This window comes from Myotis yumanensis, unplaced genomic scaffold (genome assembly GCF_028538775.1).
Source record: "Myotis yumanensis isolate MYYU_CA2020_CCGP unplaced genomic scaffold, mMyoYum1.0.hap1 SCAF_23, whole genome shotgun sequence".
Classification (NCBI taxonomy): domain Eukaryota; kingdom Metazoa; phylum Chordata; class Mammalia; order Chiroptera; family Vespertilionidae; genus Myotis; species Myotis yumanensis.
The window spans coordinates 2803363-2871080 of record NW_027223774.1 but is presented as its reverse complement, the minus strand read 5'-3'; the positions used below and the strand labels follow the sequence as shown (position 1 = coordinate 2871080).

Below are 67718 nucleotides of genomic sequence, written 5' to 3'. Positions count from 1 at the left end.
GTTCATAGGTCGACGCTCAACCACTGAGCCACACGGGCCGGGCAGGAAATTTGAGTCGCTGACACACAAGTCCCGGTCCAGGAGGAAGGAGACAGGACCCTGCCTCGTTTCCACTGTCCCCCTGACCGAGTGTCCCTTTGCAGCCTGGCTAGCACCAGGAGTTGTCCCCTCAGCGGTTCTCAACCTGTGGGTCGAGACCCCTTTGGCGGTCGAACGACCCTTTCACGGGGTCGCCTGAGACCATCCTGCATATCAGATATTTACATGACGATTCATAACAGTAGCAACATCACAGTGATGAAGGAGCAACGAAAATAATTCTATGGTTGGGTCACAACATGAGCAACTGTATTTAAAGGGCCAGAAGGTTGAGAACCACTGGTTTAGGTGGTTTTGTGCTTTTCTTTTTCTTTTAAAGATTTTTTATTGACTTTTAGAGAGAGAGGGAGAGAGAGAAAAACATCAGTGATGAGAGAGAATCATGGATCAGCTGCCTCCTGCACGCCCCACACTGGGGATCGAGCCCACAACCTGGGCATGTGCCCTGACTGGGAATCAAACTGTGACCTCCTGGTTCCTAGGTCAGCGCTCAGCCACTGAGCCAGACCGGCCGGGCCAAAGGCCTCCTTCTCACAGATGCTTGTCCCTCACCTTCTCTGGAGCCTCCCAGGATGGAGTCCGTGCTCCCCTGGCCTGGCCTGGCCTGGCGCCCATGCTGAGCTGGCTCCTGCCTCCCCGCCCGTCTCCCCGCCACCCCGGCCACCCGGAGGGCCTCCCAGCGGGCACACGGCACCCGCACCGTCCTCGGGAAAGGTGTGTGCAACAGTGAGATGGGCGGCCTAGCGAGTGCGAGCCTAATGGCCTCTAAATCCCGCGCGATTAAGGGTAATGACGGTGCGTGTTCCCTGACTCCATGTTCCCAGCCCGCGCTAATCCCGCAGCAGCCCTATTCTTAGCTCCGCTTTATCGCCGAGGAAAGGGACACCCGTGGAGATTCAATCTCTCGGTTGTGTCCCCATGTGGGTCGCCGGCAGGGTTGGGACCCAAACCCCAAGGGGTGTACTCCCCGCTTCACACCCCCAGATGTGTGCAGGTGCATGCAGATGTGTGCAGGCGTGTTCAGGTGTGTGTGGGTGTGTGCACATGTGCAGTTGCATGCAGGTGTGTGCAGATGTGTGTAGGCGTGTGCACGTATGTGCAGGTGTGTGCAGGCCAGGAGCTGGGACTGACACACGCCCAGGTTGCTGGCAGCTCTAGTTTCCATTCCAACTCAACACACCGTTCCTGGGACCTGAGCTGCGGGGAGAGCCGGCCGCTGCCCGGGGAGGGATGGGGGGGTGCGGGAAGGGGCCGGGACACTGAGCAGGCGATCCTCAGGCAGGGCGCTCCCTGCTCTAACAAGGGTGACAAGGGGGGGCCCAGAGGCGGCCCTGGGAAGTCCTGAAGGGACAGAGGCCGAGGTGAAGAGGCCAGTCATGAGTGGCGGTCACATGACAGGGAACGTTAGTGCACTAACCAGTGTGGCTCAATGGGTAGAGCATTTCCCTCGGGCTCCACTCCATTCAGGTCAAGGGCATGTATCTCGGTTGTGGGCTCAACCCCCCAGTGAGGAGGGGGGAGCGGGCAGGAGGATCAACATTTCCAACTCTCCATCCCTCTCCCTTCCTCTTTGTAAAATCAATAAAAAAATATATTTTTAAAAAAGGAATGTAGCCGGCGTGGCTCCGTGGTTGAGCATCGACCTACAAACCAGGAGGTCTTGGGTTCGATTCCCGGTCAGGGCACAGGCCCAGGTTGCAGGCTCCAATCCCAGTGTGGGGCGTGCAAGAGGCAGCTGATCCATGATTCTCTCATCATTGATGTTTCTCTCTCTCTCCCTCTCCCTTCCTTGCTGAAATCAACAAACAAACAAAAAAACAGGGACTTTTGCTAAAAACTGTAAGCGCCATCTGCCCCCTAGGGTAGCTTTGCACGTTCTATGGCAGAGAGAACCGAGCCAGCTGCCCCCACCCGCCCAGGCGACCCTCAGACACAGGAGGCCAGGGGGGCAGTGCCGGGGGGTGCGGGGTGTGTGTGTGTTGGGGGGTGGGGTGGCGTTTCTTTCCGAGGCGATGGGAATAGTCGAGGTGACAGTCACACAGCTCTGTGGCCACACCAGAAGCCACTGAGTGGTTACGGGGCGATTAGATCCCCACCACATTATCAAAATCCCCGTCGCTGGACAGAGGCCACAGGGAGGGGCACATTTTAACACCCGCCCCCGCTTGGAACACAGCTATTTTCAGTAACAGTCCTGGAATAATCTTCACCCTGGTTGTTGTTGTTAATCCTCACCCCAGGCTATTTTCCCGTTGATTTTTAGGGGGAGTGGGAGAGAGCGGGAGAGACAGAGAGAAGCACATGGATTGGTTGACTTCTGCACGCACTGGGCCAGGGCTGGGGCCGGGGGGAGGAGCCTGCAACCGAGGTCCGTGCCCTTGGCGGGAATCGCACCCGGGACCCTTTGGGCTGCAGGCCAACACTCTATCCACGGAGCCAAACCCACTAGGGCTCATTTTTTTCTTTTGTAGTGTTTTTGCAGTGGGGCCTTGACTTACGAGTGTCCTGACTAACGAGTTTTTTGAGATACCAGCTGTCTCTCGCCGATTTTTTGCATTGAGTTGATAGAGTAATTTGAGTTAACGAATTCCTTAACGAGCTCTCAGTCTCAGAACGAATTAAGCTCGTAAGTCAAGGCCCCCCTGTATTGATTTTTAGAGAGAGGGGAAGGGAAAGGGAGAGAGAAAAACATTGATGGGCTGCCTCCTGCATGCCCCCTGCTGGGGATCGAGCCCACAACCTGGGAAGGTGCCCGTGACTGGAATCAAACCGTGACCTCCTGGTGCAGGGGAGGATGCTCAACCACTGAGCCACACTGGCCGGGCGGCAGCCCTTTCTTTATGTACATTTTTTAAAAGTAATAAATGTTATTCTTTAGAGCAGTTTTAGGTTCACAGCAAAATTAAGAGGAGGGTACGAAGATTTCCTGTGCACCCTAGACCAGTGGTCCCCAACTTTTTCTGGCCACGCCCCACCTAAGCATCTCTAACATCCTGATGCCCTCCCCCCAAAAGTGACATATGGTTCTTATTCAAAAAGTGAACTCCTGCCCTGGCCGGTTTGGCTCAGTGGATAGAGCGTCAGCCTGCGGACTGAAGAGTCCTGGGTTCAATTCCAGCCAAGGGCACATGTCCAGGTGGCAGGCTCAATCCTCAGTAGGGGGTGTGCAGGAGGCAGCCAATCAGTGATTCTCGCTCATCATTGATGTTTCTATCTCTCCCTCTTTCTTCCTCCCTGAAATCAATAATAATAATAATAATATAAAGTGATAGGAATAAATAGCAAATAAAGTTTCAAAGCATAGACTAGAGGACTGAAAGGCACAAATACGTCACCTTATAGACTGTCTATGAGGGCCCCCGAACCAAAAGAAATGCCAAAATTCCCTGTTGATACCTCATTCTCAAATCGCTTTCCTTACAAATCACATTTGTCCCCCCCCCCCCGCGCCCCCCGGGGTGTGTGCCCCACGCTGGAACCACTGCCCTGCACAGTCCCTGGTTGGCCCTGGGGCTCCCTCTGGGTGTCGTCCCGCCCGTGGGTGTGGACTGGGCCTTAAGCCAGCGGTCGCCAAGCCTTCGGGCCTCATGGACCACAGCGGTCCGCAGCCCACCGCGTGGCGACCGCTGGCCTAGTGTACAGGGACATGTATCCACCATCACAGCGCCACCCGGAGCGGTTCCAGGGCCCTGGAGCTCCCTGTGCCCCACCTGTTCACCCCCGCACCCCCATCCCTGGCACCTCCGCCGCAGCAGCTGGAGACCGCACCCCCTCATGAGCTCACCGTTCCTGTGAGTCAGGAGCCCTGCAGGCCGGACCGGGGTTCCCCTCGGGGATAAACTGCGAGGCTCCGATTCCCCCCTCGCGGCTGTCGGCCCAGATCCGGTGCCGCTCCGTTGTCAGAGGCCGCCTGCCTTTCTCGCCGTGTGGTGTCCCCTGAGCCCCCTACCCCAGCCCCGCTTCAAACCCAGCCGGGGGGGCTCTCCCTCCCCGTAAGCCCCCACACACACTTCCAGTCTCTCTCTCCAGGTTTAAGGAGTCGCCTGCTTAGGCCAGGCCCACCCAAGGTCAGCTTGGTGGCCCAGAGTCACCTGGCTCATGACCATCAGACCGAAGGACTGGGAGAAGGCGTGCGTGCACCCGGGAACAGGGGCCTGGGGGTGTCTTTGAATTCTGCCTGTGGCCGGGGGTCGATGGAGATGAAATGTGGGAGAAGGGGGCAGGGAGGCCTCCTGAGGGGCATTCATTAGTTTTATTGATTTCAGAGAGGACTGGACAGGGAGAGAGAGAGAAGCATCAACGATGAGAGACTCATGGATCGGCCGCCTCCTGCACGCCCCACCCTGGGGATGGAGCCCGAAACCCGGGCCTGTGCCCTGACCGGGAATCGAACTGCAACCTCCAGGTTCCTAGGTGGACGCTCAACCCCTGAGTCACGCGGTCCGGGCCTGCGGGGCATGTGAGGGGAGGCCTGAAGGCGAGAGCCGGAGGGTCATTCCAGGCAAAGTGAATTGCCGTCCAAGGCCATGCACGAGAGGGGCGTGTGGGCTGTGCTGGCCGACAGTTGCTGTGCAGGTGGACCGGCTAATGCCTGCGACGTGCCTGGCACGGGCAATGGGCGCGATGATGAAGAGCAGCTACGACAGCCTCCCGTTAGAGACGTCTGGAGGCAGCCAGCTCGCTCCCCCTCTCGGGGCCCTCCCACCTGGGTGGGTCACTTTCCTCTTTCTGGCTCCATATCTGGTCCCCCCCTCCCCACCCCCGATCCCTGCTGAGTCAGAAGAGCTGGTTAGGAGGGGGCACAGCTCGGGCCCAGGCCTGGAGGTGGGAAGGGAGGGCGGCTGGGCCCGGGCAGCTGGCTGAGTGGCAGCAAGTATTTATGGAGCTCAAGCCGGTGCCAGGCACGGTGCTGGGTGTGGCGAGATAAGGAGGCCCAGGACTTGGTCTCGGAGGCTGAATTCCCAACCACCCTCTCGGGGAGGCCGGGAGGAGGGGGGCTGGCGCCGCAGGCCTGGAGCCCGCAGGCAGAGCGCGGCTCTGAAAGGGGTGTCCGTGGGCAGGCGGCCGCCCCTGGGAGCCTCCGAGCCCCTGTCACATGGAGGCTGGGTGCCCGGCCGGCGTGGCTCAGTGGTTGAGTGTCGACCTATGAACCAGGAGGTCACAGTTCGATTCCCGGTCAGGGCACATGTCAGGGTTGCGGGCTCGATCCCCAGGGTGGAGCGTGCAGGAGGCAGCCGATCCATGATTCTCTCTCATCATTGATGTTTCTCTCTCTCTCCCTCTCCCTTCCCTCTCTGAAATCAATAAAAATACATTTTAATAAAATAACAGGCCCTGGCCAGGTAGCTCAGTTAGGTAGAGCATCGCCTCATTACGCCGAGGTTGTGGGTTCAATCCCGGTCAGGGCATAGACAAGAAAGAATCAACCAATGACTGCATAGATAAGTAGGACAACAAACTGGTGTTTCTGTCTCTCTCTCTCTCTCTCTCTCCCCCCTTCTTCTCTCTCTCTCAAATCAATCAATAAAAAAATTAAAATAAATAGCATTGTATCGAACCATATATGTATATGAAATATATATTTATATATATGAAATAAGTAATGTCTTATTGGACTATAATATATTTATATAAAATTAATAACATCATACTGGATTATAATAAACTTATATGAAATTAATAGCATTACATTGGACTATTATATATTTATATAAAATAAATAGCATCGTATGGGCTATAATATATACTTCTATGATGTAAACAGTCATGTTGGACTAATATATTTCTATAAAATTAATAACACTGTACTGGACTCTAAAATATGTTTATTTATTTTAAATATATTTTATTGATTTTTTACAGAGAGGAAGGGAGAGGGATAGAGAGCTAGAAACATCGATGAGCCGAGGCCAGTTTGGCTCAGTGGATGGGGCGTCGGTCTGTGGACTGAGGGGTCCCGGGTTCGGTTCTGGTCGGGGGCGTGTGCCTGGGTTGCGGGCACGTCCCCAGTGGGGGGTGTGCGGGAGGCAGCTGGTCAATGTTTCTCTCTCGTCGATGTTTCTAGCTCTCTCTATCTCTCTCCCTTCCTCTCTGTAAAAAATCAATAAAAATGTATTTAAAAAAAAAAATAGAAACATCGATGAGAGAGAAACATCGATCAGCTGCCTCCTGCACGCCCCCCAGTGGGGACATGCCCGCAACCAAGGTACATGCCCCTGACCAGAATCGAACCTGGGACCCTCCAGTCCGCAGGCCGACGCTCCATCCACCGAGCCAAACCAGTCAGGGCAGTTGTTTCTTTTTAAAGCAGTGGTTCTCAACCTTGGCTGCACATTAGAATCACCTGGGAATCTTTTTTTAAAAAATATATTTTATTGATTTTTTTACAGAGAGGAGGGGAGAGGGATAGAGAGTTAGAAACATTGATGAGAGAGAAACATCGACCAGCTGCCTCCTGCACACTCCCCACTGGGGATATGCCCGTAACCAAGGTACATGCCCTTGACCCAGAATAATACAAACCCAAGGACACACAGCAGGACCAAGGCCAAGAGAAAGGGGTTCAGGAGCCAAGAATGGGGAGCACAGGGAGAGAGGAGGATGGCGAGAGAGAGAGATGGGTGGAGTGGAAGGGGGGCGTGTTGTGAAGGTTGTTTCCCCAGGTAGGAATTTTTCCCTGAAGTTAGGGAGGGGATAAAACCCCTTAACTAAGGGCCAGGCGGGTAGTTAATCACTTTAACTACGAACAATCACGCTTAAGCTACATAATCTTTACTCCCTGGAATGGAGATAAGAAACGCCCTAACCTTTGGAATAGAAATTGTTAGGATTAAAATCAACCGGTATAAATACAGATGTAACAAGACAATAAAAAACAGAACCTGGCTGGAATCCTGGCTAGAGAATCTGGCTAGGCTGCTGATCAACTGAACGCTGTCTCTGTATCATTCCTTCTTCGCCGACTCCGTCCACACTTTGGGAACCCCTGGACTTGCTGGGGTTGCACCGCAACAAAAACTAAGAGCCATGGGCTGGGAAAAAAAAAACAAAGAAACAAAGAAAACTACTCCAAGAGAACTGAGGAGAAGAAGCATTCAGGGAACAAAGTCAAGGCATGCCGGAAGCCGGTCCATCCTTGCTGCTTGACACAGTCACTGCAGGGAAGAAGCATCTGCACAGCTTATGTTTCAAGGGACCTGGAGTATATGGCATACTGTTCTTAATATTTGCTCCTCTTCTTAGCGCTATGTGTTTTAACCAAGGTCGCCTCTCCAAGAAAGGTTGTTTCCCCAGGTAAGGATTTTTCCCTGGAGTTAGGGTTAACAGGACTAAAGAAGAGAATAAATCAGTGAAACCCGCTAGTGTTACAGAAATACCATGTACTACTTATGAAGAACTTGGACGAAGACTGTTGGCAATAAATTTGGGACTTGTTGGGCCCACATCTCCAGGGGTCTGCCCACCAGGGAAAGCACCAAAGCCTATACCCCTGGAGACCCACTGACACGGGGCAGTCCCAGGGAAGGCAAGAGGTGAGGCTGGGAGGACATAACCTTTACTGGGTAGGATAATCTTCTTCAGCCACTTTCTTGTAGCCGATCAGTAGAGCAGTGACCTTGGAATAGCCTTTATAATGGAACACAGAGATTAACCTAGACAGGATTAAACTCAACAGAACTAGATTAACAAACACCCTAACCTTTGGAATAGAATGGATAGGATTAAACTCAACAGAACTAGATTAACAAACACCCTAACCTTTGGAATAGAATGGATAGGATTAAAATCAACTGGTATAAATACAGATGTAACAGGAGAATAAAGACAGAACCTGTCTGGAGAACCTGGCTAGGCTGCTGATCGACTGAACGCCATCTCTGTGTCATTCCTTCTTCGCCAACTCCGTCCACACCTTTGGGAACCCCTCGACCTGCTGGGATTGGACCCCAACAAAGTCAGAGGAGGAGAAGCTAGCCATTCCCAAGATGAAGAGAAAGAAAAGTCATCCTGAGCTGCCGCAAGAGGCCCTCAAAAAGCCTCGCAGCAGCCTGCATATGCACTTGCTGGAGTCTACGCAGGTTTTCCACGCACTGGGCAAGAGGAGTGATGAGAAAACTGACCCGTCTTCCTCCAGGGCCCTGGGAAACTCAAGCAACCCCAAAGGCCCCCAGCCACGCCCAGTTTTCAAACCATGGCTGGGTACGCGCTCCCGTGAGGGCAAAGGTCCTGTGAAAACTCAAGTCAAACCCGAAAAACCATATGGAAGTGCTGACGAAGGGTCTCCACCTCCATCCCAGGACAAGCTGCCTTCTCCCCGGAAGGTCAAGTTGGTGCCATCCGTTTGTCCACCCACGGACAAGCCCCCAGCTCGACCTGTTCCTCGCAGGCCACCGTCTCTGGCATCACGTCGGCCTGCTGCGACCAACCCCGCCAAGCCTGCTGCAGTCAGTGCCACTCTGCCAGCTCCTGTATCTGTGACAGGTCCTGGCAGCTCAGCTCAGCCAATGTCGACCAACTCAGCCGGACCAGGTTTCGACAACCCTGCCCGGCCTCGGGTCCCTCGGCCTCCTGCTTCCAGGCCTGGGCCCTACAGAACATCAGCTTGTGCTTCCCGGAAGCGGGAGCCTGTTCACTCTGCTGTGAGCCTGCAGCCCCGGGCCCCGCCCAGGCCTCACAACCCCTCTCCACTCCAGCATTACACCCGCCAACCAATTCCATGGAGGACACCTGAGGTTCCGGGGCCGGTGATGTCAACACCCATTACAAATGAGCAGAGGCCAGAACGAGAGGCCATGAAGAGGAAGGCTCAACTAGAGGCTGAGAAGGCTGCCAAATTGGGGAGAAGTCGTCAGCATTTCACTGAGAGGGAAACAGCACTGGAGCTTGCTCGGTATTATGGCTGTGCGATGTAGGAGATGCTGGGAGTGCTGGTGCCACTTTGGGTACCTGATGTTTTTCCATAGATAGGTGGATCCATAGATAGATAGGTAGATAATAGATAGATAGATATGAATTTCAGAATATTGATATATTTTATTTTTTATTTTTATTTTTTATTTTTTGCAGGGCCCACATTTCACATTTTATTGCACTTTTTCCCCACAATCACTGGGTCCTGCTGGGCTGTGCCCAGGGCTCCGGAGGCAGGACCTGTAAGATGAAGCTACACAGCAAGCCACTCCCGCGGAGGGGCTGCCCCAGGGACCCCGAGAGGATGACCCCCTGGCCACGGTTGGGAGACCCATCGAGGACTGAACCCCTCACCCCGCGCCCCCTTAGGTGGCCCTCAGGTCTCCGCACTGCCTCCCGGATGCTGTCCCCAAACAGGGTATTGATATATTTTATAACTTAATAAAACTGGTGTGGCTCAGTGGATAGAGCGTTGGCCTGCGGGCTGAAAGGTCCCGGGTTCGATTCCAGTCAAGGGCATGTGCCTTGGTTGCGGGAGCTCCATCCCCAGGCAGGTGCATGTGGGAGGCAGCCAATGGATGTTTCTCTCTCTCAAATCAATAAAAAGATATTTTAAAATTATTATTTTTCAAAAATATATTTTATTTTTTACAGAGAGGAAGGGAGAGAGAGAGTTAGAAACATCGATGAGAGAGAAACATCGATCAGCGGCCTCCTGCACATCTCCTACTGGGGATGTGCCTGCAACCCAGATACATGCCCTTGACCGGAATCGAACCTGGGACCCTTCAGTCCGCAGGCCGACACTCTATCCACTGAGCCAAACCGGTTTCGGCTTAAAATTATTTTTTATAAACACATTCCAGCTCCTCTGAGAGGGTCGTGGCTTCGTCTGGGCATCCTCAGAGCTCAGCACTGGGCCTGCGTTTGCTGAATGAGAGCACCTGCCGGATTCCAGGGGGGCCGTTGGGCTCCCCGCAGCTGCCTGCGGACGATGGTAACTCTTCTCCCACTCCTCCTGCGTCTTTTTTCGCCAAACTGCATCCTTCCCGCGGAAACCCGCGTTCACAGACTGTGGGCCGGACCCTGGCTCACCCAGACCCTCCCCACTCCCCCCTCCACAGACAGCCTCACTCTCCTTCACGAACTCACATTTATTCACAGACAGATAGAGGGACAGGGGCGGACCTTTGCTCACTGGGGACTCCCCAAGGCCTGGCAGTTCCAAAGAGGTGACTGTGTCCAGTGTGTACAAACAGGGCAGCGGGCGGGGGTCCCCCAGTCTCCATCCTTCCGGCCAGTGTCCTGTCCCCCCCCCCCCCCCTTTCCAAGGGGCCCTGCCTCCGACGCACGAGCTGGGTGAGCAGTTCCCAACCGGCAAAGGGGACCTGGGGGAGGGGGGGGGCGGGTGAGGGCGAGGGAGGGACGCGCGAGGCCCCCCCTTAGTGTCAGGGCTGCGAGGGGCGCTGGGCAGGTGGAGGAGGGACCCCCCTCCTTCAACTTCTCCATATTGCAAACCGGGGGCTGGCTGGAGGGGCCGGGGCGTGGACGCGGCGAGGGTCAGGAGGCCAGGCCGCCCAAGCCCCGCAGGTGCGCTTTGCTGTCAGTCTCGTCCTCCTCCATTTCGAAGGCGGAGTGGTCTTGGCTGTCGAAGCAGGAGGCGCTGAGGAAGACAGGGGGGGCCGGCGGCGACCGGGGCGGGCTCCCCGGGGAGGGCGGCTCCTCCTTGATGTGTGCGATGGGCAGGGGCAGCCCTTCCTCGCCGGCGGGCCCCGGGGGCGCGGGCGGCTGGGGCGACGGCGCGGCCGGGGCCTGCAGCGCCTGCAGCGCGGCCGCCCTCTCCAGCTCGGCGCGGTGGCAGCGCTGGTGGCGCAGGAGGCTGTAGGCGCGCGAGAAGCGGCGCGGGCAGTGCGGGCAGGGGTGCGGGGCTGGGCCCCCCGCGTGCACCTGCGCGTGGCGCGCCAGGTCGGCCAGGCGCTTGAACTCGCGCTGGCAGCGCACGCACTGGAAGGGGCGCGCCCCCGAGTGGGTGACCCCGTGCTGCCGCAGGTGCGCGCGGCGCCGGAAGCCCTTGCCGCACTCGGGGCACCAGAAGCGGGGTTCCCCCGCCGGCGGCCGGGCGGGGGCCGCGTCCCCCCCGTTCTGCCCGCCTTCTCCCCCCTCCGGCCCGGCTCCCTCGCCGCCCTCGGGCCCCTTCCCCGAGTTCCGGCCGCCCGAGGCCCTGTCGTCCTTCCTGCCCGCCGAGGGCAGCGGGGCCAGCAGGCTGAGCGCGCCGTGCACGCGGCGGTGCTGGCGGAGGTAGGAGGCGAGGCGGAAGGCCAGGCCGCAGTCCGGGCACACGAAGGGGCGGTCGGTGGAGTGGACCAGCCGGTGGCGGGACAGCGACCAGGGCCGGGCGAAGGCCTTGAGGCAGATGGGGCACTGGTGGCGCTTGGGGCGCGGCGGCGGCCCGCCCTCGCCCTCCTGCTCGCCCTCGGGGCGCAGGCACGGGTGCGCCTTCAGCTCCCCCTTGGTGGCGAAGGCCTCGCGGCAGCGCAGGCACAGCAGCGTCCAGTCGGCCTGGAGCAGCACCTGCTTCTCCTCCTGCCGCCCGGCCGCCAGCGCCAGCTCGGCCCGCAGCTCGGCCGCCCCGGCCTCCGTCTCCTCTGCCTCCGACTCCGGGGGACCGGCGCTGGCGGGGGCCACGGGCGCGGCCGGCTCCCCTGCGGCCCACGGGTCCGGCCACGCGGCCTCCTCCTCCTCCTCCTCCTCCGGGGCGCCAGCGGCGGCGGGGCCGGGCTGCTCGGCGGTGGCATCATCGGCGCCGGTGGTGGTGGCGGCGGCGTCCTGCGGGGTCCGGCCGGCCCCGGCCGCCTCCTTGGCTGCCCGCTCGATGGCCAGCTCCACCTCGCCGCCCGCGTGCTCCTGGGCCAGGTGGCGCCGCAGCTGCGCGGGCTCCGGGAAGGTGCGGGGGCAGGCGGCGCAGCGCAGGGGCGGCTGCGGGCCGTGGCCGCGCAGGTGGCGGGCCAGGTGGGCGGGCCGGCGGAAGGCCTTGGGGCACAGGGGGCAGGCGTGGGGTCGGAGGCCCGAGTGGCTCAGCCAGTGGCGCGAGAGGTAGTAGGGGAAGCGGAAGAGGCGGCCGCAGGTGGGGCAGGGCAGGGGCGCCCGGGGGGCTCCGGTGCCCCCCCGGGCGCCCCGGCCTCGGCCTCGGCCTCGGCCCCGGCCACGGCCCCGGCCCCGACCCCGGCCACGGTGAGGTGGGCTGCCCTGGGCGGGTGGAGGGGGCTGCGGATCCATGCCTGTGGGAGAAAGGAGAGAGGTGGAGAGATTTGGGGGATGGGGGGGGGGGGGGGGGGGAAAGACCTGGGAGAGAAGTAGAGACAGTAATGGAAGTGAAGGGGTCAGGTATTTAGCCGAAGGAAGGAGGAGAGAGCAATACAGGTGTGAGCCAGAGACAGAGAAGTCGAGATGGAGAGACAGAGAGCAGGAGGAATAGGAGGGCAGGATGGGGAGCCCCGAGAGCAGGACACCCCACGGGGACAGAGATGGAGAGAAAACAAAGAGGTTTGGACAGATAGAGACCATGCAAACAGGTCAGAAGACCATGGGGGAGTGGAGGTAGGGAGAGACAGGGAGACAGAGAAACAGACAGCAAGACGGAGACACAGACAGAATTGGAGACAGAAGGATACAAAGTCAGCGACTGCTATTTCCCTAGGGGCCCCGCCATGGGAGCGGCTGGAGGGGCGGGGGTTGGGGGGGCGGGGGGAGGCAGAGCCAGGAGCCCCGGAAGCGGGGTGTGTGTGCCCAGGTGCTGGGCTGGGAGCAGGGGGAGGAGGAGAGCTCTTGGGTCTGAGCCGGGAGGGAGGGTGCTGGGGGTCTGACTCCTGGGACTGGGAGGTGGGGCTGGGGATGGGACCTGGGCTGCGCCGATGCCTGGAATGCAGCCTCCAGACCCCCCCAGACGTGCAGGGCACGGGGTCCTGGGCCCCAGGGGCTGGGCGGGGAGGGAGGGAGGGGGCTGGGCTCCACCGACGAGGGAGAGGCAGGGGCTGGGGCGCAGCTGCCCGGATTCTCCTGGGAGGAGGAAGCCGAGGGCCAGGCGCCTGCACCCCGAGGGAGGCTGCCGGGGGTCCCTAGCCCCCCCTCCCCGGGGGTGGGCGATCTCCTGGCTGGGCCCAGCCTGCCGTCCCCGCAGGCATGATCTGCAGAATCGGGGCCCCGGAGGCGGCCGTGCAGATCCCCGAGCCGGGAGCCCGCACTGGGCCCGATCGCCGGGCGCCCCGCGCTTACCTCGGCCTCCTCGGCGCCTTTCTTCCTTCCCCGCGGCCGGCCGAGTGGACGGTGGTGGCGGGGAGGGAGGGCCCGAGCGTAGCGTGGAGGGGGGCGGGTGGAGGAGGCTGGGCTCGGTGTCACCGCCTAAGCCTTCCCCCCGGAAACCCGCCTTTCCTCCCAGCCTGGGAGAGGAAAGACTGGCTGGGGAGCCGGAAGCAGGAGGAGGAGGGGGGACCCCGGGGGCGAGGAGGTGGAGAAGAAGGGGGGGCTAGGGGGCCTGGCCTCTGGCCTCCCAGAGGGAGGAGCGCTAGGAGGGCCTGGGAGGCCGGGTCCAGCTCCTCTCCCCTCAAAACACATATTCATTCATTCCTTCAACAAACACACATTTATCGGGTCGGTCTCTGCCAGGCTCTGGGCTGGGGGAGGGGGTGGCGGGGGCGGGGGGAGGGGGAGATGAATGAAGTAGTGACAGGCTTCAGGGAAAGTAGGGACACTCCGGACTAGAACCTGACTCCAGCCTTCCCTTGGCTTCCCTTCTCCAAGCCTCAGTTTCCCCCGGGGGATAAGCCGGGCAGATTCATTCAGTCCTAAGTAATCGGTGTTAGCTGAGCACCTACTATAGGCCTGCTCTGCATATATTTCGCTGCATGTATTCCCCTGACCGGAAGCCACCAGTATTTACTGAGCACCTACTGTGGGCTGGATCTGTCCTTGGTGCTGGAGCCACAAAGGCCCCGGGGCCCCTGTCTGCAGGGAGCTCCCGGTCTGGCGGAGGAGGCAGAGTGATCCCTGAGGACTTCCTGGAGGCAGCCGCGTTTCGGCTGAGACCTGCAGGATAAAGGCGGAGGGTTAGGGAATAGGAAGGGGGAGCTGATGGAGACGCACCAACAGGGCCACATCTCAGATACCTCAAGTGGAGCAGAAAGGCACCTTACACCCCCAGCTGGACGCCTGGATTACATGCTCAGCATGATCGCCGGCGAGAGTGTGGGAAACGGGCCCTAGCTGGTGTGGCTCAGTGCATAGAGCATTGGCCTGCGGACTGAAGGGTCCCGGGTTCGATTCCAACCAGGTTGTGGGCTTGATCCCCCGTAGGGGGTGTGCAGCAGGCAGCCAATTCTCATCATTGATCGTTTCTCTCTCCCTCTCCCTTCCTCTCTGAAAGCAATTATGTGTGTGTGTGTGTGTGTGTGTGTGTGTGTGTGTGTGTAACAGAACCTTTTCATACCCGGCTTGGGAGACTGTGGTTTGGAATAGCCTTAACTAGGGAGCGTATCCGTGGGATCAATGTACTCAGAAACACGCAAAACACTCTCCGCGTCAGCTTTTTAAAAAATATATACATTTTATTGATTTTTTACAGAGAGGTAGGCAGAGGGATAGAGAGTTAGAAACATCCCTCAGTTGCCTCCTGCAAACCCCCTCCTGGGGATGTGCCTGCAACCCAGGTACATGCCCTTGACCGGAATCGAATCCGGGACCCTTCAGTCCGCAGGCCGACGCTCTATCCACTGAGCCAAACCGGTTATGGCTCCGTGCCAGCTTTTAATGTGTGCATCCCTGCAAAAGACCAGAAACAAGCTAGCCGCCCACGCGTGGGGATTTGGGTAATCCATCGTGATTGGCCCACCCGGTGGGATGCTATGCACCCATTAAGAAAGGATGAGGATGCCCTAACTGGTTTGGCTCAGTGGATAGAGCGTCAGCCTGTGGACTGAAGGGTCCTGGGTTCGATTCTGGTCAAGGGCATGTACCTTGGTTGCGGGCACATCCCCAGTTGGGAGTGTGCAGGAGGCAGCTGATTGATGCTTCTCTTTCATCGATGTTTCTAACTCTCTATCCCTCTCCCTTCCTCTCTGTAAAAAACCAATAAAATATATAGATATATATTTAAAATACTCACCTGAGGATATTTTTCCATTGATTTTAGAGAGAGTGGGAGAGAGAGGGAAAGACAGACAGAAACATCGATGTGAGAGAAACACATCGATTGGTTGCCTCCTGCATGAGTCCAGACCAGGGACCAGGCTGAGGAGGAGCCTGCAACCGAGGTACGTGCCCTTGACCAGAATCAAATGCAGGACCCTTCGGTCCGCAGGCTGACGCTCTATCCACTGAGCCAAACCAGTTAGGGCTCAATGTTTCTTTTTTAAAAAATGAATTAAAAATATTTTTTAAACGGGGTGTAGGGGCTAGGACAGTGATGGCGAACCTTTTGAGCTCGGCATGTCAGCATTTTGGAAAACCCTAACTTAACTCTGGTGCCGTGTCACATATAGAAATTTTTTGATCTTTGCAACCATAGTCAAACAAAGACTTGCATTTTTGATATTTATTTTATATATTTAAATGCCATTTAACAAAGAAAAATCAACCAAAAAAATGAGTTCGCGTGTCACCTCTGACACGCGTGTCATAGGTTCGCCATCACTGGGCTAGGAGCATGATATTTAAAAGCACTTGCTCAATAACACTATTTTAAAATTTTATGTTTCCATTGATTTCAGAGAGGAAGGGAGAGAGAGAGAGGAGAAAGAGAGAGGGAGGGGAAGTTTGCAAAGGGGGAGGCGATGGGGAAAGGTACGGGCTTGCTTCCTAGAGAGAGCCGCGCTGGGTCCTGGTCTTGAGGGTGTTTATCGGGAGGATCCCAGTGGCAGACTCATCAGCTCCCCAGCTGTGTCCTATCAGGACCCGGTCTCTATTGATTAGGCACCAGGGCTGCGGGTCATTATTCAACGCAGCTGGTCCTGAGGCAGCCATGGCGTCCCTGGCTGGGTTGTGCTGTTTCTCTGGGCCCGGAGCCGAAACACGACGGAGGCCTAGTCGTACTGGATGCAGGTCAGAACGTCATTGTTGCCTGGCTCTCCTGGCTCAGTGGCTGAGCGTTGACCTGTGAATCAGGAGGTCACGGTTTGATTCCTGGTCAAGGGCACATGCCTGGGTTGCGGGCTCGATTCCCCAGTGTGGGGCATGTAGGCGACAGCCGATCCATGATTCTCTCTCATCATTGATGTTTCTGTCTCTCTCTCCCTCTCCCTTCCTCTCTGAAATCAATAAAAACATATTTTGCCCTGACTGGTTTGGCTAAGTGGATAGAGTGTCGGCCTGTGGACTGAAAGGTCCCAGGTTTGATTCCAGTCAAGGGCATGTCCCTTGGTTGTGGGCACATCCCCAGGAGGGGGTGTGCAGGAGGCAGCTGATCGATGTTTCTAACTCTCTAACCCTCTCCCTTCCTCTCTGTAAAAAAATCAATAAAATATATTTTAAAAACATATTTTAAAAATAAATAAAATATATTTTAATATATTTTTATTGGTTTCAGAGAGGAAGGAAGAGGGAGAGATAGAAACATCAATGATGAGAATCATGGATCGGCTGCCTCCTGCACGCCCCCCACTGGGGATCAAGCCCAAAACCTGGGCATGTGCCCCTGACCGGAATTGAACCTGGGACCCTTCAGTCCGCCGGCAGACGCTCTGTCCACCAAGCCAAACCGGCCAGGGCTAAAATATATATGTTTTAAAATTTTTGAAAGAAAGAACCTCATTGTTCTGGGGGCTTAATGCTTAAGGTCTCTTCTCCAACCCCCCTCATTCATTCCCCATCTAACATGCCCTGGGAGGAAAGGTCAGGGCAGGGTTTGAACTACATGGCCAGCGATATGCTGGGGCAGGGGGGCGGGGGTAGGGAGGTCACCCTGGGGCCAAGGTTCTTGTTTTGCCCGTTGCTAGGTACCCAGGGCTTCCCGCCTTGGTGACCTTCAGTACCTGGCCCATGGTCCTTGCTCTGCTCATGTCTGTCCAACGCCTCCCACAGACCCACTATCTAGTTGCAAAATTCATCACCCCATGAGCAGTCACTCCCGTCTCCTCCCCCTCCCAGCCCCTGGCATCCAGTAACCAGCCGCTGTCTCCCTGGGCTTGCCCACGGCGGGCATTTCGCACTAGTGGGGTTGAACATACGGGGTCCTTTACGGCTAGGCTTTCACTCGGCACCACGTTGTCAAGATCCTTCCACGTTGTCCACGCTGTGGCCTGTGTTAATAACTCCTCCCTCTTTTTTTTTTTGGCTGAATACTATTCCAATACCATTCCATTCGCGCATGCTACATGCCGTCTGTTCATTGGTTGGTGGGCATTGGGGTGTTTCTACCTTTTGTCCATTGTGAATAGCGCTGTTGTGGTTTCTGTCCTTGCGTTTTTGTTTGAAGGGCAGTTTTATTTTTAAAAAATATATATTTTATTGATTTTTTATAGAGAGGAAGGGAGAGGGATAGAGAGTTAGAAACGTCAATGAAAGAGAAACATCAATCAGCTGCTTCCTGCACACTCCCTATTGGGGATGTGCCCAACCCAGGTACATGCCCTTGACTGGAATTGAACTTGGGACCTTTCAGTCCGCAGGCCAATGCTCTATCCACTGAGCCAAACCGGTCAGGGCAAGGGCAGTTTTATATACCTAGGGGGCATGCTTATTATTATGTCATCAAATTTACTTTACGTTATTTTTTGTTCATCCTCACCTGAGTATATTTTGCCATTGATTTTTTTTTTTTTTTTTTAGGGAGAGTAGAAGAGAGAGGGGAAAGACAGAGAGAAACACATCGATTAGTTGCCTCCTGCATGAGCTCTGATCAGGGCCGGGGCTGGGGAGGAGCCTGCAACGAAGGTAGGTGCCCTTGACCGGAATCGAACCCGGGACCCTTCGGTGGGCAGGCCGAGGCTCTATCCACTGAGCCACACCGGCTAGGTCTGTCATCCAATTTTTAAAGGCTTACTTATGTTGGGAAACGAATTCAAGACTGGAGGTGGCGGGGAAAGGAAATTTCAGTCAGAGAGAACAGCGTGGTGTGTGTGTGCTGGGGGAACCCGGGGGGCCTTGGGTTGGGGCGGCACAGAGGCCAGAGCTGCGACTGTGCCCGGCCTCCTGGGCCAGGCCGAACGCTGGACGCATTCCTGGGGCACTGAGAAGCCATTGGAAAGGCTTCAAGCCGGAGAGTCACATGATCCGGTGAATGCTCTAGAGAAATTCCTGTGGGACCCACGAGGAGGCCCGGCCGGATGCTGGGGAGACCGAGGAGGGAGCACGGAGGGGCGGGGCGCGAGTCCAGGTGAGCGAGGGGCCTGGGCGGGGCTGGCCTGGGCTGGGAACCGGGCTCCCGGGCAGGGGGGCGGGATCTGGCGCTGATTGGCTCAGACGGATGCCAGTCGCACTGAAACTGCCTCCTCATTGGCTCTCTTGTCTCCCGTGCCTTCAGAGGCGCCCTTGGATCACACCTTGTCACTCTTGCCTGGACATCCTCCGGGGAAGTCGGGGGGCGCCCACTCGTCCTCTCCTGTCCCCCCGCCTAAAAGGCTCTACACGCCTGGCTCCTGGGGCCTCCCTCGCGGCTGCCTCTCTCCCTCTGCTTCATTCTGCTACAACCGCACCGCCGTCTTTGTTCTTTCTGGACTCAGGGCCTTCGCAGGGGCCATTCCATCTGCCTGGAGTGCCCTTCCCTATTTTCTCTTTACTCCCTTGCCCGGCTGGTGTGGCACAGTGGCTGAGCCTCGACCTATGAACCAGGAGGTCACGGTTCGATTCCTGGTCGGGCACATGCTTGTGTTGCAGCCTTGATCCCCAGTGTGGGGCGAGTGGGAGGCAGGGGATCAGTGATTCTCTCTCATCATTGATGTCTCTGTCTCTCTCTTCTTTCCTCTCTGAAATCAATCAACATATATATTTTTAAAACTTAAAAAATAAATAAATAAAACAGCCTCTCCGTCACCCTCTCGCCCATACTCTGCCTTTATTTTCAATCTTGTATTTATGGCCAACCCACTCATTGAGGACCTGCCCTCCCATTGGCCTACAAACTCCTGGGGGTGGGGCTTGCTGTGCCGGCTGCTGAATTGTCCCGCCCTCTGAGATAGGAATCAGGTGGAGGTGTGGCGGGTGGCGGCCTCCGCCTCCTGAGGTCCCTGTTCTTGACTCCACATAGCCCGAGGCCGTCTCCATGACAACCCTGGCTCTTTTCCAGGTGCTCACTCTCCTGGCCAAGGGAGCCAGCCTGGAGCGGACGGGTCATGTCCTTGGTGCCAAGCCTGTATCTAAGGGGGCTGGTCTTCTTTCTCCATGGCAGGTGGGTGGGTTTTTTTTTTTTGTCTTTGTATTTTTAAAAATATATTGTTATTTATTTCAGAGAGGGAGAGGGAAAGAGAGACAGAAACATCAACGATGAGAGAAAAAATCATTGCCCAGCTGCGGGCTGCCTCCAGCATGCCCCACACTGGGGATCGAGCCCGAAATCTGGGCATGTGCCCTGAGCGGGAGTGGAACTGTGACCTCCTGGTTCATAGGTCAACACTCAGCCACGGAGCCAAGCCTGCCGGGCTATCTACAGTGTTGTTGATGGATGTCTGAGTCTGTGTGGGCGGCCGTAACAAAATACTACTGAGCAGGTGGCTTGTAAACAACAGACATGTATGGCTCCCAGTTCTCAAGGCTGCAAGTCCAGGGCCGAGACTCCACCATGGGCCTGGCCAGTGTACTTCATTTGGTTGAGCACTGTCCCATACACTGCCAGGCCACTGGTTCGATTCCCGGTCAGGGCACATGCCCAGGTTGTGAGCTCGATCCCCAGTAGGGGACCTGCAGGAGGCAGCTGATCCATGAATCTCTCTCATCATTGACTTTCCTATCTCTCTCTCCCTCTCCCTTCCTCTGAAATCAATAATATATATATATATATTTTTTAAAGTGCAAGAGTGGTCACCTCCCTTCACACGTAGCCTCTTGCTCACCGTTGTCCAGGAAGAACAATCATATGCCCACCAGCCTCTGAGTGACCGGACCCCGGCTGACCTCCTCACCTTGTCTCACCCCTTTGTCCTTTGGACTCAGGCCCCCTCCTGGGCCCAACCAGCATCCTCCTGGTGGCTCCCTCCTCACCATGCGGCCTCAGCTCAAATGCCACCTCTGCAGGAAGCCCGCCCAGGCCACTTACCGCATTTCCTTCAGAGCGCTCCCAGCCCTCCGGACTTGCCTCCCTCATTTACTACTCTTTCCTACACCCCGCCTCGCACTACTAGACCATCAACCCCATGGGTTGTTTAGTTCACTGTTGGGTCCCCAGAGGGGTTACCGTGCCTGGCACGCAATGGGCGCCCGGGACAGGAACGTACCACCCTCACACCCAGGAGGCAGTCTGAAGGGCCGCCCGTCCTGAGTGGTGGATCCTAACCTGAGGTCTAGGTGGCCTCTAAGATGCTAACGGGGTGGCCCATAAGCAGAGTCTAAGGGGTGAGGGCCTCTCCCTCCTGGAAGGAACTTGTCCCTAAGACGACAGTTTGGGTTTTAGAGCGTGGGCTTGCAGACCGAAAGGTCCCGGGTTCGATTCCGGTCAAGGGCACATGCCCGGGTTGCAGGTGTGACCCCTGATCCGTGCGGGAGGCAGCCAATCAATGATTCTCTCTCATCATTGATGTTTCTGTCTCTCTCTCCCTCTCCCTTCCTCCCTAAAATGAATAAAAATATATTTAAAAAAGGGGGGGCTGTCTGGTTCTAGGGGGATGTCCATCTGTGGAGGCACATCTTGTGTCTAAGGGATAGGGTTCCATGTAGTTGACAGGGTCAAGCGCCATCTCAAGGACTCCACATTCCTTCCTTCTGCGAGGGGCCTGGTCTAAGTGGGGAGGGAGGAACCCCCACGCCCTCGGGCCAAGGTTCAGACAATGAGACGGCATTGACCGACAGGATGAGGTTTATTGGGGTCTTGGAGACACTCGGGACTGGGATGAGGGGGTGAGGTTGAGGCTCATGGGGAGAACCCCCTAGCCAGCGCCCCCTTTCCCTTGGGGTTGGGAGGAACACAGAGACAGACAAACCGACAGAGAGGGGAAGACCAACAGGTGCTAGAACAGAGTGGGGGGAGACCCCAGTGTCCGCCAGCTCCCGCTCAGGTGAGCTCGCAGGTCGGGAATGACGCAGAAGAGGAGGGGCGTGTCTGCCGTGTCCGCCGTGAAGAGGGTGCGGCGCAGGCCACAGCGGGGCCAGCCCATTCCAGTGGACAGGAGGCTGCGCATCTGGACCAGTCCATCCTACTGGGCGGGGGGGATGCCCACCCAGCCTAGTCTAGTGTTTGGGGGCGGGGAGATCACTGGGGTTGGCCCATTCCGCAGTAGGGGAGGGCGGCCTGACTGGGGAGTGGGCCGAGGGCAGGGGGATCTACCCTGGCCCTCCTTCCGCACAGGGAATGCAAGGGGGGAAGGCAGATTCTGGCTCTATCCATCACCTAGGGGCACCAGTGATTGTGGGGGTGCATTTGGAGGGATCAAGGGAGATGCGGGGGCATGGTCCCCTTACACTCTCCAGACCAAGGTCGTTGGGAATGATGGCTCTCAGGGAGGGGGCAGGCTTCCCTGGGGGGAGGGGTGCCCGTCTTTTATTAGGGCCCTCGAGTGACTAGTACTTGTGTAGGCCCATTTCTTGGTCTCCCCAGCGTAGGGGCCCATTGATTTGGGGGTGCCCAGCTCAGGGCCTATATGGGTTTCTGGTGGCTCCATCTCTCCAGCCAGGGCCCCCTCATCTCAGGACCCCTGTCTGGGTTTGGGCAGCCCCCTGGGGACCCCGAGTCCAGCCCCAGGTGGGCGGGGGGCGCGGTCAGTCCGTGCCCCAGGCGGCGGGGGCGGGGTCAGTCCATGCCGCGGTGCAGCTTCAGGTGCCGGGAGAGGTTGCTGAGCGTGATGAAGCCCTTGCCGCAGATGTGGCAGGGGAAGGGCCGCTCGGTGCCGTGCAGCAGCCGGTGGCGCTTGAGGTAGCACTCGTGGCGGAAGAACTTGCCGCACTCGAGGCACGGGAACGGCTTCTCGCCCGTGTGCACCAGCACGTGCCGCTCCAGGTCCCGCGGGGAGCGGAAGAGCTTCTCGCACTCGGAGCAGCCGAAGATCTTCTTGCTGCGGCCCGAGCTGCCCGCGGGCTCCCCGGCCGCGGGCTCCCCCTCGGAGGCCGCCGCGGCCGCCTCCGCCCCGCCGCCCTCGCCGTGGCTGGCCCGTCGGTGCTCTTCCAGGGCCGCCAGGGCCGCGTACAGCGCCCCGCAGTGGCCGCAGCCGTAGGTGGCCGGCCCCGAGTGCGCCTCCAGGTGGCTGGCCAGCGCCGCGGCCGAGGCGAAGAAGGTCCCGCAGTCGCACTGGTACAGGGTGTCCTCCGAGGGCTCCGCCGCGGCCGCCGGCGGGGGCGCCTCCCCGCCGCCCCCGTGGAGCAGTCCCCCCAGCTCGGGCACACCGCCCCCCACGCGGCCCAGGAGCAGCCCGCCGTCCCAGGCCGGCCTGGCGTCCCCCGCCTCCTCGGCGCCGCCCTCGCCGGGGGTCTCGGGCCCCGCAGCTGCCCCCGCGGCCCAGGCCTGCGCGGGGGGCGCGCCCGGGCCCTGCAGGTCGTGCGTCAGCTTGTGCCGCTCCAGCAGCGCCGGGGCGTTGAAGTCGCGCTCGCAGCGCGGGCACTTGAAGGGCTTCACGTCGGTGTGCGCGGCCCAATGGGCCGCCAGCTCCCGGCCGTGGTCGAAGCGCCGGGCGCAGGCGCCGCACGCGAAGGGGGGCAGCGAGGCCGCCGCTGCCGCCGCCGCCTCCGCCAACCCCCAGCTGCCCGGGCCCACCCCCTCCGGGGCCTCGCCCCCGCCAGCCCCCGCACCTCCGCACACGGAGCAGGGCCCCACGTTGCAGCACACGGAGCAGGGCGCGCTCAGGCCCGGGCCGGGCTGCAGGGGGGACGGGAGCACCCCGCGGTGCTGGCGCTTGAGGTGGCGGCCCAGGCTGGAGCGCGAGGAGAAGCGCAGCTCGCAGACCAGGCAGCAGTAGGGCTTCTCTCCCGTGTGGACGACCTGCAGGGCGGAGGGAGGACAGGGTCAGGGCTGAGGGTCCAGCCGGCAGGGCAGAGCCCGGACACGGAGGGAGGTGGCCCGTGCCTCCCACCACGTCTACAAGGCCATGAGCCGGCTTCCCTCGCCTGCGGGCCACACTCCCATGGCTTTAGGCCCTCCAGCCCGCGGGTGAAAAGGGGCCACATACTAAACCCCACAAGCCCAGGAAAGGCCTGCACGGTGGCCTTACAAACTCAGGCCCTAAAGCAACCACAAAGGGTGGTCTGGAATGGAAACCTCTTAATGAAAAGCCCTTTATGGTGGGTAGTCAAGCCCTAGGCTAGAATTTTCCCTGACAAAAGCCAATCTTTACCCTAACTAAGCCTGTTTATGGTCCTTTGCATCTAGGATAACCCCACCTTTGGAATGTCAGGGTAACTCCCCCTTTTTCCGGACCCCTCAGGGTACAACCATGAACTATCCTGTACCCACCAATGTAAAAGAACCATGTGTCTACCATTTTACTTTTTAGCCAGTCTCAGAGGTCCGCCCCCCTGCCCCCCCCGCCCCCCGCCCCCTTTGCTTTCTCGGCCTCCCTTACCTATCCCCAATGGATTTCACGTACCCACTACTGCCTTCTCTTTGATTGTAACGAATAAAACAAGATTGAAACTGCCGCTCTCTGGAGCATTTTCTCAACCCATTGAGATTTTGCTTCCCGGTAACTGTGGACAGTTGGCTTAAGCCAGTGGCCGGGAAACTGAGGCTCGAGAGCCACATGCGGCTCTTTGGCTCCTTGAGTGTGGCTCTTCCACACAATACCACGTGCGGGCGCGCACATACAGTGCGATTGAAACTTCGTGGCCCATGCGCAGAAGTCGGTATTTTGTGGAAGAGCCACACTCAAGGAGCCAAAGAGCCGCATGTGGCTCGCGAGCCGCAGTTTGCCGGCCACTGGCTTAAGCAAACTTCTCTACAGGTTTGCATGTTTCTCACGTGGACAAGCCTCCGAACCTTCGCCTGTGCTGCTCCCTGAGGCTGGGGAATGCTCCTTTTCAAGGCCCCGACTCTTACTCAGTTCCTACAAGCCCTCCCACCCTGGGAGAGAGGCTGAGCACCGGGAATCTGAGCGCTGCCGGGTCTGGGTTCAAATCCCAGCTCTGCCTTCCACTCTGAAACCGTGCACAAGCAATGGCCTCTGAACCAACTTTCCCATGAACTACTTATATCCTCTCCTGGGGTAACAGGTGGCTCTTTTCCTGTAAGTGCTCTAGGACAAGCATGTCAAACTCGCGGCCTAGCGGCCGCATGCAGCCCACAACCAATATTTTTGCAGCCCAGCCAATATAACGGCATGTAAGAAACATTTTAATAAAAATTTCGTAACTTAATTTTTACAATATCCTGTTATACATAATTATTAATAAGGAACTACAACATTCGCTAATGACTGATGACTATCATTGTGTTGCATTCATTTCCCTTATGTGTCTTACACGCAGGCGCACCATTTCTCTCCACTAATACCAGCAGAGAAGATTCCAGCAGCCGATGGGCACGTCGTCAGTCTTGGACTGACTTGTTGGGTGTGCGCAATGGGACATATTTTGCTTTCGGAGAACAAGAAACATAGATTTGTGTGATGCTTATGAAGTTGTGCGGTTATTCAGTGTCTGGTAAGTTCATGTTCAAGAAAAAATATTAATTTTTATTAAAATGTTCTATTATTGTATGTTAACGAGGACTCATTTATTTCAGCCCTTTGTATTCAGTATGTCTCCATCGACATAAACCCACGTTTCTATGAAAATGGAAGCTTTTGTGTTTTTTGCGGCCACATCCACTTAAACCTTGTTTATTCAGCCCGTGTTAGCCTGTGAGTTTGACATGCTTGATCTAGTGCTTTTTAGAGCAGAACCGTCCAGTAAGACTGGCTGCAGTGATGGAAACGCTCTAGATCTGTCCTGTCCGACATTGGTGGCCACCAGCCACGTGTGGCTGCTGGGCACTGGGGATGTGGCTGGGTGGCCTTACACGGGTCTCTGCTCATATGGCCCTTGAGGTTTTTCTGTTGTTAATCCTCACCCGAGGATATTTTTCCATTGATTTTTAGGGAGCGTGGAAGAGAGAGGGAAAGACAGAGAGAAACATGGATGTGGGAGAAACACATCGATTGGTTGCCTCCTGCACGAGCCCCAACCAGGGCCCGGGCCTGGGAGAAACCTGCAACCGAGGTATGTGCCCTTGACCGGAATCGAACCCGGGACTCTTTGGTCTGCCGGCCGACGCTCTATCCACTGAGCCACACCGGCCAGGGCCCTGGTGGTTTATTTAAGAGTCCTAGAATAACAGACACAGGTTTCGAGTCTAGAGCCTATTGATTGGTAGGGTCTGCCTGGAGGAGAGCTGTGGGGAGGACTCCCAGGCTGGATAAGAGAGTGCGGTGCTGGATTAATCATGTCTGCCAGGGGCATGGAGCCTAAAGAAGTGGGAGTGCTACCCCAGAAAACCCACCCCAGACCCCATCCCTGACCGGCCGGACCACTTCAGAGCTCCTGTATTAGCCTCAGAACACGGGAACCTTCTGTGCTCCTGTCTCGGCTGCGAGCTGACATTTATCAACCTGGTTGGTCAATGACTAGATTTTTGACTTGGGCGGCCACGAAAGGAGTGGGAAACGGGCTGTTTCTGTCTGGTCTCTCTCATTTCCCCCAAGGAGCCTGCATACTGTAGGTGCTCATTAAATGCTCAGTTGAATGATAACCTACTAGTGGGCAGGGGTGAGACTCAGCCGCTGCCTGCCCTCCCCCGCACCTCCTTCTGCTCTAACCCGGGCTCGCTCCGCCCCAACCACAGGTCTCCCATCCCTTTCTTGCCCACACCAAGCTATCCCCACCTTGACTTTCGCACTGGCTGTTCCCTCTGCCTGGAGTGCTGTTCCCTGCTCACACTTCAGGTCTCAGCTCAAACACCGCCGTGCCCTGCCCGTCCCCACCCGGCCTGGCGGCCCACAGCTAGCTCTCCCCTCTTTACTCCTGCACAAAAGCTTTCTATTGTTTAATCTCCTTCCCCACACGTCTCCCCTTTCAGGACATGCTTGCCTGTGCATTTGCTTTCTTGTTGATCGTCTACCTCCAGTGGGATATAAGTTCTCCAAACGCCCCGACTTTATTGGTTTCCCTTTGGTGACCCCAGTGTTGAGAGCAGGGAGAGCTCTCAATAGATAATCGCCGAATGAAAGAGTTAAGTGCATACGTGGTAAATCTGTTTTTTTAAAACGACAAGGGAGCCCTACCTGGTGTGGCTCAGTGGATAAAGCCTCAGCCTGCAGATTGAAGGGTCCAGGGTTTGATTCCAGTCAAGGGCACATGCCCAGGTTGCAGGCTCGATTCCCAGTGGGGGCATGCAGGCGGCAGCCAATCGATGATTCTCTCTCATCAATGTTTCTATCTCTCTCTCCCTCTCCCTTCCTCTTTGAAATCAATAAAAACATATTTAAAAAACAATGGCAGGCCCTGGCTGGTTTGGCTCAGTGGATGGAGCGTCGGACTGCGGACCGGGGGGGTCCCGGGTTCGATTCCGGTTAGGGGCACATGCCTGGGTTGCGGGCTCGATCCCCAGTTGGGGGTGTGCGAGAGGCAGCCGGTCGGTGATTCTCTCTCATCATTGATGTTTCTATGTCTCTCTCCCTCTTCCTTCCTCTCTGAAATCAATAAAAATATATTTAGGACTTCAGCGCCGTCTTTCTGTCCACCCAGAAGCACAGGCTCCGTGCTGTTGCCCTTGGCCCTGATCTCTATCGGGATAATAGGTTTTTGTCTCCATTCTGTCTACATTCTATTTGCACGCCCAGGACTGCAGATAGCTGCCCCTCCCCCCAGGGGGCTGATGGCAGAGCAGAAAGCATGCCAGCAGCCCGCAGTGCAGACCCCAGGGAGCCTGGCTGGGCCCTGCAGGGAGCCGGTGAACCAAGCCGGGCTCTGAGGAGTCTGGGGCCTGCGGGCCCTTCTCCTTTCCCACAGCACCCCCTCCACACACAGTAAGGGAATATCCCCAACGCTGTGACCAGACCCTCAAGGCCTGAGGTGAGAGCCTCATGGAGAACGCTGCACCCTACCCGGTAGCTCCCGGCTTCTCTGGCCTCAGGCCTCTGCCCATCCTGTGCCCAGGTCCCCAGGGTCATCCCAGCCCAAGCAGAGCCTTGAGGGCAGAGCCATGAACTGGAGCTGGGCACTCCCGCCTCCCAGCTTCCCAGCCTCCCAGCCTCCCAGCCTCTCAGCCTCCCAGTCTCCCAGCCTCCAGACTCCCAGCCTCCCAGCAGGGAAGGCAGCTGCTCAGGCCCCATGTAGCAGAGCAGCCTCAACTCCTGGCCTCCAGTCCCTCCTCCCACCCCCTACCCCTACCCCCCCCCCCCCAAAAAAAACAATGGCAAGGTAACCATAAACACAAAACTGCAGATGCTGGTGTGCCTGAGGGGGCGGGGGTGGGGGTGGGGAGTGTGGCCAGGGGGATGGATGAGAAGAGGAACCTATAGGTGGGGCAAATGTAGATGAATGTTTGCCTCTAATCCATAAGTAGGTGGGGACTGACAGAGAAACCCCTCCGAGTTCTGGCTGGCCAGGGCGCTTTGACCAGGAGGGAAGGAGGAAGAGAAAGTTTTCTCTGGTGCCCAGAGTGGGGTTGGGGCTCCAAGGCCATGTCCAGCCCCAGGAGGGAGGCGGCCCGGCCAGCCTGCAGGACTCACCTGGTGGTGCAACAGGCCGGTGGAGTCTCGGAAGCCCTTGGGGCAGGCGGAGCAGCGGTAGGGCCGCTCGCCCGTGTGCGAGCGCAGGTGATTGGCCAGGTTGAAGCTGTGCTTGAAGCCCTTGCCACAGCGCGGACACGCGTGGGGCTTGAGAGCAGTGTGACGCGCGAAGTGGCGCCGCAGGTCCGAGCGGTAGCGGAAGCTCTTGCCACACTCACTGCAGTGAAACGGCACGCGGGGGGCGGCGGCAGCAGGCGGTGCTGGGGCCTGGGCCGTCGCGGGGACAGGGGGCGCTGGCAGCGGGGCGTCATCCATGGTGGTGAGGCCTGAGGGCAGTGGCGGGCGGGGGGGGGCTCTCTGGAGCAGGGAAGACAGGAGCCAAGGTGAGGGAGGCACCTCCTCATTAGTCCTCCCCCATTGGCTCTTGAGACTCACAGGCCAGTCACCGTCCCCTGGGAGCCACGCCCACCGGTGCCACGCCCACTCTTTAAGCCACACCCAGTTCCCTACAAACCCTTCTCCCACTCATCTGCCAATCTTCCTAATCATTCCAAGTAACCTCTACCCCACTGAGTGTTTTTAAGTCTCACCCGCTCTTTGCAAAGACTCCTCATCCTTCTCTAAGCCCCGCCCGCTGTGGCTAAGCCCCGCCCACTCTTGCTCAGGCGCCGCCCACTCCTTCATAGTCCCTCCCACTGTTCCAGGATCCCCTTCTATTCTTTGACAAGCCCCTCCCACTCCCCTGTGAGCTCCTCCCACTCTCCTTTGAAGAATAAAGTAATGGAACCTTGGAGAAAACCAACTGAAACTCTTTTCGCCTGCTATTTCCACTAAGGCTCCACAAATTACACTCCTAAACCCCACTTTCTCTAAGACACACCCCGGGACACACTCCAACCCTTTTACTCTAAGCTCCTCCCATCTCCACATGGAGCCTCATTTCCCACTCAGTCCCATGAGGACCCTCCAACCAGCCCCGCTAAACCACGCCCCTTTATAAAGCCCACCCCTTTACCGGAGCCCCTCCCACCAACCACCCAGCCCCCTCCACAAAGCCCCGCCTACAGGAAAACTCCCTGTGATGGCCCCGCCCCCGCCGCCAATAAGCCCCGCCCCTCCCCACCCAATCGCCTGCGGGGCCGGCCCCCCTCCCCAGTCCCCGGCAAGACCCGGGCCCACAGAACTGGTCTTTGTGCCCCTCCCCCCCGTCCGTAAAAGGTGCGGGCCCCGGGCACCCGGGGCGGGGGCAAGTCCGGCGGGACCCAGAGCCGGATGAGTGCACCTCGCAGGTAGGGCGCGGGGGTTCGGGGGCCCTGGGGCGGCCCCGGGAGGCCGGGAAAGCCAGTCGGCTTTCCTCTTTAATTACTTACACCTCCCTCTGGGCGCCGACATTTTGGGCAGCGGGGGCAGCGTCACTTCCACCCGGGGGGCCCCTCGACTTCCGCCTCGGCTCCCTTCTCCCCCGCGCTCCCCCTCCCCCCGCCTTCCTGGCCGCCCCCTCCCAGCCGCCCGCCCCTCTCCCTCGTTCCCGTCCCTTTCCCAGCGCCAGCAGTTCGCGAAGCCAGGTAGGCGCCATCTTGGATGAGGGCAGGAGGAGGGGCGGGGTTCGGGGTGACCCTGCGCCATGCAGACTAAGGGCAGCGCGCCGGTTAACATGTTAGAGGTGCACCGGGAGACACGAGACCTCCAAGTCCGCCGGCCGCGGTAGAGAGAGAGGAGGCCAGAGCGGGCTCCATCTTGCCCTCAGCCCTCCCGGAGGCTTTGAAGCTGGTCGGGCGCCATGTTAACTACGGGAAGGAGCAGCCATTTTCCCGCTCCTCATCGTTTCGGTACCTGGGTTTCACTGGGCCCCCGACCGGGCGCCGTGTGGGAGGGAAGGCATTTCTACCTGGTTGTCATGTGTTGGCGGGTTACTTCCCGCTCGGGGCCAGCGAGGGCGCCGGGAGGTCGGGCGCGAGCGTGAGCGGCCCTGAGGCCCCAGCGCGACCCTTTGTTCCCCGCGGGCGCGGGTCCGACCGGGAAGGGAGTGGGCGGGGCCTCCGGGGCCGCTCCGTGGGGCGGGGCCGTCGCGCGCGTGCGCGCAGTCAGGGGACGGGCCCCCTCGCCCCCGCCCCTTCCCACGCGTCGGCCCGGTCGCCCCCCCGCACGCGCACACTCGCGAGCCCCCGGCGGCATGCAAATGAGGTACCCGAGAGGAGGGGTCCGGGCGGGGGGCGGGAGCGGAGGGAGGGGAGGAGGGGGCCGCGCGCGCCGGGAGCGCCGGGAGCGCGTCCCCCACACCTGCTCCTGCTCCCGCGCCCGCGCTCTGGGCGCCGTGCGCTCGCCGCCGACCTCGCGCTCCCGGTGGAGCCAGCCGGGCGCGCGCGCAGACCCCCTTTCCTGGCGGCATCGCCGGCTGCGGCCCGGCGCCACTGATTGCCGGCTTCTGCAGGGCTCGCCCGCCCCCGCCCACCCATCCCCCACGCGCTCCGGGCTGGCGGTGGGCGAGGGTCGGGACACCACCCCACCCCAAAGGCAGTGGTTGTCCTTCAGTCCAGTCCCCTCCCCAGAGCGCACCGTGTGATTCTGGAGACCATCTGTGCGCCTGTTCCAAGGGGTCGCAATGACATCTGCAGCCCCTGCTCCTAACTGCACCTGTGCTCCCCCCTCCCTCCACCTGGGGACACCCCAGCTCTGATGATGATGATGATGATGGTTGCTGTGGTTTATTGTATCCTTACTCTGTGTCAACGGACAGCCCTGGTATATCCATTTCCCAGGACCATAAGACCCTATGATGTCCCCTTGGCCCTGAGTCCCTTTTTTCTCACTCCCGGGGTGGGCCATTGTGTCCAAATCTTGGCCCGGCCACTGCCTAGCAGAGGGAGCTTGGGCAGCTGGCATGGCTCCCCTGCGCCCGGGTTTCCCCATTTGCCAAGTGAGGGCGGTTGTGACCTTCTCAGAGGGCTGATGTCTCCCGATGCTCTGTGTCCTGAGCGGTTTCTGTGAATCATCATGGCATGTCCCCGGGAGGCGGTGGAACTCCGTCCTATTGTACAGAAGGCTTAACTGAGGCTCGGGAAAGTGTGCACCTGGCCCAGAGCCACACACAGAGCGACAGACTCAGGAATGAAACCCAGAACATCTGCCTCCGGAGACTAGACTCCAGTGTATTTCCTCACCAGCCGCTGGGGGTCAGACACCACCACCTGGGAGCATGGCCTTTCTTCCGGTCCTGCCCTGGCCCTCCCACTTCTGCGATCAAGAGCGCGGACAGGCCTCTGTAGCCCTGGAGTTTGCTGGGCGCTCTGCCTTGAGGATCACAGCACTGGCCTGTACCCTCAGTTGGACTCTCTCCTCCCTTGAAGATTTTTCTTTATTTTGGCTCAAATTGACCTTGAACTTCGTGATCCGTGGCAGGGGTGAGGGAGGCCTGGGGCACGAGTCTGGGGCTCAGGACAGTGCCTGTTTACCAGCTGGCACAGAATTATCCTGTCCTTTGACTCCCCAGCTTGGCTACCATTGTGCATCCAGGTGAATGTCAGCCATGCCCAGGTCGCGAGACCCAGACAGAGGGAAGGGCGAGGTCTCAGGGAACCAGGGGCGCTCCAGACCTACCCTGCACTGACGGCTGCCCCCTTTCTCCTCGTAGCCCGGCTCCAGTACCCAGACCCAAGTCCTCCACTGCTCAATGGACAGCCCCAGCCCAGACCAGTTGCCTTCGCCTTTGCCTGGGGAGGAAGAGAAACCTCTGGCCTTACCTTCTTCTGTCCCCCGGGGCCGCCCAAGTGAGCGTCCCGGAGGGGCCTCCTCCTCCAATCAGACGCTCAAGGCCTGTCCCCCTCGCAAGCGGGGCCGCCCCCCCAAGTCAGGGCAGGAGCCCCCACTGGCACAGGGGGTGACAGCCCCGGTGGGCAGCGGCGGAGATGGCAACGACCTCCTGCTGATCGATGATCAGGGTGTGCCCTATACCGTCTCAGAAGGGGCCTTGGCTGACGGGCCAGAGGGATCGGGCCCCAAGAAGACCCCGCACTTCTGCCCCGTGTGCCTGCGGGCCTTCCCCTACCTCTCGGACCTGGAGCGCCATAGCATCTCGCACTCCGAGCTGAAGCCACACGAGTGCAAGGACTGCGGCAAGACCTTCAAGCGGTCCAGCCACCTGCGGCGGCACTGCAACATCCACACTGGCCTAAGGCCCTTCCGCTGCCAGCTCTGCCCCCGCCGCTTCCGCGAGGCTGGCGAGCTGGCACACCACCACCGCGTCCACTCCGGGGAGCGCCCCTACCAGTGCCCCATCTGCCGGATGCGCTTCACAGAGGCCAACTCTCTCAGGCGCCATGCCAAACGCAAGCACCCCGAGACCATGGGAGCCCCCGTGTGTCCCCCAGAACCAGGGCCTGAGCTACCGTGGGACCACGAGGGCATCCTGGCCACAGAAGGGCCTGAGGAAGAGGAGGAGGAGCCCGAGGGAAAAGAGCTGGCCTGACCCACACCCCCGGCCAGGTTTAGGGCTGGGGGTTCAGCTGGTGCTGCGCCTGGGCCCTGTAGCCCAGACACCCTCCTGTCTGGTGGGATTCTTGTTGGGGGCGGGGGTTGCAGGTGAGGACCGCAACTTCTGGTGGGCCCTGCTGCCTTCTGCCGCCTTCTCCCGGACTTACAGGCCCTTGGACGCAGGGGCCTCGGAAATAAATCACTGCCGCCTGGCTTCCCTGTGTGTTCAGTGCTGGTACAGGGCCTGGCCTTCCCCTGCTTCTCTTTTTCTTGTTAGAAAGAGGAAGGGAGAGGGAGAGAATCGGGATCGGCTGCCTCCTTCACTCCCCCTACTGGGGTCAAGCCCCAAACCCAGGCATGTGACCTGACCAGAAAGTGAACCAGCGACCTCCAGGTGCATGGAGTGACTCTCAGCCAACTGAGCCACACTGGCCAGGGCTACTCCTCCTTTTCAAATGCCCTCTGCCCCTACACCACCCATGGGAGTGCATGGGATTTGGGAGGACTCCATGTCATGTGCCTCTAACTTGGTGATAAAGAAGTGGCTTGGCGGCAGCCTCTGTCCCCTCTCCTGGCTCTAGCAGACCCCGAAGCAGTTGCCTAAATATCCACTCTAAGGAAAACATTGAACTTTCTGTGCAGATGACACTCCAGGCCCACCCTCCCCCAGTCCAGCCAGGTTCCTGGAAACTCTGCAGCCACCACTTTGCCCCATCTACTTTTCCTGACAGCGTTTGGAAGGAAAAACCGAGTTGATAGTAGTGGTTAGAACTGATAACTTCGCTAGGGGTTAGGTAGGTAAAGGGCTGTGGCCTGGAGGGGTGTGGACTGAGCAACTAGGCTTACTGGGCAGGTAGGTGAGAACTGTGGGCGGGGCTTAGGAGAAGGCCTCTATGAGCTGGGGTGGTGCTTAAATTGGCTTAAGGGCTGTGGGCAGTGAGTGAGAGGGGTCTAGAGGTATGGGTAGGGTTTAGCTGAGAGGAGGGCCTTCAAGGGGACACTAGGAGAGCAAGATGTCAGGAGGGGTGGGCATGACTGCTGTTCAGGCCAAGGAGAGAGGGGGAACCTAAGAGGAGTGACTGAGGGAATTCCCGAGAGGGGGAGCTTAGCAGGATGGGCCCAATAGAACTGGGCGGAGCTGTGGGGGCAGAGCTGAGTCAGGGGCGAGGTTTGCAGGAATATATGAGGGGCAATGCAGGTGAGGAAAAGCTGTGGTTCTGATTTCAGCCTACACCGGACTTGCCTGAAGGATATTTCATTTTATTTTTTAATATAATTATAGTTGACATACACTCATTAGTGTCAGGTCTCTAACCTTGGTGCGGTGTTTCTGTACATTATGAAATGATCACGATAAGTGGTTGCCACCTGTCACCATACAAAGCCATTACGGTATTATTGACTGTGTCCCCTATTCTGTACCTGACATCGCTGTGACTTATGTATTTTATAACTGGAAGTTCTACGCCCAGGGTTTCTGGTTCAGAGCTTCTGGATCAGGGCCCTGAGAATTTCCTTTTCTAACCATTTCCCGGTGATGCCGCTGTTAGGTCGGAGGGAAGTCCAGGAGCCGGGTGCATGCAATCGCAAGGCAGCTGGTGATGCAGATACTGGTTCCTTCCTGGAACCCGTAACAGACCTGCCCGGGTGTTAAGGGGCAACCCGTAAGAGACGACGGCCAGGGCCAAAGGGTAGACTTTAGGAGCCTTTATTCAGCTGGCCAGCGTCTGCAGTGCCAGTACCCCACCGAAGCGAGGACCGGAACTGCAGCCCCGACCAGATGTAGAAGTGAGCTTTTATTCACAAAAACCACAAAACGGCTGGCCAAACACACACAAAGGTCGCTGGTCCATTTCTCATACCTTTGAAAGGTTAGGTTCCTGGAACCCGTCATCCCTGGCTAAACCGTGACCTGCTCTTTTTGCCTGTAAAAGATGTGAAGAGGAAGCTGTAGTCTTTGCAACAGAGCCAGAGACTGCGATGACCTAAGTTAACTGTAAGCTACGATTGTTCCTCCGCCCTGGGGCGTCATTACACCGGAACCTGTAACAGACCTGCCCGCGGGGAGACTCCCACAGCTCCTGCTCCCGCCCTCACTGAGCAGGTGTATACAGAAGTGCCTCCACTCCTCTTTGGCGAGGCTTCACTGGACCCTTACAGATTAAAGTTCCTCTTTCTGACTGGCCTGGCTCTCTGACCTTGTCTCCTGTGCCGCGAACCTCACAGCAGGTAGGGCGCGGGGGTTCGGGGGCCCTGGGGCGGCCCGGGGAGGCCGGGAAAGCCAGTCGGCTTTCCTCTTTAATTACTTACACCTCCCTCTGGGCGCCGACATTTTGGGCAGCGGGGGCAGCGTCACTTCCACCCGGGGGGCCCCTCGACTTCCGCCTCGGCTCCCTTCACCCCGCGCTCCCCCTTCCTCCCGCCTTCCTGGACGCCCCCTCCCAGCCCCAGCCCCGCTCCCTCGTTCCCGTCCCTTTCCCGGCGCCAGCAGTTCGCGAAGCCAGGTAGGCGCCATCTTGGATGAGGGCAGGCGGAGGGGCGGGGCTCGGGGTGACCCTGCGCCATGCGGACTGAGGGCAGCGCGCCAGGCGTGCGGCTCCTCCGCGCGGGGTCGCGCAGATGAGGGCAGTCCTGAGCCCACGTCTGCCGTCTTAGGCTCCCCCCGACCCCCCCGGGTAACATGTTAGAGGTGCACCGGGAGACACGAGACCTCCAAGTCCGCCGGCCGCGGTAGAGAGGAGGCCGGAGCGGGTTCCATTTGCCCTCAGCCCTCCCGGAGGCTTTGAAGCTGGTCGGGCGCCATGTTAACTACGGGAAGGGGCAGCCATTTTCCCGCTCCTCATCGTTTCGGTACCTGGGTTTCACTGGGCCCCCGACCGGGCGCCGTGTGGGAGGGAAGGCATTTCTACCTGGTTGTCATGTGTTGGCGGGTTACTTCCCGCTCGGGGCCAGCGAGGGCGCGGGGAGGGCGGGGGCGGGCGTGAGCGGCCCCGAGGCCCTAGCGCGACCCTTTGTTCCCCGCGGGCGCGGGTCCGACCGGGAAGGGAGTGGGCGGGGCCTCCGGGGCCACTTCGTGGGACGGGGCAGTCGCGTGCGCGCAGTCAGGGGACGGGCCCCCTCGCCCCCGCCCCTTCCCACGCGTCGGCCCGGTCGCCCCCCGCACGCGCACACTCGCGAGCCCCGGCGGCATGCAAATGAGGTACCCGAGAGGAGGGGTCCGGGCGGGGGGCGGGAGCGCGCCCCCCACACCTGCTCCTGCTCCCGCGCCCGCGCTCTGGGCGCCGTGCGCTCGCCGCCGACCTCGCGCTCCCGGTGGAGCCAGCCGGGCGCGCGCGCAGACCCCCTTTCCTGGCGGCATCGCGGGCTTTGGCCCGATGCTGCTCAATGAGCCGCCCCCACAAGGCCCGCGGCACCGTCACCCCACCCCCTCAACCCCGCCCCGGCGCGCTCCGGGCTGGGGGTGGGCGAGGGTCGTGACACCACCCCAACCCCAAAGGCAGTGGTTGTCCTCCAGTCCAGTCCCCTCCCCGGAGCGCACCGTGTGATTCTGGAGAAGCAGGTGCCCCGCCATCTGTGCGCCTGTTCCAAGGGGTCGCAGTGACATCTGCAACCCCTGCTCCTAACTGCACCTGTGCCCCCCCCTCCACTTGGGGACACCCCAGCTCTGACGATGATGATGATGATGATGGTTGCTGTGGTTTATTGTGTCCTTACTCTGTGTCAATGGACAGCCCTGGTATATCCATTAGCCAGGACCAGCGGGACCCCATGATGTCCCCTTGGCCCTGAGTTCCTTTTTTCTCACTCCCGGGCTGGCCATTGTGTCCGAATCTTGGCCCGGCCACTTCCTAGAGGTGGGAGCTTGGGCAGCTGGCATTGCTCCCCTGTGCCCGGGTTTCCCCATTTGCCAAGTGAGGGTGGTTGTAACCTTCTCAGAGGGCTGATGTCTCCCGATGCTCTGTGTCCTGAGCGGTTTGTGTGAATCATCCTCATGGCATGTCCCCGGGAGGCAGTGGAACTCCGTCCTATCCGTCCTATCCATCCTATTGGGCAGAAGGCTTAACTGAGGCTTGGAAAAGTGCACCTGGCCCAGAGCCACACACAGAGCGACAGACTCAAGAATCTGTTAGATCAGAGGGAAGTCCAGGCGCCGATAAATGCAATTGCAAGGCAGATGGTGATGCAGATACTGGTTCCTTCCTGGAACCTGGAACAGACCTGCCCGAGGCAGAAACTCCCACAGCTCATCCTCCCCCGCCCTCACTGAACAGCTGTATAAAAAAGTGCCTCTACTCCCTTTTGGCGAGACTTCACTGGCCCCACCCTTGGACCCGTGAACCTCGCCCGGCAGTGCAGATTAAAGTTACTCTTTTTAACCTCCCTGGCTCTCTGACCTTGTCTCCTGTGCCGCGAACCTTACATTTGGTGCCAAAACTCAGGAGGTGCAAGCACCCCATCTGACCGTCCCCCTACAGTCTGGGGTGCCCTCCTCTCCCTTCTCATGGCTCAGGATCCCCCGGCTTTTCCCTTTAGCGGTATTCCCGGCCCGTGCTGATCCCTGGCGGTCTTGCCCGCTGTTCTCCGGACCCTTCTGGGAAAGGTTCACCGGACCCCGGGAGGTAGTGGAGACATCCCTGCGGCCCCTTGGTCCCTCTGTCCGTAGCTTGGCTAAACGATTGGGACGCTGGTCCTTTAGCCCCGGCTACTGACTGACCTCAGGAATCGAGCACGAGTAATCAAAATTCTAAACCTGATCCGAGCACACCTCTAGGGTGCCTGCTCGCCAACCAGGCTAAACTGGGCCTGTCCCAGGATCTGCATCCTAAACGCCTCATTCACTTCTGTAACATGGCACAGCTCAGTGTGAACTGGACAGCAGGTCAAAATGGCCCGAAAACAGGACTTTTGATTTTAACATCCTTACTGACCTCAGTAATTTCTGCCGGCGAACCGGGAAGTGGCCCAAGGTCCCATATGTCCAGGCCTTTTTCTGTCTTCGCTCTTGCTCCTCCCTCTGTTCCTCCTGTTCCTCTGCCCAGGTTCTCCTGGCTCGTGAGAAACATACTCCGCCTACTGATACCCCTCCACTTTCTGCCTTATCTGAACCTCCCGAAAATCTTTCCTCCCCTCCAACTCGTCGGACTCCCTACCCAGACCCTTTCCCCAAAGCTCCTTCTGCCTCATTGTCCGCACCCTCTCCTCCACCCTCCCTACCCGACCTCCCTCCACTACCCCCTCCTGTAATGCCTTCTCCCCTACCTGCTGACCACCCCCCTCCTTCGCCCCACTCCTGGGACACTGCCACAGTCACCCGCCGCAGGAGCCGGAAGCTCAAGCTGCCTGGTGACTCCCCCTCCCCCACCCCCGCCTGCTTCCCCAGTCAACAAACACACATGTTCGCAGGCCCCTCCTCTCCTCTGTCCCCTCCGAGAGGTTGCAGCATCTGAGGGAGTTGTCCAGGTCCATGTTCCCTTCTCTCTGTCGTATCTCTCCCAGATTGAGAAGCGGCTGGGGTCCTTTTCTGCCAACCCCACTGCGTTCACCAAGGAATTCCGATTCCTCTCTCAAGCCTATGACCTCACCTGGCATGACATCCATGTCATTTTTTTCTTCCACCCTAACGTCAGATGAAAGGGAAAGAGTCTTGGGGGCAGCAATGGACCACGCAAATCAGGTCTACCTTACAGATGTCAATATGCCGGTAGGGGCCAGGCCATCCCTTGCCAAGAGCCGGGCTGGGAGTAACAACTAGATACCCCCGAAGGCCAAAACGGGCGCCGACACGGAGACCAGATGCTCCAATACCTGATGGCCAGTATACAGGCCATCTCCCACAAGGTAGTTAATTTTGACAAAGAGAAATTACTTGGGTACCAGATGAGAACCCCGCGGTCTTCCTTAACAGGCTGACTGAGGCTCTGACCTTGTATGCTCGTCTGGACCCTGGGTCCCCAGCTGGAGCAACAGTTTTAGCCACCCACTTCATCTTGCAGTCGGCCCCAGATATTCGAAAAAAGTTAAAAAAAGGCTGAGGATGGCCCTCAAACCCTGGTCCGAGATCTAGTAAACGTGGCCTTTAAGGTTTTTTTGTTTTGTTTTGTTTTGTTTTTATAAATATATTTTATTGATTTTTTTTACAGAGAGGAAGGGAGAGGGATAGAGAGTCAGAAACATTGATGAGAAACATCGAGCAGCTGCCTCCTGCACACCCCCCACTGGGGATGTGCCTGCAACCAAGGTACATGCCCTTGACCAGAATCGAACCCGGGACCCTTGAGTCCGCAGGCCGACGCTCTATCCACTGAGCCACACCGGTTAGGGCAACGTGGCCTTTAAGGTTTTTATTGCCCATGAGGAGCAGGCTGAGTCGGATCGGGAGGCCTGCCTTCGACAGAAGGTAGACCTGCAAACCCAAGCCCTGGTTGTGGCCCTGCGGCCGACGGCAGCCGAACATGGTCCCAAGGGGGCCATGGGCGGTGGGGGTGCAACAAGACGACAAACACCGCCTGAAGAATGCTTCAAATGTGGAAATGAAGGCCACCGGGAAAAGCAGTGCCCTCGGCCCCGGGCTCCAACCAAGCCCTGCCTGGCGTGCGGTCAAAGCGGTCAGTGGAAAAGTGACTGCCCCTGGAAAAGCAACGGGCCCTCTGCGTCTCAGCATGGAGGGGCCACCCTTCCAGGTCATGACCCGCTGCTGGCCATGCTGGGATTGGTCGAAGACTGAAGGTGCCCGGACTCGATGACCCCCATCACCCTCACCGAGCCCAGGGTAACACTCATGGTAGCTGGTAAGCTGGTCTCCTTCCTGGTCGATACGGGGGCTACCTTCTCTGTCCTGCCCTCATTTTAGGGCACGATCTCGGTCATGGGTATTGATGGCAAATCCACCTGCCCACTGGCCACTGGACCCCTTCCCTATCTCCTCGACGATAGCCCTATAACCCACTTGTTCCTAGTCGTGCCTTCATACCTCGTGCCCCTTTTAGGACGGGATTTCCTCACCAAACTAGGGGCCACTCTGCAGCTCGCTCGGAGCCCTTCAGCCTCCCTGCTTCTTCTGCTCCTGGCCTCCTCCCTTCACGGAGACACCGATCCCCAACTACCTGCGTCCCTTGTTGACCCAAAAGTGTGGGATACCTCTACCCCGGTGGTTACGAGACACCATGTCCCAGTCAAGATTAGACTTAAGGACCCCACCTCATTTCCCTCCCATCCCCAGTTTTTTATCTCCCTCACTCATCGCCAAGGGCTCAAGCCCCTCATTACTCAGCTTCTGGGGCAGGTTCTCCTCATACCTATCGACTCTCCCTGCAACACCCCCATCCTCCCAGTTAGGAAGGCAGATGGGACCTACAGGCTGGTTCAGGACCTCCGGCTGATCAATGAATCGGTGGTCCCCATCCACCCGGTGGTCCCTAATCCTTACACTCTCCTTTCACACATCCCATCCTGTACCACCCACTTTTCCATCCTTGACCTCAAGGATGCCTTCTTTACCATCCCTCTGGACCCAGACTCTTTTCATCTGTTTGCATTTACTTGGGAGGACCCAGACGAGCAGGTATCCTGCCAACTCGCCTGGACGGTCCCGCCCCAGGGGTTCAGAGACAGTCCTCACCTGTTTGGCCAGGCCCTAGCCAGAGACCTCCAACAATGCTGGTTAGAACCCAGCACTCTTCTCCAGTATGTAGATGATCTCCTTCTCTGCAGCCTCTCCCTGGACATATCCCAGAGGCATACAGCTGATCTCCTCAACTTTCTAGGGGACAGTGGATACCATGTGTCCCCTGCCAAGGTCCAACTGTCGGCCCCCACCATCACTTACTTGGCGATCTGTCTGACACCCAATTCCCGAGGACTGACAGTTGACCGAGCGCAAGCAATGTGAGACCTCCAGCCTCCCACTTCTGCAGACCATATCTTGTCCTTTTTGGGACTGGTAGGATTCTTCCACCATTGGTTCCCAAACTTTGCCCTTCTAGCTCAGCCCCTATACCAGGCCGCTAAAGAAACACCAGTGGGCCCCCTCTCCTCACCTCCCTCTTTGGCCAGGCTTTCTCTAAGCTCCAGGATACCCTCTGGCATCCCCCCCCCCCCCCCCCTCCTGGACATCTCTAAGCCTTTCCAACTATTTACTGATGAAAGACAGGGAATGGCTATTGGGGTCCTCACCCAGCCCCTAGGGCCGGCCTTTACCCCCGTGGCCTACCTGTCTAGACAGCTTGACCCCACGGTCTGGGGATGGCAGTCCTGCCTCCAGGCTCTGGCTGCAGCTGCCGCTCTCACCAAGGAAGCCCAAAAAATCTGCCTCCAACAACCCCTACAGGTCTTCTACACCCATAGACTACAGGATCTCCTGTCCCACCGATCCCTATCTCTCCTTGCCCCCTCTCGCATGCAGGAGCTCCATCTCCTATTCCTCCAGAATCCTGACATCTCCCTGACCCAGTCCCCAGCCCTGAACCCGGCCACTCTCCTTCCCGCTCCCTCCACCCTACCTGTGGCAATGCACTCCTGTCCCGAGGTCATCGAGGCCCTCACTCAGCCTCGGGCAGGACTCTCAGATTCTCCTCTCTCCAATCCTGACTTAACTCTGTTTGTAGATGGAAGCTCATGCCTAGATCCCCAGGGACGTTGGAAAGCCTCCTATGCAGTAGTAACTCCCGAGCGGACCCTGAAGGTGGCCCGACTCCCCCCGGGTAGAAGTCCTATCTTTTTGGCTCCAACTTATTCAACACACTCAACCATTCTTCAACGAGACCCGCACCCTGCCCAGTGTCTCGCACTGCTTTCTATGCGCCTCTCTCCAAAGACCTTTGCTGGCTGCCGTCCCACTCATAACCCCTCCAGGAACCCAGGGGCAAGGTGAATGTCAGCCTCCCTTGGCTGGCATTCCTTTTCGGGAATCTGAAACTCCAAAGCCCACCCTGCCCCCATGGATATGCTACCAGACCAGTAATCCGGTAACTGGGGACAAGTCACTTGGAACTTTACCCAAAACCATACCACAGCCAGTCCCACCAAGGCCAGCCCGGGTACCTTCTTTTGATGCAACGACACCTCAAGCAACTGCATAAACTCCTCTGACCCCAGGCCTTGCTTTGTGGTCACAGTAGTTCCCCAACTAACTTTGTATGGAGAGTCGGAGCTTACCTGGCTGCTCCCTTCATCCCACCCCCGGGCCCGCTGGGCTGCCTTCCTCCTGTCATGTTAAGGGTGAGTGTTGCTCGGTAGGCCTCGCCGGTGGAGGGCGGGGGGGGCTGGGAACAGCCTAGTCTCTGCTCAGGATTTCAATGACAAGCTTCAAATAGCCCTGGAGTCTACTACCACCTCCTTAGCCTCCCTACAGCGGAAAGTAACATCAGTAGCCCAAGTAACTCTACAGAACCAACGGGCCCTAGACCTTCTTACTGCAGAAAAGGGAGAAACCTGCATATTCCTTCAGGAAGAATGCTGCTACTACATCAACGAGTCCGTAGTAATGGAGCAAAACGTGCAGACCCTGACTAGGCTGAGTGAAGAACTACGTGCAAGACACTCCCGGGACAACTCTCTTTTCAGCTGGTTCAAAGCCCCTTAGGTACCTGGATCCTACCCATAAAAGGGCCCCTAATTCTCACCTGTGTCTTTTTTTTCCTAGCCCCCTGCCTCCTCAAGTTCATCTGCTCCTGGATCGCGGAGATGTCACTGGTGACTGTAAGTCAGCTCCTGCTCCACCCCTACACTTGGCTGCCCTCAGACCTGCCTCTGCCTGACCCTGGCCTTTAAAACCACTCTCCCTTTTTGCCCCTGGTCAGCAGGAAGTAGCTAAGACGATTTCGGCGCCCCCTATCACCAAAAGGCCGGGATGTTAGGTCGGAAGGAAGTCCAGGAGCAAATGCATGCAATCTCAAGGCAAATGGTGACACAGATACTGGATTCTTCCTGGAACCTGTAACAGACTTGCCTGAGGCGGAAACTCCTACAGCTCATGCTTCCCCGCCCTCACTGAACAGCTGTATAAAAAAAGTGCCTCCACTCCCTTTTGGCGCTACTTCACTGGCCCCGCTCTTGGACCCATGAACCTCGCCCGGGTGCGCAGATTAAAGTTCCTGTTTTTGACTTGCCTGGCTCTCTGACCTTGTCTCCTGCATCGCGAACCTTACAGAATCAAACCCAGAACATCTGCCTCCGGAGACTAGACTCCAATGTATTACCTCACCTGCCGTTCGGGGTCAGACACCACCCGGGAGCACGGCCTTTCTTCCGGTCCTGCCCTGGCCCTCCCACTTCTGCGATCAAGAGCACGGACAGGCCTTTGTATCCCTGGAGTTTGCTGGGCGCTCTGCCTTGAGGATCACAGCACTGGCCTGTACCCTCAGTTGGACTCTCTCCTCCCTTGAAGATTTTTCTTTATTTTGGCTCAAATTGACCTTGAACTTCGTGATCCATGGCAGGGGTGAGGGAGGCCTGGGGCATGAGTCTGGGGCTCAGGACAGTGCCTGTTTACCAGCTGGCACAGAATTATCCTGTCCTTTGACTCCCCAGCTTGGCTACCATTGTGCATCCAGGTGAATGTCAGCCATGCCCAGGTCGCGAGACCCAGAGGGATGGGCAAGGTCTCAGGGAACCAGGGGCGCTCCAGACCTACCCTGCACTGACGGCTGCCCCCTTTCTCCTCGTAGCCCGGCTCCAGTACCCAGACCCAAGTCCTCCACTGCTCAGTGGACACCCCCAGCCCAGACCCGTTGCCTTCGCCTTTGCCCAGGGAGGAAGAGAAACCTCTGGCCTTACCTTCTTCTGTCCCCCGGGGCCGCCCGAGTGAGCGTCCCGGACGGGCCTCCTCCTCCAATCAGACGCTCAAGGCCTGTCCCCCTCGCAAGTGGGTACGCCCCCCCAAGTCAGGGCAGGAGCCCCCGCCGGCAAAGGTGGTAACAGACCCGATGGGCGGTGGCTGTGATCGCAGTGACCTCCTGCTGATCGATGATCAGGGTGTGACTTATACCGTCTCAGAAGGGGCCTTGGCTGATGGGCCCGAGGGCTTGGGCCCCAAGAAGACCCCGCACTTCTGCCCCGTGTGCCTGCGGGCCTTCCCCTACCTCTCGGACCTGGAGCGCCATAGCATCTCGCACTCCGAGCTGAAGCCACACAGGTGCAAGGATTGTGGCAAGACCTTCAAGCGGTCCAGCCACCTGTGGTGGCATGCAACATCCACACAGCCCTAAGGCCCTTCCGTTTCCAGCTCTGCCCCCGCCGCTTCCGCGTCCATCCGGGGAGCGCCCCTACCAGTGCCCCATCTGCCGGATGCGCTTCACAGAGGCCAACTCTCTCAGGCGCCATGCCAAACGCAAGCACCCCGAGACCATGGGAGCCCCCGTGTGTCCCCCAGAACCAGGGCCTGAGCTACCGTGGGGACCACGAGGGCATCCTGGCCACAGAAGGGCCTGAGGAAGAGGAGGAGGAGCCCGAGGGAAAAGAGCTGGCCTGACCCACACCCCCGGCCAGGTTTAGGGCTGGGGGCTCAGCTGGTGCTGCGCCTGGGCCCTGTAGCCCAGACACCCTCCTGTCTGGTGGGATTCTTGTTGGGGGCGGGGGTTGCAGGTGAGGACCGCAACTTCTGGTGGGCCCTGCTGCCTTCTGCTGCCTTCTCCCGGACTTACAGGCCCTTGGACGCAGGGGCCTCGGAAATAAATCACTGCCGCCTGGCTTCCCTGTGTGTTCAGTGCTGGTACAGGGCCTGGCCTTCCCCTGCTTCTCTTTTTGTTGTTAGAAAGAGGAAGGGAGAGGGAGAGAATCGGGATCGGCTGCCTCCTTCACGCCCCCTACTGGGGTCAAGCCCCAAACCCAGGCATGTGACCTGACCAGAAAGTGAACCAGCGACCTCCGGTTACATGGAGCAACTCAGCCAACTGAGCCACACTGGCTAGGGCTACTCCTCCTTTTCAAATGCCCTCTGCCCCTACACCACCCATGGGAGTGCATGGGATTTGGGAGGACTCCATGTCACGTGCCTCTAACTTGGTGATAAAGAAGTGGCTTGGCGGCAGCCTCTGTCCCCTCTCCTGGCTCTAGCAGACCCCGAAGCAGTTCCCTAAATATCCACTCTAAGGAAAACATTGAACCTTCTGTACAGATGACACTCCAGGCCCACCCTCCCCCAGTCCAGCCAGGTTCCTGGAAACTCTGCAGCCACCACTTTGCCCCATCTACTTTTCCTGACGGCGTTTGGAAGGAAAAACAGTTGATAGTAGTGGTTAGAACTGACAACTTTGCTAGGGGTTAGGTAGGTAAAGGGGTGTGGCCTGGAGGGGTGGGGACTGAGCAACTAGGCTTACTGGGCAGGTAGGTGAGAACTGTGGGCGGGGCTTAGGAGAAGGCCTCTAAGAGCTGGAGTGGTGCTTACAGTGGCTTAAGGGCTGTTGGCAGTGAGTGAGAGGGGTCTAGAGGTATGGGTAGGTTTTAGCTGAGAGGAGGGGCTTCAAGGGGACACTAGGAGAGCAAGGTGTCAGGAGGGGTGGGCATGACTGCTGTTCAGGACAAGGGGAGAGGGGGAACCTAAGAGGAGTGTCTGAGGGAATCCCCCAGAGAGGGGGAGCTTAGCAGGGTGGGCCCAATAGAACTGGATGGAGCTGCGCGGGCAGAGCTGAGTCAGGGGCGAGGCTTGCAGAAATATATGAGGGGCAATGCAGGTGTGGAAAAGCTGTGGTTTTGACTTCAGGCTGCACGGGAATTGTCTGAAGGATATTTCATTTTATTTTTTAATAGAATTATAGTTGACATACACTCATTAGTGTCAGGTCTCTAACCGTGGTGCGGTGTTTCTGTACATTATGAAATGATCACGATAAGTGGTTTCCACCTGTCACCATACAAAGCCATTACGGTATTATTGACTGTGTCCCCTATTCTGTACCTGACATCGCTGTGACTTATGTATTTTATAACTGGAATTTCCTATGCCCAGGGTTTCTGGTTTAGAACTTCTGGAGCAGGGGCCCTGAGAATTTCCTTTCTAACCATTTCCCGGGTGATGCCGCTTCTGCTGGTGTTTGGACCATAGCGTGAGAACCACTGCTTTAAGGGAATGCTTTAGGAAAGGTTGGAAGCACAGAGATCACATTGAAATTGTGAGACAGGGAGTTTATATGCTAGGGGGTGGAGGGCGGGGCTTAAGTAAGGGCGTGATTTGGCCTAAGAATCCGTGAGGGCGGAGCTTAAGAGGAAGAGGTGGACTTCTAGAGGGTAGGGTCTTGGAGGTGGGGATGGACTCGAGAAAATTAGTGGGACCAAGGCAAAGAGGACGCATTTGGAGAGGTCAGGGAGCTTATAATTAAGCTCTGAAAAAAGTGCTTCAGGTAGGGGGCGGGGCTTAAGCGTGAGATTTGTGCGGTGGGCGTGGTTTAACCCAATGACCAGAGATGTGGGCGGTGCCCTAAGTAGCGGGCGCTCACAGCGCAGGCGCACTGGCTCTGGTCGCTCGCCGGAAGTGGGCTAGGCTTTCCCGGCCAGCGCTCCCCCCAGGCCAACGCGCAAGCGCACTTCCCTCTCCCGGCCGCCACCGCCGCCGCCTCCTCTTTTAGCTGCTCCGAGACGAACGCGACTTCCGTTTCCGGGCGGACGGGCAGGCGGGCGGCGCGGGGCTGCCGGGGAGGGGGAGGAGGCGGCACTTCCGGTCAGGCCCTCGGGTCTCCCCAGAGCAGCGGCGCCTCCTCCGCCTCCTCGGCCTCCTCCCGGCGGAGACCCCCGGCGCCGGTGAGTGACGGGGCGCGTGGCCTGGAGGCCCGGGGACAGAGGGGGCGGGGGGTCCCGCCCAAGCCCGTTCTGGTCCTCAGAACGTCCCCATCAGTGCTGCTCGCGCGGGGCCCTCGCCGGGGTCCCCCATGAGAGCACCCAGATATCTGCCTCATTGACGTTCCTACGTAGGACGGCGGCCAAAGCGCCCTCTTTCGTGTCGCTGCCCCGAACTGCTTTCTCATAGGCTTCCTTCTGCGTAGCCCCCCGGCATTGCCTCCTCGAGGACAGCCCCCCAAATGCCACCAGTGTCGCCTTCCCCAGGCAGACCAGCCGCCCCTGCACCCTCCGTTAGTAGACCCGATAGGTTGCCCCCGAAGAGTGTTGCATTTGCGCTTTATAACGGAATGTCCCCCTTTATCTCTGCCCCCACACACAGCTCCCAGAACTCCCAACCACCCCTTCAACGCCCCCTTCGCTGGGGTAAAAATACTTATTCTTCTGGTCAGCAGCCAAGAATGCTTTTTTTATCTTTTGCACCGCCCTCCTCCCAGTCATTCCCCGGGAAAATACCCCTTTCAACACCCCCAGACCCTCCCGGCATTGAGCAGCTCCCTCTAGAGGTGTGAGCTCACACCCACATCCTCTCCCCCTTCAGGTAGGAACAGCCCGGGCTCGCACCCCATCCTCCAGGTCAGGTCTTCCCGCGGGGCAGCGCCCCACCGAGGGCCTCGTCCTACTCTGTCCCCTCTCAGCCAGTTCTCGCTCCGTCCTCCTCGTCCCCCTGGAGCAGGCCCCCCAGTCTCCCTGGGCGGGAGCTCTTCTCCCCAGGCCTCCATTCACTCCCTCCTCCTTGAGGGATGTGCTCTGTTCTGGGTCCCATGCAGCTGCGAAGGAGGGGGAGGCACGGTCTTTCTGTCGGCTCTACTGTCCAGTTGAGACAGATCAAAAACAAGAAAACGAGCATGATCAGTGGTGCTTTCTGAGGGCCTGGTAGCTACTTCCGAGCTGCAACCTGACTGAGCAGAACTCACTTTGCCGTGCAGATTTGGGGGGTTGTTGCAGGCAGAGGGCAGAGCAGCGCAAAGGTCCTGAGCGGGGCGTGATGGTGGTGATGGGGGAGTGGCCCGAGAGGCCCCTGAGGTGGGAGCCAGGGGAGAGGATCTGTGATCTTACAGGGCCATGGCGGTGAGGGCATTGTGATCCGTTATTTGGCCTTTGTCCGCTCTACCAATCCCAGAATGCATTTCATTTGTCTGTTCAGCAGCTGTTTAATGAGCACCTACTGCACACTGGGAATGCGACAGAGAACAAACTAGACAGGACCCCTGTCCTCATGGGGTGCATGTGGTGGTTCATGGGGTAGAGAGTTACAAAACACGTCTGTGTGAAGGAAATGCAGCAGGATGAGGGCACGTGTTACAGGGACTGCGGGGTTAGAGGATGGTAAGAGGCCTCTTTCAAAAATTTCCCGGCCTCATCTTGTCCTTCACCAAAAAGGTACCCCTCCTCCAGGGCCACTGTGGCCCACCCTGGGCAATGCTCTGAGCTCCTCCCCCCAAGAACGAGATGGTTAACAGGCTGAGCTCTGGGTGCCACTGGTGTTCCTGTGGCTGAGCAAGCCACTCCCTCTTCTTCCAGCCTCGTTCTCACTCACTTAACAAGTATTTTTGGAGACAGGCACTGTGCTGGGTCCTGGGGGTAGAGCAGTGATTAGAACACAGGAGAGATCCTGTGTGCATGGAGCCCCCCTTCTGGAGGGGAGGCCACCCCAAGACAGACCAGCAGAGTGCACGGTTATCAGTGTGTGGCAGGGAGAGGGGGGCAGCGGGAGAGCGGGGCCGCTGGCCGGGTGACAGGTTCCAGGGGTCATGGAGAGCCTCACTGAGAGGTGACATTTGAGCGAAGACGTGCAGGTGGTGAGGGGGTGAGTCAGAGCATTCCGGGCAGGCGTCGCAGCCAGTGCAAAGGCCCGAGCGGGGATGCCGCTGGCACACTGGGCAGCCAGAGGCTGTGGGCTGTGCAGGTCATCACAGGGCCTTTGAGTGGCGTGGGGGTCACTGCAGGGGTTCAGCAGAGGAGGGACGCGGTTTGGCCTTGATCCTCCTGCCTACAAATGACCTTGTGAGTCTGTCATGAAGTTCAGTTGAGACAAGCCACACAAGACACCCCCAGCGCTTGTTGGCCTTCGGTAACTGCTGGGGGCTGGTCAGGGCAGTGGATGAGACTCAGTGTGTTTGCAGTGTAAGGTGGAGTGGGACCTCATTTGGGAGGAATATTGAAAGGCAGCATGTTGTGGATGAGAGCCCGCACTGGAGCCCCGCTGCCTTCCTGGGACCCCTGGCCCTGGGGCCTGTGAGTGGTGTGACTTCAGGAGATCTGTTGACAGCTCTAGCCCTCAGCCTCTCCCTCTGTGAACAGAGTTCCTAGTTGTAACCATTGCTAGGATTATCAGGAAGACTCGCTGAGTGGATGCTGTAAAGGACTGAGGCGTGTACTTGGTGCGTAGAGAACACTCATTCAGTATCACATGCTATTCAGTGATGGCGAACCTATGACACGCGTGTCAGAGGTGACACACGAACTCATTTTTTTGGTTGATTTTTCTTGGTTAAATGGCATTTAAATATATAAAATAAATATCAAAAATATAAGTCTTTGTTTTACTATGGTTGCACATATCAAAAAATTTCTCTATGTGACACGGCACCAGAGTTAAGTTAGGGTTTTTCAAAATGCTGACACGCCGAGCTCAAAAGGTTCGCCATCACTGGCCTAGATGTTACCATTATCGTTACTGTGTTAAACTGGTACGTTATCATGAGGCAGCTTGTTGCAGGGGAGTGGCCCATAGGTCTTGGCCTCAAAGAGACTGGGAATCCCAACCTGCTTTCCCCTAAACTGGCTATCTGACCATGGGAACACACTCCCCGTTTCTCAGTTTCCCCACTTACAAAATGGGACCAGTAACGGCACAGGACTGTTGTGATATATCCAGGTGATGGTTCCTATTGATCCGGTCAAACAATGAACATGAGCTGTGTGACTGTGACTGGTTGCCATGGAACTACTGCCTCTTGAGACTCTTCCCTCATCATCCCTCTGCAGGAAAGCCTCCCCCGATACGTCTCCCCTTAGAAAGTCACCAACGTGCCCGAGCCGGTTTGGCTCAGTGGATAGAGTGTCAGCCCGGAGACCCAAGGGTCCCGGTTCAGTTCTGGGCAAGGGCACGTACTTCGGTTGTAGGCTCGATCCCCGGCCCTGGTCGGGAGAGTGCAGGAGGCAGCCAATCGATGTGTCTCTCTCACATCAATGTTTCTCTCTGTGTGCCTCTCCCCCTGCCTTCCACTCTCTCTAAAAATTGATGGAAAAATATCCTTGGGTGAGGATTAACAAAATAAATAAGGCTCCATGGAAAAGAAGGAAGGAAGGAAGGAAGGAAGGTAGGAAGGAAGGAAGGAAGGAAACTTTTGGGTGCCCTGAAAATGGAAATGTCTCTTATTTCCCAGTGGAATAATCATGAGCCTCATCAGTTCTGTCCCCCAGGAACACCCCTGCTCCTCTCTGACCCGCAGCCCTTCAACATCTACCCACTTGCCCTCAGAACATCACCATCCCTTGATTCCTTCTCCAGGGGACCCACCTCAGTGTCAGCTCAGATGCTGCTAAATGTTCCCCTCCCTTTATGAGGGAATTCTGGTCACCTTAGTCTCACCCTTTCACTCATTCAACAAATATTTATCAATAGAGGCATTTACAGCTATAAATTTACCTCTGAGCACTGCTTTAGCTGCATCCCCTGAGTATGTTGTGTTTCCATGCATCTACCTTCTCTAGTGATTTCTTCATGGGCCCACTGGTGACTTAGGAGGGTGCTGTTTCATTCCCACAAATCAGCAGATATTTATGGAGCACCCACACTGCCAGGCACTGTGCCAGGTGCCGGGGCACAGTGGCAAACAAGGCAGGCCAGTCCTTGCTGTTATGTGTGAAGGCCAGACAGGAAGCACAAGGCAAATGAAATAGACACAGTAAAGCAGTGGCAATGACCATGATGATAAAATGCAGCGGGACAAGGGGCTAGAAAGCAAGTGCTGAGGTGGAGGTGACATCCGAGCAGAGACCTGATGGAGGCAGGAGAGAGCCTTGAGATATGGGGCAGAGGGCACAGGCTCACCACATCGCCGTTCTGTCTGCTCAGGATGGCGACCACCTCCCTCCCACGTAATCCAGAGAACACCCCCAAATAAGGGCTCTCCCCCCGCTCCCCTGTTCCACCCCTAACTCCCTCCAACTCAGGGACCAATCCTACTGGAGGAGGGAGTGGGTCAAGTCACAGACTCACTCTGTGACTTGGGCAAGCCATTTGACCTCTCTCTGCCTTGTTTTCTCATTTGTCCGGTGGAGACAACATGGTCCCTGTGCCATAGTCCTGCAGAGTGTGGGGGTTCAGTGAGTTCCCCTGCACCCCTGCTCAGAAGGGCGGGGCCTACAGGAAGTGCCAGTCAGCGTAGCTGTTAGTAAGGCACTCTGATGGAGGTGAGCCCTGCAGGGCTTCTTCCCCAAGACCCCTCCCCTCCTGCCCCTCCTCTCTGCACCCCTCCACCCCCTGCTTCCTCCGCACCCACCTGCCACTCCAGCCCTGTCCCCCCACTGAGGTTCCACCCCAGGCTGCTGCTCCCACGCCAGCCACACCTTTGCTCCTTCCGGAGATGAGGCGAACCAGAGGGTGTGAAGGACATGGGATGTTGGGTCTCCTCCAAGGACACCCAGAGCTGGCGGCTAAAAATACCACGGGGGGGGGGGGGGGGGGAACGGTACTCACCTTTCACCTGAGGGGGGAGAGCCAGTGGATGGATGGATGGTCAAGCCCTGCCCTTGGTGGGCCCACTGACTCCTACCCCGGGCTAAGGCTCAGAGCCAGGCCCCAGCGCAGGTCAGGTTGGTGGCCAAGAATCTGGCCAGAGCCTGGGAGCTTTGTCCTGCTGGCTCGCCCTGACTTGGTGGAGGTGGGGCGGAGGCTCAGGGATCAATTGTAGAAGCTGAGGGGGGGGGGGGGGGGGGACGGGGGGGGGGGCAGACATGGACAGCCGCAGTCTGGATTGAAGTCATGTAAAGGAGGTACCCAGAGAATGGCCTCCACCTGGAGGGGGCAGGAAGGGGTTCTCTGAGCGGCTGCCGCAGGCTCCGCCCGGGTCAGTGACGTCACTGAAGGTACAAACAGCTCTGGGGACCCAGTGTGCCCTGCCAGTCAGTGCTGTGTCACCCCCCTAGTGCCCCCCACACTCTACGGCCACCGCCCCTTCAGAAGTGGGGAGCGTGTGGGGAGGAGATGGGACCTGAACCCCTCTCCTGCTGTGTTTCCCACGGTGCCAGGCTGCCCTCCCTCTCTGCCGGCCCCCTGCTGTCCCCTGCTTGCCCGGCACTGTCTTCATCCCGGTTCTCTGGGTTTGTGCTGACTCTGTCCCACCAGTAGTGACAGCGGTGACACTGTACTGCCTCCCAGTGACCGGGACCAGCGCTGAGGGGCGGTGGCTATGGTAGTTCTTGCATCCTCCCAGCAGCCCCGGGAAGTGGGGCTGCGCTTTGTCACCTTCACTCGCGGATGAGGAAATCCAGGCACAGAGAGGTCACACAGAATTGCCCTGGTCACACAGCTTAGGTTCAAGTCTGGCTCCGGAGGCCACCCCCTCAACCACTCTGATAGTAACGATTATTATGATTGGACAGAACCTGGGGGGACTGAGGACGGAGGACTGGCCAGGCGGGCGCTGCGGGCTGGGACAGAGCAGAGGCCTGAGTGTTTGCAAAGGGGATTGAGACCAGAGGTGCTGGGAGAATTCGGGTCTGGGCAGGAGAGAACACAGGGGCCTGCCGGCAGTACTGGGGATCCAGGGTGAGGCGGGCAGAGAGAGGTGTGTGAGACCGTGGAGAAGATGGGGTGGGTGTGAGCCTCCAGGGTGGAGAGCCCGCGCCTGCCTGCTTGCTCAGCTGCACCCTTTTCTCCGCAAGGTCTCGCATCCCCGACCCGGCTGAGATGGAGGCCAACGCGGCCGGCAGCGGCGCGGGGGGCGGAGGCATCGGGGGCGAGGACGGAGTGCACTTCCAGAGCTACCCCTTTGACTTCCTGGAGTTCCTCAACCACCAGCGCTTCGAGCCCATGGAGCTGTACGGGGAGCACGCCAAGGCGGTGGCCGCCCTGCCCTGCACCCCGGGGCCCCCGCCGCAGCCCCCGCCACAGCCCCCGCCGCCCCAGTACGACTACCCGCCCCAGGCCGCCTTCAAGCCCAAGGCCGAGACGCCTTCCTCCTCCTCCTCCTCGTCCTCCTCCTCGTCGTCCTCCTCCTCGACCTCCTCCCAAGCCAAGAAGCCTGACCCGCCCCTGCCGCCCGCCTTCGGGGCGCCCCCGCCCCCCCTCTTTGACGCTGCCTTCCCCGCCCCGCAGTGGGGCATCGTGGACCTCTCGGGACACCAGCACCTGTTCGGGAACCTGAAACGGGGAGGACCCGCATCGGGGCCGGGGGTGACGCCTGGGCTGGCCACGGCCACCGGGACCCCCGGGCCGCTCCCCGCCCCGGCACAGACCCCGCCGGGACCCGTCGCGGGGGCGCCCTGCGACCCCACCAAGGACGACAAGGGCTACTTCCGGAGGCTGAAGTACCTGATGGAGCGGCGCTTCCCGTGCGGCGTGTGCCAGAAGTCCTTCAAGCAGTCCTCGCACCTGGTGCAGCACATGCTGGTCCACTCGGGCGAGCGGCCCTACGAGTGCGGCGTCTGCGGCCGCACCTACAACCACGTCTCCAGCCTCATCCGCCACCGCCGCTGCCACAAGGACGCCCCGCCCGCCACCGGGGTCCCGCCGCAGCCCGGTGTGGCCCTTCCGCCATTGGGTCTGCCCGCTCCCCCTGCCGCCGCCGGGGTCCCCCCCTCGATCCCGGCTGGCCCTCCGCCCACACCCACCACCCCCGCTGCTGCCGCAGCCACCACCGCCTCCGTGGACGGAAACGCAGTCCCGGGCGCCCCGGCAAGCGTGGGGGCGCCCCCTCCCGCGCAGGCTGCAGGTGGCGGCGAGGGCCCCTTCGCCTGCCCGCTCTGCTGGAAAGTGTTCAAGAAGCCCAGCCACCTGCACCAGCACCAGATCATCCACACGGGGGAGAAGCCCTTCTCGTGCTCCGTGTGCAGCAAGAGCTTCAACCGCCGGGAGAGCCTCAAGCGCCACGTGAAGACGCACTCGGCCGACCTGCTGCGCCTGCCCTGCGGGGTCTGCGGCAAGGCCTTCCGCGACGCCGCCTACCTGCTCAAGCACCAGGCGGCGCACGCGGGCGCGGCGGGGCCCCGGCCCGTGTACCCCTGTGACCTGTGCGGCAAGTCCTACTCGGCGCCGCAGAGCCTGCTCCGCCACAAGGCCGCGCACGCGCCGCCCGTCGCCCCCGGCGGGGTGGCCGATGCGCCCAAGGATGCGGCGGCCGCCGTCTCGCAGCCCGCGCCCGCCTTTCCCCCGGGCCCCTACCTGCTGCCCCCCGACGCCCCCGCCACCGACACCGAGAAGGCGGCGGCGGCCGCAGCGGCCGTGGTGTACGGGGCCGTGCCCGTGCCGCTCCTGGGCGCGCACCCTCTGCTGCTGGGCGCAGGGACCAGCGGGGCGGGTGGCACGGCCGCCGGCGGCCCCGGAAAGACCTTCTGCTGCGGCATCTGCGGGCGCGGCTTCGGGCGCCGCGAGACCCTGAAGCGCCACGAGCGCATCCACACGGGCGAGAAGCCGCACCAGTGCCCGGTGTGCGGGAAGCGCTTCCGCGAGTCCTTCCACCTGAGCAAGCACCACGTGGTGCACACCCGCGAGCGCCCCTACAAGTGCGAGCTCTGCGGCAAGGTGTTCGGCTACCCGCAGAGCCTGACGCGCCACCGCCAAGTGCACCGGCTGCAGCTGCCCTGCGCCCTGGCCGGGGCCGCCGGCCTCCCCACCACCCAGGGCGCCCCGGGGGCCTGTGGCCCGGGCTCTGGGGCCGCGGCCGCGGGGGCCGCCGAGGGCCTGAGCTACGCCTGCTCGGACTGCGGCGAGCACTTCCCCGATCTCTTCCACGTCATGAGCCACAAAGAAGCCCACATGACGGAGAAGCCCTACGGCTGTGACGCCTGCGGGAAGACCTTCGGCTTCATCGAGAATCTCATGTGGCACAAGCTGGTCCACCAGGCCGCCCCCGAGCGCCTGCTCCCGCAGGCAGCCAGCGGCCAGCAGCCCGCGGACGGCCCTGGCGGCGCCGCCGAGGCAGCCAGCATGCTGGACAACGGGCTGGCCGGGGAGGTGGGGGCGGCCGTGGCGGCGCTGGCTGGGGTGTCCGGGGGCGATGACGCTGGCAGCACAGCGGGGGCCGGGGGCGCCGGGGGTGCCAGCTCCGGCCCCGAGCGCTTCAGCTGTGCCACCTGCGGCCAGAGCTTCAAGCACTTCCTGGGCCTGGTCACTCACAAGTACGTGCACCTGGTGCGACGGACCCTGGGCTGCGGGCTCTGCGGCCAGAGCTTCGCCGGCGCCTACGACCTGCTCCTGCACCGGCGCAGCCACCGGCAGAAGCGCGGCTTCCGCTGCCCGGTGTGCGGCAAGCGCTTCTGGGAGGCGGCCCTGCTGATGCGCCACCAGCGCTGCCACACGGAGCAGCGGCCCTACCGGTGTGGCGTGTGCGGCCGAGGCTTCCTGCGCTCCTGGTACCTGCGGCAGCACCGCGTGGTGCACACCGGCGAGCGGGCCTTCAAGTGCGGCGTGTGCGCCAAGCGCTTCGCGCAGTCGTCCAGCCTGGCGGAGCACCGGCGGCTGCACGCGGTGGCGCGCCCGCAGCGCTGCGGGGCCTGCGGCAAGACCTTCCGCTACCGCTCCAACCTGCTGGAGCACCAGCGGCTGCACCTGGGCGAGCGCGCCTACCGCTGCGAGCACTGCGGCAAGGGCTTCTTCTACCTGAGCTCCGTGCTGCGCCACCAGCGGGCGCACGAGCCCCCGCGGCCCGAGCTGCGCTGCCCCGCCTGCCTCAAGGCCTTCAAGGATCCCGGCTACTTCCGCAAGCACCTGGCGGCCCACCAGGGCGGCAGGCCCTTCCGCTGCTCCTCCTGCGGCGAGGGCTTCTCCAACACCTACGGCCTCAAAAAACACCGCCTGGCGCACAAGGCCGAGGGCCTGGCGGGGCCTGGGGCAGGGGCCGGCACCTTGGCCGGGAAGGAGGCCTGACCTGGGTGGCTTCCCAGGCGCCACTGCACTCAGATGGCCCCTTCCAGACGCGCCCCTCCCCGGCCGCCGGTCAGACTGCCCCCTCCGCGCTGTTTCTCCCTCCATTCTTCAGAACTTCAGGCAGCCTGGCCTCCTTCCAGGCCGTGCTGTACAAACCCCAGGCTGAGTCACGCCCACCCTGGACCCCTCTGGCCCTCCTCCCATCCCATCTGACACTGAACTTGATCCTCCATCTGACTCGTTTTGTAACCCCCATCAGCCCGCCCAGCAGCGCTCTGTCCCCCACACCCTCCGGGGGAGACGGGCAGGAGCTGCCCTTCCTCTTCCCTTGGTTTCCGGCTGGACAGTGGGATGTGAGTGGAGTGGGGAGGGCGCAGGGGGCCTGGGGGCCCTTTCGGATTGTGGGGTGGGGGGCGGGGTGGCAGACGCGGCTTGTACAGAGCAGAGACAATAAACGTATCACCAGGGCGGTGGAGTCCTTCCTTGCCTCCGGGCCGGGGTAAGTGCTGGCAGAGGGAAGGGTGAGGACACTCGCTTCCCGGGATTGTGATTCTCACACATCCTTCACCTTGCCCCGCACCCTCTGCCTCTCCTCACCCCCTGGTATTGCTGAGTGATCACCACGTCCAGGACAGGTAAGTCTGCTCTCGGAAATGCCAGTGTGCCCAGACTCCTTCCCCTTCAAGGGGCCATCCATCTGTTCACAGCCAACAGTGCCCGAAGCCCCGTCGGCCGCGCTTCGCTGGGCACCGGGAAGCACGCCCCTTGTCCCCGAGAGAAAGACACGGAAGGAAAGTCCTGGCCGGCCAGTGTCTGTTCTGGCCTCGTGTGGAGTCACAGGTTGCTCAGAGCGCCTGCCTCCGGGATAATTTGGGGGCATTCCTAAAGCCCTTCAAGCCCTCATGTGGGTTCTCAGGATAGTGAGAGATGTGCAATGGGTGACCCCATTTGTCAGAAGAGGAGGCTGAGGTCCTGGAGAAGGGAGGCTACAAGGACACCTGGAGGGGTCGGGCCAGAGCTGGCCCTGCAGTCCACGTGCCTCGGTGTGGGATAAAGACAAAGCTGGTGGGGGCACTGCCTGCCTGGGTGAGTCAAGTTTGACAACCCCCCCGCCACACACACACACACACACACTGGAAGGCGGCCACCCAGTTCGGCCACCATGCTGTGATGCTGAAGACCCAGTGTCCCAGGCTCAGAAGTCACCGGATGTGGAGCAGCACCCTGAAACAGACACGGGCTGAGGGAGCACGGAGGAGTCACCTTACAGACTCCAGGGCCAAACCAGCTTCCGGGAGGAGAAAGTGACTCCTGAGCCATGACAAAGCCAGGTCACGCGGGCCAAGGATGCCTGGGGGAGGGCTTAGCGTGTCTGGCCAAACCTAGCTATTCTGGAGAGTTTCAAACAGATTAGAACAGATGGGAGGGTTGGTGTGTGGGAAGGTGATCCTGAAGGAGCTCCGGTGACCCCAGACTCTGAAAGCTAGCGGCTGCCAGGCTGATCTCAAACACATTCCGATTAGCCTGTGCATGCAAACAAGAAACAGCCCTATGGCGTGGCTCAGTGGCTGTGAATCAGGAGGTCACAGTTCGATTCCCGGTCAGGCACATGCCTGGGTTGTGGGCTCGGTCCAGGAGGCAGCTGATCAATGATTCTTATCATTGATGTTTCTATCCCTCTCCCTTCCTCTCTGAAATCAATAACAATAGATTGAAAACAAAGAAAAACACCCAAAAATGTGGACTTGGTTGCCAACATTTGAAAATCAAAACATTTTACATAACATGAGCTGCTGGAAAATGTAGACACTTTCGGCCCAGCCTGCCTCCTTCAGTAGCCATGCAGATGGGGCACCCATTCTCCAATCTGTCACCAGGCCCCACTCCCCCAACCCCAACTCTGAGCCCCAGTGCCAGCCTCCATATTTCCCCTGGAACCCGCCACCTTCCTCATTTCCCTCGGCCCCAGCAGGCACCCAGGTTTACAACCCCTTCTCAAAGCCGCGAGGGGCTGTGGGTTGGAGACCAGGTGTGATCTGTGGTTCTGCAGGAGGCACGTGGCTGTGGGATGGAGAAGGGAGGCAGGGCCCGGAGGCTGGGCAGCTGCACGGTTATCCCCAGGTGAGGCCTCATTGGCTTGGTCTACGAGTAGTGATGGTGCAAAGGAGCATTCAGGTCCCGAAGAAATTTCACTGGCTTGGAAGCAGGACATTGAAAAGGGATTAGATAATCGGGTGAGGGATGAAGGCTCAAGTGACAGGCCCAGGTTTCTACCCCGGCATCGGGAGAGAGGAATTGCAGGCATTTCTTTGGGGAAAACAGAAAGTTGTGGTCACGTTATGACGAGGCACCTCCTCTCTCCTGGGGAGCGCTGGGGGAGCAGGAGTGTGAGCAAACCCGGGCTTTCCTTTCTTAATACTGTTCACAGGGGTCCTTCGTTTTGCCAACCACCCCTGGCCCCACTCCCATTGCTGCACCACACACCGCCTCTGCGTAGCCAGATTCTGTCCACCCAGTGCTAAGGAGGTCTGGAGCAAGGTGCGCTGCAGTCCCCTGTTGGTGGCAATACCGTAGTGTGGCCCCTTGACCACCAGCCACCACCCCTCCCCCTCTGCGCAGACAACCCAAACACAAGATCGACCTAGAGCAGCCCTTCCGAAAGCCCTTTAATAGGATCAGACTGGAGGCCACCCACCTCCAGCTCCCAAGTCCTCCCCGCGCCCCGCTGCTCTCATTGCACAGCTGCCACGCGCTGGCCATCAGCTGGCCTTGGGGCAGCCGGGAAGGCAGCAAGCTGTTTGCTTCAGATCGGGAGTGGAGAAGAGAGAACCCTGAGGCTTTCCGTAGAGCTGGGTGGGGGTGGGCTGAGGCGAACGCTCTAGGAGCTGGGCGTGAGGTGGCGTTTGCTGCCTGGATTTCAGTTGCCTCTGAAGAGGAGTCTGATGGGTTTAGGATGGACCATGGAGACAGGGACAGCAGCTCTTGGAGTCGAGATCCTCACGGTCGGTCAGGCTGAATTCTGGAGGTTCAAGTGCTCTAGTCAATGACTTGGGGGCCCCCTGGCTTGAGGTGATGGGATTCCAGTCTCTTTATGGAGGGCCTGGCTGGCGTCTCCCATGTTCAGTGCAACCAGTGAGGTAGGCAAAGGATTCCATCCTGGCCCACCCTAGGCCCCAAGACAGTTCAGGGTTCAGCGATGAAGGGCTGGCCAGGGACACTGGGATAGACCCCAGACCTGCCCATTCCCTCAGCCCTGGCTCCCCCTGCGGAGGGCGCAGGCTGTCTTGCACAAGCAGGCAGACGGACAGACGTTTAGCCCGTGTTCCTTGCATTTAGTTGGACATCCAATGGGCTGTGTTGGTGCCTTTCTCTGACTCTGAGCTGCCCCGTGGGCTTGTGGGAGCCCGGAACGTGGCTGTCCCTCTGCTCTCCCCCAATCTCCCCTCTTCTGTCAGCTGCCTCCTTGTCCCACCCGACTCCTCCCCTGCAACCTGCCGCCTACTGCCCATGGCGACCAGCCTACTGGTCAACCTTCATGGTCGCTGTCTCCCCACGCCCCTCTTCCCCAGCGTTTCCCGCCCCAAACCCACTCCCCGGCCCCTCGGCCCCCGCCGCCAGCTGGCTCCCCGCGTCTCTGGGCCCGGGCCCCGGGCCGTGGAAGTGCGTGCGCTGGTGCTTGCGGAAGTTGGACGAGTTGTTGAAAGTGCGGGCGCAGAGCGCGCAGCGGAAGGGGCGCTCGCCCGTGTGGATGCGGGCGTGGCCGCTCAGCACCGAGGACTGCGTGAAGCCCTTGCCACAGACGCCGCAGTGGTAGGGCCGCTCGCCCGTGTGCACCCGCTCGTGGTCGCGCATGTCCGAGGAGCGGCGGAAGGGCTTGGCGCAGAACCTGCAGGCGAACGGCTTCCCCACCGCCGCGCCCGCCGCCGCCGCCGCCATCACCACCTCGGACCGCTCCGGGGGCACCCCGGGCCCCTGTCCCCGAGCCGCCGCCGCCGCCGCCTCGGGGGGCCTCTCAGAGGTCCCGGGCTCCGCCCCGTGCCGGTGCTGGTGCCGCAGCAGGGCCGCCAGAGCCCTGAAGGCGCGGGGACAGAGCGGGCAGCGGTAAGGGCGCTCTCCCGTGTGCAGGCTGTAGTGGGCGCGGAGGCTGGCGGGGCCCGGGCAGCTGTGGCCACACACGTGACACCGGCTGGGGTCCGCACCCTGCCCGCCGGCCTCGGCCCCGGCCAGGTGGCCATGTTCGTGGAACAGCAGCTCGGAGACCAGACGGAAGGCAGCCGGGCACAAGGCACAGTGAAGAGAGCCTGGCTCCGGGGGCTCGGGCACCAGGGTGGTGTCCGTCACCTTCACCACCTGGATCTCAATGAGGTCGGGCGGGGGCGTGGCGGGGCTGCTGTCATCGGGCACCAGGACCTGGGGTGGGGGTGGGGGGAGAAGAGAGGAGCCTGTGGACCCTGCCCCAAGGCCTCCCCAACACGCCCCACTTCTTTAAAACCTCATTTCCTTTGTACCCCTCGATTCTAGGTCCTGCTCTAGCCCCATCAACACTTCCCCTCCCGGCCAGACAATGAGCCGGCCATGGCTCCCCGCCCCTCCAGCTAAACGCAGCCATGTCCGGCCGTGACTGAGAAAAGCTCCTGAAAGAGCCTCTGTGCTGGGCCCGCTCCTTGTAGCGGCCCATCTCGCCAGCAGCCCGAGTGACCTTTTGAAAATGGAAATCAGATCAAGTCATTTTCCCACTCAAAACGCTCCGTGGCTCCAGCTGCCCTGAAAAATCCCAGACCGCCGAGGAATATCGGCTGCCACCTGCCCCTGCTTATCTCGCGGGCCCCGGTGTAAATATCAGCCGGCACATAGCTGACTGCTCTCGTCTAAATTTAGCTCCCCCACCCCCACTCCGTCTTTATTTCCTTTCTGGAACTCTACACAATCCATCTCCTCAATGCCTCTCTCCCCTACCAGACTGCAAGCTGCGGGCGAGCAGCGTCCTCATCCGCCTCCCCCAGGTAAACGCTCAGCAAATGTTTGTTGAATGAATGAATGAGTGTCCTCGCTCTCCAGCCCCGAGTCGGGAAACCTGAGAGTGGCCTCAAAGCCACCTGGAGCGGTGATTTCTCCCTCAAAAACCATCCCTTGGGAATTCCAGACGCATCACCCAGGCCCTTACAGAGCATCACACCCCCACGCCTACGTGGGTACCCCCACGCCTACGTGAGTGCCCCCAGATCACCTTCCCAGCCTTCCACCCCAGCCCGCTAGCCCCAGTCTCGTGGAGGCCCCGCCCCTCTGAAGGCTCCGCCCCCTAACTTGACAAGTTCAATACCTGGGACCCATCCACCGCCCAGATGCTCCCCAGGCCCCGCCCCAGTAAACCCCGCCCCAACGCCACCATAGGCTGCGCCATAGGCCACGCCCCCATACAACCCGAGAAACCCCGCCCCCAGGCCACGGCTCTAATAGCTCCCCCGCCCAGCCTCAGAGGCCCCGCCCCGGCCCCGCCCCCTGCCCTGCGGCCTCCTCCCGCCCGGAGCCCTCGCCCCGGTCCCCTTCTCGTTCGCACCAGGTCTGGCAGCTCCGGGGAGCGCGGCTCCCGGGCCGCTGAGCTCGGACTCTGGGGCTCCGGGCGCTCCGCGGCCATCTTGTGCCCAGGCCCCGCCCCCTTGGCCTTCAGTCGCCCTGGAAGGGGGTGTGGCTCGCGCCGGCGTCATAGCCACCGCGCAGGCGCCCTGAGGTGGGCGGGGCTTTCAGGTAGGCTGAGTAGCCCCACCTGTCACCTAACCCCCATCCCCTGCCCCCCACCACACACACACACACACACACACACACACACACACACACGGAGACAGCCCGCGTGGGACGCTGGGGACTGCGAATTTCTCTTTTTTTTTTTTTTAAATATATTTTATTGATTTTCCACAGAGGGGAAGGGATAGAGACAGAGAGCCAGAAACATCCATGAGAGAGAAACATCGATCAGCTGCCTCCTGCACACTCCCCACTGGGGACGTGCCCACAACCCAGGTACATGCCCTTGACCGGAATCGAACCTGGGACCCTTCAGTCCGCAGGCCGACGCTCCATCCACTGAGCCAAACCGGTTTCGGCTGCGAATTTCTCTCTCTCTTTTTTTTTTTTTTATATATATATTTTATTGATTTTTACAGAGAGGAAGGGTGAGAGATAGAAAGTTAGAAACATCGATGAGAGAGAAACATCGATCAGCTGCCTCCTGCACATCTCCCACTGGGGATATGCCCGCAACGAAGGTACATGCCCTTGACCGGAATCGAACCTGGGACCTTTCAGTCCGCAGGCCGACGCTCTATCCACTGAGCCAAACCGGTTTCGGCTGCGAATTTCTCTTTAAAAAATATTTTTATTGATTTCAGAGAGGGAGAGAGAGGGAGATAGACACATCAATGATGAGAGGGAATCGCCTCCTGCACGCTCCCCACTGGGGATCCAGCGGCAACCCGGGCATTTGCTCTGACCTGGAATGGAACCGTGACCTCCTGGTTCATAGGTCCACGCTCAACCACTGGGCCACACTGGCCGGGCTAGCATTTCCCCTTTTAACCAGCTTAATAGGCTCTGGCTGTCAACTGACCCTCTCCAGAATTTAGTAACCTTTGCTGGTTTTTCCATAGGTTCTTGTCTTCGCCTGCTCTGTGTGGCTCGTGATCACGCAGTGAAGCCCAGTGTATGAAAGGAAGGATTTTTAGATCCGTTTACAGAAAGGGATTCCGCACACAGCAGCACTGGTGGGCGGGGCTGCAGCTCAGAGCCGCAGGCTGGTGTGACGCCTGGGAAGACAGGCGTTTCAGCAGCACCTGGGACAGGACCGGCCTCTCTGTCACCCACGTACTCCTTCGTGGCCTGGCTGTGACCTCGGAGAAGTTGCCACACTGCTCTGGGCCACGTGCACATCTGCTTGCGTGTGAAACTGTCAGGGGCTGTGAGAACCCAGTGGGAAAAGAGACGGGAAAGACCTTGGGGGCACCCCTACACGGTTTGTGTGGAAGGGCAGCGTAGGACATGCCTAAAAATGACAGCCATTCCCAAATTCCCTTTTCTCCTCGCTCTGGGAACATGATAAGATTGCACTCTCCTTTGCAGTTAGACGTGGTGGTGGTGGTGGTGGTGGTGTGTGTGTGTGTTTGCCAATGAGCAGTTAGTGAAAGCTCGAGGTGAGAGCCAGGGGGGCAGTCACCACGACCCGTTCTTGCCTTTCTGTGCGTGGGGATCAGCTGATTGAAGTTAAGTTTCCAGTCAGCCCGAGTCCCAGAGGATCTGCAGTGAACAACCGGGCTTCCTTGGAGACGTAGCATTAACACACACATTTGTTGTGTCAAGCCACTGAGTTTTGGGGCTGTTTGCAGCATAACCTATTCTATCTTGACTAGTGCACAAAGGGAGTCTTTTATTTATATTTATCTTATTACTAGAGGCTCAGTGCACAAAATTTGTGCACAGGTAGGGTCCCTAGGCCTGGCCTGTGATCAGGGCCGATCAGGTTCCCCACCTCTTCTTTCCCTCACTCCCTCAACTCTGCCTTCACTGGTAGCCCCCCATGTTCTGCACTGCCCCTGGTGGTCAGCACCCGTCATAGCAAGCCATCGAACACCAGAGGGGACAATTTGCATATTAGCCTTTTTTTATATAGGATGAACTATTTCTGTATACAAAAGTATTCAGAATAAACAACCCCCTCTCCTCACTAATAACCTTAAAATATACAGCATTACAGATGCAATCTAAGCCCACAGTGTACCCCACCCATTCTCCTCCCTCTGTCACCTGAGGTTATCAGAGTTTGCATGTTCTGCTTCTCTTCCCCACGCGTGACTTTCTTACTTAGCTACATTTATCAAGCGATATGGCATTGGTCACTATCTCCAGTGCTTTCATGGGCCCTGGCAGTTCTGCCCTCATAGGCTGGGCTCTTTATTTCCAAAAGATATATTTAAAAGCATAGTTTATGGCTGTGTTGATATAAAGATGAACCTAAACTAGGCTGGATTACATTATTTTCTGATTTCAACATTGTCCTTTTTTTTCAAGGGCCCCTAAAAGTGCCATTAGCCCTGTATGTATCTGGTGTGGGCATTGTAAACTTTTTTTTTGAGCAGTTGACAATCTGTTTTTTCTAGGTTAGATGTGACAAGTTTTTTATTACTGACAGTATTACCGATGTCCCCCATTGCCTCCCTTTTACCCCCTCCACCCAGGCCCCACCCTACCCCAGACCTTCATCACACTATTGTCTGTGTCCATGGGCTCTGCATATATGCATACATGTTCTTTGGTTAATCTTTTTCCTTCCCCCGACCCCCTCCCCTCTGAGATCTGTCAGTCTATTCCATGCATCCATGCCTCTGGACATGTTTTGTTCTCTAGTTTATTTTGTTTTGTTAGTTTCCACATATAAGTGAGAGAATATGGTATGACTGGCTTACTTCACTTAGCTTAATCATCTCCATGCCTGGCCGGTGTGGCTCTGTGACCCATTAAGCAGAAGGTCACAGTTTGATTCCAGGTCAGGGCACATGTCTGGGTTGTGGGCTCTATGCCCAGTGTGGGGCATGCAGGAGGCAGCCGATCAATGATTCTATCTCATCATTGATGTTTCTATCACTCTTTCCCTCTCTGTTTCTCTCTCTCTGAAATCAATAAAAAACATTTTTTAAAAATCTCCAGGTCCATCCATGCTTTGCAAAGAGTAAGAGGGCCTCCTCCTCCTCCTCCTCCTCCTTTTCCTCCTCCTTCTCCTTTATCAGCCACATAGAATCCCATTGTGTAATGGATATTTTTATCCACTTGTCTACTGATGGGCGCTTGGGCTGTTTCCAGATCTTAGCTATTGTAAATGCCTATGAACATAGGGTGCATACATTCTTCCTGATTGGTGCTGAGCAGTTGCTAATCTTAGCTGCTCTGAATTGTCCACGCTCCTTTCCCAGGCAAAGACTTGTGCAAATGAGGGGCCTCCGAAGCGTAAGCTTCATTCGCTTCATGGGCCTCCGTTGAATTTGAGACACCAAAGGACCTTCTCCTTTGGAACCGACCTGTACAACAGTCTTTCGTGATGCAGGACGTATCCATGCGTTTCCGAATGTCAGTCTTCTAGCTGTCTTTTCCCTACCTGTTTCTCCCAGGTGCTCTAGCGGGCGACATTTCCATACATATCTTGGTCTTTGTCGCCCCCAGGAGGCCTAGGCGAGCTCCTGGATGCAGCACGTACCCGATAAAAATACGACCTGTCGCTTCTAAGGGGAAGGAAGGCAGGGGACGATTTGGGTCTGGTTCGCTTCTCCTCTTAGCCCCAGAAGCTGGCATATAAGAGACACTGAACGAGCATCTGTTACACAGAACGACTGAGATTCAGGTCTGCGGAACTAGAAGCTCTCGGAACTGTTCCTTCAAGAGTGTGTTTCCGGCCGAAGGGCTTTCACGTGAACACCTTTCCGTCTTTTAGCGGGTTGGAGCCCTAGGGCTCAGAAGGTTGGGTCCCACCGCTTCCTGTGTCCCTGGGAACACAGGGAAGGAAAGGCTCATGCCCCGAGCAGGGGTCGCGAAGCATGAGATGGAGGGTCCCTGGGAGAGTTTGGAGCGATGCTCCCGTCGGCATCCAAGAGCAGAGCCGACAGACTGGGGGGTGGGGGGGTGGGTACCATGGGGAGGACAGAGGAGGAGGAGCCCTCGGGAACATAGAAGGGCCTAAACCAGGGAGTCCTTGGTGGGTCTTGGAGAGAGAGGGTGGGAGCGATGGACTAGGAGGGGTGAGAGGTCACGGGGAGGCGATGGACTTGGAGGGGTGAGAGGTCACGGGGAGGCGATGGACTTGGAGGGGTTTGGTGGGAGGAGATGGGGGAGGCGATGGATTTGGAGGGGGTTGGTCGGAGGAGATGGGGGAGGCGATGGATTTGGAGGGGGTTGGTCGGAGGAGATGGGGGAGGCGATGGATTTGGAGGGGTGAGAGGTCATGGGGAGGCGATGGATTTGGAGGGGGATGGTGGGAGGAAATGGGGGAGGCGATGGATTTGGAGGGGGATGGTGGGAGGAGATGGGGGAGGCGGTGGATTTGGAGGGGGATGGTGGGAGGAGATGGGGGAGGCGGTGGACTTGGTGGGGGTTGGTGGGAGAAGATGGAGGGGGCTGAATACAGGCTCTGAGGTGACAGGCTGCCTTCTAAGGGGATGAAACATTTAGTGTCAGAGGACTAGCCTGAAAGGAGGAGACCTTGGCGTTGGGGAGAGAGACACTCAGGGATTCTGGGGGGAGGGAAGGGGAGTTTGGAAGGGAAGAGGGTTACCCTGATGGGGTGGGATGGAGATGCAGGAAAGAGAAAACCTGCTAGTGATTGAAAGAGGAGGTGGAGGGCAATACAGTAAAGCAGTGGTTCTCAACCTTGGCTGCACATGAGAATCACCTGGGAATCTTTTTAAAATCCTGATTTCTGGGCCTCGTCCTCCGGAAATTCTGATTCTTTGTTATTAATGTTGTGGCCTCACCCCATAACAAAGAAACAGAATTTCCGGAGGATGAGGCACGGAAATCAGGATTTTAAAAAGATTCCCAGGTGATTCTCATGTGCAGCCAAGGTTGAGAACCACTGCAGTAAAGGCATATATGAGCCACACGGGGGCGAGGGGGGTGAGAAGGCCCTCAGCACACCTCGTAGGAACCGGTTGATGGATGGAGATACCGGTGCCCGTCCTGGGAGCACGGGGAAGCAGTGAGGTAGAGTCTAGGGCAGTGATGGCGAACCTATGACACGCATGTCAGAGGTGACACGCAAACTCATTTTTTTGGTTGATTTTTCTTTGTTAAATGGCATTTAAATATATAAAATAAATACAGTGGGGCCTTGACTTACGAGTATCCCGACTAACGAGTTTTTTGAGATACCAGCTATCTCTCGGCCGATTTTTTGCATTGAGTTGATAGAGTAATTTGAGTTAACGAGTTCCTTAACGAGCTCGGTCTCGGAACGAATTAAACTCGTAAGTCAAGGCCCCACTGTATCAAAAATATAAATCTTTGTTTGACTATGGTTGCAAAGATCAAAAAATTTCTATATGTGACACGGCACCAGAGTTAAGTTAGGGTTTTTCAAAATGCTGACACGCCTAGCTCAAAAGGTTCACCATCACTGGATTAGAGTCTGGGCACAGGAAACCCCCAGCTGCCCGGAGAGATGAGGAGCTGAAGGAGTAGGGGAAGGAGGATGACGTAGGTAAGCAAAGACTCGGGGGGTGCAGGCAGGTCCTGTCGCCACTTCGGCCCTTGGCCAACCGCTCCCCACCTTCCTTCAGCTGCTCCTCTGGTTTAAGGGAGACTGTGATTTCATCCTGGAGAACCAGGGTTTTCCTACCCCTAGCAGCCACCACTCCCCTGGGCTAGCCCCTCCCTCCCTCTGGGCCTGCAGGCTCATCTCCTGCCCTGAGTCAAGGCCTATGCCTGCTCATTGACCTCAAGAGCCTATGGCACATGTACACATTCCCGTGGGCGTGAGAGGACAGCCAGGAAGTCAGTGGCGCTGACCCCACAGGTTCATGGCTGCCCTGGTGCCTGCGGGCCTTCCGGAATGCCTCCTGTCTCAAGGCCTAGGGCAGCTGTGGGCAAACTACAGCCCGCGGGCCGGATCCGGCCCGTTTGAAATGAATAAAACTAAAAAAAAAAAAAAAGACCGTACCCTTTTATGTAATGATGTTTACTTTGAATTTATATTAGTTCACCCAAACACTCCATCCATGCTTTTGTTACGGCTCTCCGGTCCAGTTTAAGAACCCATTGTGGCCCTCAAGTCAATAAGTTTGCCCACCCCTGGTAGGGCCTTGATCACGAAAACACCTCGCTCCACCGGGAGTTGTGCGAGGAGGCCTTCCGGCGGCCCAGCTGTCTTCGCGGGCACCTGCTCATCCACCAGGCGTCCTGTCCCTGCTCCTCTGTCCTGGTGGTTCGGGATCACGGGGGGACCTGGCTCAGCACGTCCTGGTGCTCAGGGGAGACAGTCCATTACGGATAGGGGCACAGAACAGATGTCTTTAGCAAGCGCTCCGGCAATTCCCCCCGGGTCTCCAGTTCCCAGCCGGGGGGTTGTCAGTTGCAGAATGAGGCTGTGCTCCTAAGCACAAGGCTGCACTCGTTTCTGGGCCATTCTACCTAAGACTGCGTGATCTCCAGCTGCAGAATGTGCTGGAAGCTCATGGGCGGAAGCAGGAGACACTTCCCAGGGCGACATCCTGTCTCTGCGTCCCCTTAAGTCTCATCCGAGAGGCAAGGGCCCTGGGGTGTTTGTTTGTTTGATTGTTTGGTTAAGCCTCGCCTGAGGATATGTTTCCATTGGTTTTTAGAGGGAGCAGGAGGGAGAGGGAGAGGCAGAGAGAAACATCGATGTGAGAGAGACACATCTATTGGTTGCCTCCTACACACACCCGGACCAGGGCCAGGGAACCTGCAACCGAGATACGTGCCCTTGACCGGAA

General features: G+C 58.7%; 5 protein-coding genes and 1 pseudogene across 14 annotated transcripts; 3 read left to right on the top strand and 3 right to left on the bottom strand.

The window, feature by feature from the left end:
* Positions 1-10148: 10148 nt before the first annotated feature.
* Positions 10149-13364, bottom strand: ZNF579 (zinc finger protein 579). The gene is made up of 2 exons (XM_070401499.1): positions 13282-13364; positions 10149-12287 (listed from the first exon to the last, which is right to left on the bottom strand). Exon 2 carries the CDS (start codon positions 12283-12285, stop codon positions 10570-10572), a length of 1716 nt encoding a protein of 571 aa, XP_070257600.1. The 5' UTR covers positions 12286-12287; positions 13282-13364; the 3' UTR covers positions 10149-10569.
* Positions 13365-20986: 7622 nt separating this feature from the next.
* Positions 20987-29867, bottom strand: FIZ1 (FLT3 interacting zinc finger 1). Of its 2 annotated transcripts, none has more exons than XM_070402197.1 (3): positions 29728-29867; positions 27840-28196; positions 20987-23116 (listed from the first exon to the last, which is right to left on the bottom strand). In XM_070402197.1, exons 2-3 carry the CDS (start codon positions 28152-28154, stop codon positions 21935-21937), a joined length of 1497 nt encoding a protein of 498 aa, XP_070258298.1. In that variant the 5' UTR covers positions 28155-28196; positions 29728-29867; the 3' UTR covers positions 20987-21934. The 2 variants fall into 2 exon arrangements, with proteins under 2 accessions (XP_070258298.1, XP_070258297.1); XM_070402196.1 differs by lacking the exon at positions 29728-29867 and adding an exon at positions 29210-29330.
* Positions 28977-42415, top strand: LOC138999970 (zinc finger protein 524-like). 9 transcript variants are annotated; one of them, XM_070402202.1, is made up of 4 exons: positions 28977-29128; positions 31471-34538; positions 41950-42005; positions 42110-42415. In XM_070402202.1, exon 2 carries the CDS (start codon positions 31510-31512, stop codon positions 32302-32304), a length of 795 nt encoding a protein of 264 aa, XP_070258303.1. In that variant the 5' UTR covers positions 28977-29128; positions 31471-31509; the 3' UTR covers positions 32305-34538; positions 41950-42005; positions 42110-42415. The 9 variants fall into 9 exon arrangements, 7 of the variants coding, with proteins under 7 accessions (XP_070258303.1, XP_070258305.1, XP_070258304.1 ...); XM_070402204.1 differs by lacking the exon at positions 28977-29128 and adding an exon at positions 29361-29404; XM_070402203.1 differs by lacking the exon at positions 28977-29128 and adding an exon at positions 29434-29668.
* A 323-nt stretch (positions 42416-42738) lies between these two features.
* Positions 42739-43987, top strand: LOC139000238 (zinc finger protein 524-like; annotated as a pseudogene).
* Positions 43988-45913: 1926 nt separating this feature from the next.
* Positions 45914-55615, top strand: ZNF865 (zinc finger protein 865). Its single transcript, XM_070402195.1, has 2 exons — positions 45914-46040; positions 52032-55615. Exon 2 carries the CDS (start codon positions 52057-52059, stop codon positions 55231-55233), a length of 3177 nt encoding a protein of 1058 aa, XP_070258296.1. The 5' UTR covers positions 45914-46040; positions 52032-52056; the 3' UTR covers positions 55234-55615.
* Positions 55616-57888: 2273 nt separating this feature from the next.
* ZNF784 (zinc finger protein 784) lies at positions 57889-60869 on the bottom strand. The gene is made up of 2 exons (XM_070401599.1): positions 60791-60869; positions 57889-59643 (listed from the first exon to the last, which is right to left on the bottom strand). Exons 1-2 carry the CDS (start codon positions 60866-60868, stop codon positions 58753-58755), a joined length of 969 nt encoding a protein of 322 aa, XP_070257700.1. The 5' UTR covers position 60869; the 3' UTR covers positions 57889-58752.
* Between the last annotated feature and the right edge of the window lie 6849 nt (positions 60870-67718).

Bases quoted from the DNA above. Each gene is read 5' to 3' on its own strand.
- ZNF579 (XM_070401499.1), bottom strand. From the start codon at position 12,285: ATGGATCCGCAGCCCCCTCCACCCGCCCAGGGCAGCCCACCTCACCGT.
- FIZ1 (XM_070402197.1), bottom strand. From the start codon at position 28,154: ATGGATGACGCCCCGCTGCCAGCGCCCCCTGTCCCCGCGACGGCCCAG. The intron at 23,117-27,839 runs GTGAGTCCTGCA...TCCGCCCTGCAG, and splicing joins CCGGCCTGTTGCACCACCAG to GTCGTCCACACGGGAGAGAA.
- LOC138999970 (XM_070402202.1), top strand. From the start codon at position 31,510: ATGGACAGCCCCAGCCCAGACCAGTTGCCTTCGCCTTTGCCTGGGGAG.
- ZNF865 (XM_070402195.1), top strand. From the start codon at position 52,057: ATGGAGGCCAACGCGGCCGGCAGCGGCGCGGGGGGCGGAGGCATCGGG.
- ZNF784 (XM_070401599.1), bottom strand. From the start codon at position 60,868: ATGGCCGCGGAGCGCCCGGAGCCCCAGAGTCCGAGCTCAGCGGCCCGG. The intron at 59,644-60,790 runs GTGCGAACGAGA...CCCCCACCCCAG, and splicing joins CCCCGGAGCTGCCAGACCTG to GTCCTGGTGCCCGATGACAG.